Source organism: Nicotiana sylvestris, chromosome 8, assembly GCF_000393655.2.
Source record: "Nicotiana sylvestris chromosome 8, ASM39365v2, whole genome shotgun sequence".
Lineage (NCBI taxonomy): Eukaryota > Viridiplantae > Streptophyta > Magnoliopsida > Solanales > Solanaceae > Nicotiana > Nicotiana sylvestris.
This window is the reverse complement of record NC_091064.1, coordinates 126406749-126478837: the sequence shown is the minus strand read 5'-3', so window position 1 is coordinate 126478837 and position 72089 is coordinate 126406749. Positions and strand designations below refer to the sequence as shown.

The following is a 72089-nucleotide window of genomic DNA, read 5'->3' as shown; positions in this document are numbered from 1 at the left end:
TTACCCTAATCTGGTAATGCAAACTGGTTAAATGAGTTAATTGCTCTAGGTGCCCTAACGCACCTTAATTGTGAATTAGTCTTAAGTATGCTTTATTCCGTGCACCCTCCCCTTTATTTGGATTTAACTACATATTTTCAAGCATTTATGATTTCCTTTATTTCCTGAAACTGACTTGTCTCTTTGTTTCTTTTTCTGTAACTGTCTTTCAATTATTTAAATACTGCATCTATTATCTTTTTTTTAATGTGCAAATACTTGACAACGTGCTATTTATTGTTGCATAAATCATGCTCAATATCATATTTCACTTGTGCGTAATAAATCCTATAGCAACGTTTGATGAGTGTTTGTGCTCTTCCTATATGCCACCCTTTAAATTCGGAAAGGCGAATTTGCGGTAAAACTAGTCGATCAGCGGTGCGTTCAACGGTTCCATGCCTTTCCCCCTCAAGTTGTCTGCTTGAGGGTCCCAGTCTAGACCTCTATAGCAGCCTTACTCTAATTAATTGTACGTGCATCATAGTCAAACCTAGTCGGGTTAATATGTTGTCCGCATAATAACCCTTTAAGACAAGCCTCGTCCAAAAGTCCATCGGGTTTTCCACAATCCCAACGGACGTAACCACAATTGTGTATTTAGGAGAAATAAGTGCTAATATACTAATCATTATTGTATAATAGATGAACTTGGAGGGGGAAAGGGCCTAACCATCTTTTGTTTTGCAGAAAAAATGAGGCATGGAGTCCCCAGATTCGGTATGGTCGGTAACATACCTCCACTTTTGCTACAATGGTGGAGGGATCTTCCCTCAAGTGACCAAAATCATGTGAAATGAGTCTTAGGAAATTTGCCTTCCCTATTGGATCTTCAGCCAAACAAAATGTTGATCGAGGCTGCCACTATGTTTTGGGACATAGAAAGGGCTATGTTCCGCTTTGGGGACATAGAAATGACTCCCCTTCTAGAAGAAATAGGAGGATTTGCTGGGATGCCTTGGGATAGCCCTGGTCTTTTAGCACCTGAAAATCACACCACTAGAGGATTCCTTAAAATGATGGAGCTGAAGAAAATTGATGATTTGGAGTGCGTGAAGAACTCCTACATACCTTTTGACTTCATCTATGAAAGATACGGTCATAGTAGCTCTTACCGTATTTTTTATGATGAGTTCTCAATCACCTCCTTGGGTTGGGTTCATCGTAGGATCGTCGTGTTCACTGTGTGTTTCATGGGCATACTGGTTTTCCCAATCCAAGGGGATAGAATCCATACTAGGCTGGCCATGGTGGCCAAAACTTTGATGGACGGGATCGAGGGGAAGACATATACCATTGTCCCTATGATCATTGCAGATATGTACCGGCCTTGGAACGCTGTCAAAAGGGGTCCAAATTCATCGAGGTTTGTAATTTTCTTCTATAAGTTTGGTTGTTAGAGCATCTCCAAAGGGTTCAATATCGACAAGAGTTTCCACGAAGGTCATGGAATGACCACATAGCTTTCCATCACCCTAAGAGAATGACTTACATTCCTGACATGTTTGCTAAACCTAAGGATGCTATAGGATGGGTGTAGTTTTTCAACAAGTTAACTGAGGACCAGGTTTAGTGGATGTTTGAGTGGTTCCCCACCGGTGAGTTCATTATCAGATCCAGAGACGTCCCATACTTGGTGTTGATTGGGTTAAAAGGGATATACCCTTATGCTCCCCTCAGGGTTATGAGACAGGCAGGCAGGAGACAAGTCATACCACGGATTGCTAAAATGAGTCACTTCATAACTGATTCCTAGGGGGACGCCATCCCATATAAGAATTAAGCACAACATATGTGGACTTTGAAAATTATTGTGGAGAAGGATACCATCGAGCTGGACCAATATCATGCGGGCCATTCATACTTTTACCCCTCATGGTTGGATGATAATCTATCAGGAATCTTCGAGCCAAGGGTTGGTCCAGGAAATAAATAGGGTCATAGATGAGTTCGCTGAAGCAGAGGTGAAGTATAACAAGCTGCGCAAAAGAGTTTGAGAGTTTGAAGCTGAGCATGTGGCGCAACATAAGGCCGATAAATGATTAATGAGTGGAAAGAGAGAGTTGTTAAATCCAGCGAAAGGCTAGAATATCTGGAGTACAGTTTAATGGAATTAGAAGGGAAGATAAGAAAGATGGTCACCGACTGCCAGAACGCTGACGGAAATGAATGAGGGCATTTGGAAAGGGCATTCTTACTGTTAAACCTGCACGAGCTGATTGACAATAGCATCCGGTCTGGAGAAGGTCCTTCTGGGACCAAATAGATTAAGTTTACTTGTTTTTCTTTTAAATGTAATAAGACCAAGTGCCATTAGTAACATTATTTAGTGTCGTTTTGGGTCGTTTATTTTTACATTAATGAAATGAGGCAATTATTGGAACTGAATTTTTCCAAATCTATTTGTCGCTAGGCCTACCTCGGGCACAATGAGGCTCCCAAATTAGGACACGAATTTACATTACCACAATACGTGTTTAAATACTACAAATATTTCAGAACCCTTACTAACTTGTTTACCTTTTGTTTTTTTCTTTATTCTTTATTCCCATCACTTAAGGTTGGTTCGCACATACTGGCATCATTAGTGTATCACACCAAATCTAGAGGCCCTCCACCTCCTCCTCCTCCAAATAATACAAAGAGAAAAGGGAAAGATAAAATTGATGAATTAAGTGGTATTTGAAAGGAAAATGCGTAGAATGCAGAAACTTCAGATGGTCGGAGTACTTCGACACCAAATGATTTGGTTTTGCGGTTGTAACAAAAGATACTAGAGCCACAGGGAGAACTTGAGCAGGTCCACAACTTGGCAAACCTATCCCTCACCCTGAATGTCCCCGATGTCAACCAACAAAACACCAAAAACCTAGCACCTCCCTAAAATACACTGAACCAACATGAACAAAACACTTCTATGCCGTATCAATATGAAACTCCACCTCAAAATCTCAATCCCTTATCGATACCAACTCCACCACAACACCACCATCAACCAATCCAGTACCAACCAATCGGTACTTATCACACTCCCCAGAACACACCAGAACCCATTTCCGATCCTCAAAACTCAACCAATGACCGCCACTATACCAGGTTCCTGGCACTCACCAAAACAACCCTATATATGTGGAAACCGTACCTCACTCTACTCAACCAACCTCCTATACACCAGAATCCACTGAGAAGGATCTGTTCATCAAGAACATGGCTGAAGAACTCAAGAAATTGATAAGTCGAGTTCAGGGTGTCAAAGGAGTCAAAGGGATAAATGGATTGAATTATGAAGACCTATGCATACAGCCGGATGTAGAACTGCCAGAGGGTAACAAACCTCCCAAGTTCGAGATGTTTGATGGTATAAGTGATCCAAGGGTTCATCTAAGGACCAATTGTGACAAACTTGTTGGGGTCAGAAAGGATGAAAAGATCTGGATGAAGCTTTTCATGAGGAGTCTTACGGGAGATGCTTTGTCTTGGTACATCAGCTAGGATCCTAAGAAATGGTCCAACAGGGTGAGTATGGCGTCTAATTTCATGGACCGATTTAGGTTCAACACAGAAAATGCATCGGATGTTTTCTACATTCAGAACCTCAAGAAGAAGCCCACTGAGACTTTTTGCAAGTATGCTACTCGATGTAGGTCGGAAGAGGCCAAGGTCAGGCCAGCATTGGACGAATAATAGATGAACAAGTTCTTCGTCAGAGCACATGATCCGCAATACTATGAAAGGTTCATGGTTATTGAAAACCGTAAATTCTCTGATATCATCAAACTTGGTAAAAGGATCTAAGAAGGCATCAAGAGCGGGATGGTAACAAACTTTGAGGTAGTACAGGCCACAAACAAAGCACTACAATCAGGCAGCATATCAGAGAAGAAAGACGTCGAGGAAGTAATGGTGTCTCAAGGCCCAAAATCTCCACTCACATACCAAACACCTCCACCCACATACCAAGCATCTCCGCCCACTTACCAAACACATTCACCTACATATCAACCCTCACCTCCCAAATATTCCCAACCAGCCACTGTCTATCACACCTATAACTTCCAACCATCTCATATCCAGTCACCTCTAACTCGTCAAAATTACCTAAGACCATAACCCAATTTCGACCGCAAACTACCCAGACAATACACCGCTATTGCTGAACCCATCGACCAGCTATATGAAAGGTTGAAGGCCACTGGTTACAGCACTCTTATTCTCGCTGTGGCAGTGGAGAATCTATCTCAATGGGTCAACCCAAACAAAACCTGTGCATACCATTCTGATATAAAGGGGCACACCATTGACGAGTGTCGAACATTGAAAGATAAAATCGAGACACTGATTGACAACAAGGTCATACAGGCAAAGGAAGTTGCACCCAATGTCCGTAACAATCCTCTCCCGGATCATAGGGGTACTGGAATACATGTGATAGATATGGATGAAAATGGGATCCTGAGGGGTCAATCAGGCTTATTTGAGAAGGCGATGACTTTAAACCTGCAGTCACACTTACTCCTATTGTAGTACAGACACAGTCTCCAGTTGAGGTTGAGGTAGCCACATTGGTTCCATTTGAGGTTGAGGTAGCTCCACCCGTGACCACCCCTATTCCATTTAAAGTATAAGTAGCCACACCTTTCACAGTGATAGTATCAACCACACCTCCTATTGATTCAAAAGCAATACCCTAGGATTATGTTGCCAAAGCTAGGCAAAAAGGAAAGGCAAAGATGGAAGAGTCTGATGCTGCACAAGGAATGACCAGAACCGGAAGGGTCTATACACCTGAACACTTGGGAGGACCAAGTAAGGATGCCACTACCAAGCAGCCAGTCATTGAAACAGGGCTAGATGACCTTTGGAGGAAAGTACATGCGAGGGAATACTCCGTCGTTGATTATTTGAACAAAACCCCCACCCAAATCTCTATTCTGTCGCTATTGCAAAATTCAAAGGCGTAGAAGAATGCTTTGATGAAGGTGTTAAGTGAAGCTTAAGTACCCAACAATATCACCTTGAAGATATGGCCAACATGGTAGGGTAGGTGCTAGAAAGTCATAAGATAATCCTCCACGAGGATGAACTACTGCCTGAAAGGTTGAATCATAACCGAGCATTGCATATCACGGTACAATTTGAAGACAAATTCATTGCCAGAGTTCTGATCAATGGAGGTTCAAGGCTCAACATTTGTCCGTTGGATACTCTGAAAAGATTGGGCAAAGGTTTCCATGAAATACGGGCAGGAAGTATAAACGTGAAAGCCTTTGACGGGTCTCAAAGGGCCACGATTGGAGAAATTAATCTTTGTCTGTAGATGGGGCCAACTTGGTTCGACGTCGAATTCCAAGTGCTTGACATATTAGATTCATACTATCTTCTATTGCGCCGACCTTGGATACATGTCGCTGGGGCTGTGGCCTCCACACTACACCAGGCCGTGAAGTTTGAATGGAACCATCAGGAGGTGATTATTCATGGAGACGGGCGTAACCCTATTTACACCTGTCAAACCATCCCGGTTATCGGGAATAGAAGAAGTCTAGGAGGGGAAACTTATCATCACATTGAATGTGTCAATGCAGTTGAGAAAGACAAATAGTGGAGTAACAAGATAGAAACCATACTAGCATGGTCTGGGTATGAACCCGACAAAGGGTTTGGGAAGAATCTCCAAGGTATTACCAAACCAATATATCTAAAACGTCATGGTACTACCTTCAGGCTTGGATACCAGTAAACATGGCAAGAGTATGATGATTGGTCGCCTCCACGGCGTAGACCTTATTAGCCTCTCGAGCAACCAGTGCCACATCTGGGTCAGACTTTTCACCAAGCTGATACAATATGGGAACTGCAGAAGAAGAAACATTAGCTGGGCTAAGGAATATGTTCCTCGGGATGAGGATATGGATTGCAGTGCAATAATTGAGGAGGAGGAAGAGGAAGGCCTTACCATTCAAATTGTGGAGAAAGGAGTTGTTCTCAGGAACTGGACTGCCACACCATCCCGGGCTCGCTGAGTCTCTTAGTAGCTTGCCAATCAGCTTAATTTTATTTCTATAGCCATGCTAGGAATCTAAGATATTTTCAGTAATTTTGTTTTAAAGACCCACTTGTTTCAAAATAATTGCTCTATTCATCGAGTCGTACTTGTTTTGGATGTTTTCAGTTTTAATCAATGCATTGCTATTTACTATTCATTATTATCTTCCACAATTTCTTTCTACATCACTATTGTTACTTTTATTGATGAACCGGTGACTGTTACATGTAATGAGGCAACGCAATATAAGGATAGCGACTCAGACGAAGAAGATGAAATACCTGAGGAGATTGTCAGAGAGGTTGAGAACTTTGAGAATAAGCCTAAGTCCAACCTGGATGAAACTGAAGCAGTAAATTTGGGAGACGCTGAAACCGTCAAGGAAACTCGCATAAGCATTCACTTATCGCTGCTAAAGAAAGAGGAGTACATTCGTTTCTTGAAGAAGTATGAGGATATATTTGTATGGTCATATGATGACATAACTGGTTTGAGCACATCCATAATGGCTCACAAGTTGCTGCCCAATCCAATGTGCCCCGCCAGTAAAGCAGAAACTCAGGAAATTCAAACCAGATATGAGACTGAAAATCAAGGAGGAAGTTACTAAGCAGATCAAAGCCAAAGTCCTCAAAGTGGTTGAGTACCCAACTTGGTTAGCCAACATTGTACCTGTTCCGAAGAAAGATGGGAAAGTCAGATTATGCGTTGACTATCGAGACTTAAATAGAGAAAGTCCCAAGGACGACTTCCCACTGCCAAATATACACATCCTGATCAATAATTGCGCCAAGTATGAGCTCCAGTCCTTTGTAGATTGCTTCGCGGGTTATCACCATATGTGGATGGATGAAGAAGACGTATAGAAAATGATTTTTATTACAGCATGGGGGTGTACTTCTACAAGATGATGTCATTTGGTCTAAAGAACGTTGGGGCTATTTATATGAGAGCCATGACCACCATCTTCCATGATATGATACACAAAGAAATAGAGGTATATTTCCATGACATCATCATCAAATCCAAGAGGGCCACAGATCACATAGCAGACTTGAGAAAGTTCTTTGACAGGTTAAAGAGGTACAACATAAAATTGAAACCCGCAAAATATGCATTCGGGGTTCCTGTAGGAAAGCTATTGGGATTCATCGTCAGCCGCTGAGGAATTGAGTTGGACCCGTCCAAAGTTAAGGCTATTCAAGAGTTACCGCCACCAAGGAGCAAGAAGGATGAGCTTCCTAGTGTGTCTCAACTATATCAGTCGCTTCATAGCACACTCCACAGTTATATGTGAACCCATCTTCAAGATGTTGAGGAAAGATGCCGAAACAAGTTGGACCGAGATTGTCAGAAAGCTTTCGACAAAATCAAGGAGTACCTGTCCACACCACCAGTCTTGGTCCCGCCGGAACCAGGGCGGGTTTTGCTACTCTATCTTTCTATATTATATGGAGCCTTCGGATGTGTTTTGGGATAACATGACGAGACAGGGAGAAAGGATCAAGCCATATACTACTTGAGTTTGAAGTTCACACCTTATGAGGCATGATACTCTCTGTTAGAACGCACTTGTTGTGCTTTAACCTGGACGGCCCAGAAATTGAGGCATTACTTCTGTGACTATACCACGTATCTCATATATAGGATGGACCCCCTAAAGTACATCTTTCAGAAGCCCATGCCGACAGGAAAATTAGCCAAGTGGCAGATACTGTTAAGCAAGTTTGACATTGTCTATGTAACTCTGAAGGCAGTCAAAGGACAAGCATTGGCAGACCAACTTGCTGAAAATCCTGTAGGGGGAGAATACGAACCCTTGAAAACATATTTTCCTGATGAAGAAGTAACATTCGTAGGAGAGGATATTACTAAAGTGTATGACAATTGGATGATATTCTTTGATGGAGCTGCAAATTTCAAAGGAGTGGGCAATGGAGCCGTCTTGGTATTGGAGACTGGCCAACATTACCCGGTGTCTGCTAAACTCAGATTTCCCTGCACCAACAACATGGCAGAGTATGAAGCCTGCATACTAGGCTTCAACATGGAAATCGACATGAATATTCAGGAGCTGCTGGTAATCGGTGATTCAGATCTACTTGTGCACCAGGTACAAGGAGAATGGGCACCAAGAATTTCAAGATATTGCCATATCTGCACCATGTGCATGAATTGAGAAAGAGGTTCACAAATATAAAGTTTTGGCATGTTCCCAGAATTCAGAATGAGTTTGCTGATGCTCTGGCCACCTTGTCATCCATGATACAGCACCCAGATAAGAATTTCATTGATCCCATCCCGATGAGAATTTATAATCAACTGGCGTATTGTGCCCATATTGAAGAAGAAACAGATGGGAAGCCTTGGTTTCTCGATATCAAAGAATATTTGGCGAAAGGAGAATACCCGGAGCATGCAAACCATACTCAGAAACGCACACTTCGGAGATTTTCCAATCACTTCTTCCACAGCGGAGGAAACTTGTATAGAAGAACTCTTGATATGGGATTGCTAAGATGTGTCGACGCAAAAGATGCCTCTAAGCTACTTGAGGAGATACATGCTGGGACCTGCGGCCCACATATGAATGGTTTTGTCTTGGCCAAGAAAATACTTAGGGATGGTTATATTTGGATGACCATGAAGACAGACTGCGTCAAGTATGTCCGAAAATGCCACCAATATCAAGTTCATGCCGACATCATAAAAGTGCCGCCAAATGAGCTCAGTGCAACAACCTCACCTTGGTCATTCACCACCTGGGGAATGGTTGTCATCGGTCCGATTGAGCCCACTGCTTCAAACGGGCACATGTTATTATAGTGGCCATTCTCTACTTCACAAAATGGGTGGAGGCCGCATCCTACAAAGCTGTAACCAAGAAAGTTGTCGCAGACTTTGTCAAGGACCATATTGTTTGTCGATTCGGAGTTCCCGAGTCCATTGTCACTGATAATACCGCCAATCTCAATAGTGATCTGATGAAAGCCATGTGCGAAACATTCAAAATCAAGAACAAGAACTCTACAACATACAAACCGCAGATGAATGGAGTCGTAGAAGTCGCCAACAAGAATATCAAGAAGATATTAAGGAAGATGGTAGAAAATCACAAATAATGGCACGATAAGTTACCCTTTGCCCTGTTAGGGTACCGCACTATAGTCCGCATATAAACCGGAGGAACTCCCTACATGCTGGTTTATGGTACTGAAGTTGTCATCCTAGCCGAGGTAGAGGTTCCTTCTTTAAGGATCATACAGGAAGCCGAACTCAGCGATGTAGAATGGATAAAGAGCCACTATGAGCAATTGGCCCTTATAGATGTAAAAAGAATGAACGTAGTATGTCACGGTCAGCTTTATCATAATAGAATGTCCAAAGCTTTCAACAAAAGGGTCAAACCAAGACAGTTTGCACCCGGACAACTGGTGCTGAAAATGATCTTCCCATATCAAAATGAAGCCAAAAGGAAATTCTCTCCCAACTGGAAAGGTTCATACATGGTTCACAGGGTTCTAATAGGAGGAGTGCTTATACTTGCAGACATGGACGGAGAAATCTGGCCAAAACCAATCAATTCAAGCACAATCAAAAGATACTATGTTTAGACTATTTAAATTTCTTCATCTGATGTAATTAAACTACACTTGACCTGATTCCCGTTTAAGATGGGATATGTTGGCAGCCTTGTAGGTTCGGTCATATCATAATAAAATTTTCATTTCCCCAGAATCTTAAACTAGGGCAGAATTTTGATGAGGATCCTCAAAATTCTGGAGTAAGTCCAGCCGACGCCATCACATTCCAGAGAGCCAGAAATTTGTTATGAAACTGGGGCAGAATTTTAAGAAAGATTCTAAAAATTTTGAAAAAGGTTCAACGAGTTTTGTCACCTGCAAAGGGCCGAAGAATCACCTACCAAACGGGGGCAGAACTTTGAGGAGGACCCTCAAAATTCTAACACGAGAAAGCTGCAATGTCTCTGAAATGTGTTACAGTCACTAGATCATCTAAAACTACTTGATAATTCACTATGCATTCTAAAATAACACTATTTTTATCAACAATTGCATATTTTCAAAAACTCTATTTTCGTAACATCCAAGTGTTACCCAGGGAAACTCAAACAATGCCTACAGAACAGAGGAGCCAAGCCAGCAGACGAAGGCATAAACCAACCTCCCCATACAAAACTTACAATTTTTTTTTAGCACAGGCACATCTGACATAACCGTAGCACTCTCAAATATATACACGCAGCAAAATCACTATCAATCGGGCCACCAGACACTGAATATATCCCCAGCTAAGAAATATTCTACTCTTGTTTGCTACTCGTTCTTTGCATGAGATTAAGCTCTGTCCCGCATCTTGCATGAGGCTATGCCTTGCCTCCATTTTGCATAAAGCTAAACACTACCTTCTCTTTGCATGGGACTAAGCCATAATCCGTATCTTGCATAAGACTAAGCCTTGTCTCCACGTTGCATGAGGCTAAGCCCTGCCTCAATATTTGCATAAGGCTAAGCTCTGCCTTCCATTTGCATGGGACTAAGACCTATCCCAAACCTTGAATGAGGCTAAGCCCTGCCTCCATATCTGCATGAGGCTAAGCTCTGCCTTCCATTTGCATGGGACTAAGCCCTGTCCCGAACCTTGCATGAGGCTAAGCTCTGCCTCTATATCTGCATAAGGCTAAGCCCTGCCTTCTATTTGCACGGGACTAAGCCCTGTCGTGTATCATGCATGAGACCAAGATATGTCTCCAATTTTGCATAAGGCTAAGCCCTGCCTTCCATTTGCATGGGACTAAGCCCTGTCCGGAATCCTGCATGAGGCTAAGCCCTGCCTCTATATTTGCATAAGGCTAAGTCTGCCTTCTATTTGCATAGGACTAAGCCCTGTCTCGAACCTTGCATGAGGCTAAGCCCTTCCTCCATATTTGGATAAGGCTAAGCTCTGCCTTTCATTTGCATGGGACTAAACCCTGTCCTGCACCTCGCACGAGGCTAAGCTCTGCCTTCCATGGGACTAAGCATTGTCCCTCCTTACATAAATGTTGCTCTATTCCAGCACTATCTATTTGCTCCTCTTTCGGACTAAGCTCACCCCTCAACCTCACAAGATTAAGCCTTGTCTTGATAATTTTTGCATCATATTGTTACATCTCATGGGCTGAAATATCACCATCTTGTCCAAAGGCGTCATTGTCTCAAGGCATCATCCTCATAGCCATAAGACACCATGCCATGGCCTGAGGATCTCTCAAAGTCGCATATCATTATTCAAAGGCGTCATGGTTCGGAGGCACCATTTTTATGGCTCGAGAACATCATTTCATGGGCGGAAAATCTCCTATCTCACAATTCATGGCCCAGGACATCATAGTCTAAGGGCATCATCTGCACCGTTCAAAGGCAATCTTTCATAGTCCAAAGGGAATTTGCATCACGTTTAAAATGTCACAGTAATCTACGTACTTGCATGCATCATGTTTTGAGTTTGCAGGTTATCTCGGAGGTAACTGTTTTTCAAACAGGGGAAACCATTCGCTCCTGTTTCCGCTCATACCATTTTCACTTTTCCATTCATAATCGATTCTCATCAGCTACCCATCTTACCTCGTGATATCCAGCTATTTGCGCTATAATACATCTGATACACTCTAGACTCATAATCATAACTCCATATAACATTACCCTTCATAAAAGAGCCTTTGCCAAAATTGGCTACCATTCCTACAACAAATCCATCAGCTTCGTTCACCGGTGGATCCGGAACTACACATGGCCTGATTCTTGTAAAACCAGGGATATGTAGGCAGCTCAAAGACCAGAGTTCGGCCTCTATTTTTCAAAAAAAAATCTCATTCGGTGAAAATTGGCCATCATTTCTTTACTCGAAAATTCTTTCATCCTTCCTGGGTAAAGAGGGGCAGTTGTTGATACCCAATTTTTTCCTATATTAATTTTTAAAATACATATATACCTTCAAAACTATGCATTAACATCAATTGATATTTTTCCATAATTTCTATATTTATAAACTAATTTATTCTAGTATTTTATAATTACAAAATTTCATCACAAATGGCTCTATAACATCTCATTGATTTAATTTTTCTATTCATAGTTATATTAAGTTCAAATTATTTCACAAATGGCCAGATTTATACCTTTTGGCTACAATTGCAATAATTTTGTAATTATAGACCATGTGTACATTATAATATTATTTTAACAGAAAATAGCATATTGTATTTTTTAATTATGTAGTAATTGTTTTAAAACATTTCTATGCATGAAAGTTATTTTTATAATCTTTTAATTATTTTATAAAATATGTTTTTATAAATTTTTGGGGTATTTAACAAATAGCCTATTTGATCCTTAATATTTTTCGGACCTAACTCCTCAAACCAGCCCAAATAACCCTCCAAAATTGGCCCAATCCCCTTAAGCCCAGTACATATCCGGCCAACCCAATACCTCTATCTAATCCTGACCATTGATCATTTTGATCAACAGTCCACAATCCCCTTACCATAATTAAACCTAAAGAATCCCCCGCAAAGCCTCTCATTTCTCTCCATCACTCGCCGTTATTATCTCCCTTTCTCTCTCAACTCTCTCCACTAAACCCTAGCTCTCAAGTGCCGTCACCGGCGTACATCTCAGTCTGATGATGTTTTCTTGTCTTCTCCGGCTAGCCTTGAACTTCCACACACCATGGGACCTTGATTTTGTGGATATTGAGAAGATCTCGAAGAACCTGGTTGGTTCTGGTTTGAACCCTTGCTCGTTGGTCTATCTCAGACCATTTGTTCGACTGTGAGTGAGAACTTCTCTTTATTTTGTTATAGATCTTTGAGTTCTCGACCTATTCTCTCATCTCTGCTATTTTCTTCTGAAAACCCTAGTTCATTGTTGTCAACTCTTCTCAAATCTTAATAGATTTGAGATGATTTGGGTATTATCAAATGTTTTTCTCTAAAAACCCCTTACTTTACTTGATTATCTCACTTTTTAATCACTCTTCTCAAACTAGGGTTCATCTGAAACTGCTTTTTTAAAAGATTTTTCTAAGTTATTAATTTTTAGTAAGTCATTTCTCCTTCACCTTGACTGATTTTTCGCATGAGTGTTCAAACCCTAACTGATTCTATGTGATATATTGGTTTATCCAATTTTTTGCTTCAATTTTGAGTCTTTCATTGTTATCAGTCATATTAAAGCATCATGTATTTTTGACTTATACGATTTTCCTTTGTCAAATCCAGTGTTCTAGAATTTTACCCTAACTGAGCCCTATTAGGGTTCTAACCTAATTTTTTCTGACTAAGTTGTATGTATTTGTGAAATTTTACTCAATTTATTTTCCATTTATGGAAATTGATATATTCTTTATAGAAATCAATACTACTTTGAAATTCAGGCTGATTGATTACTCCCTTAAAGATTTGTATGCATAGCGTTTACCGTGAAAATGGTAATAACAATTAAATTTGATTATGAGGTTCTAAAAATACGTAATCTATTTTTATGCTAGTTGTACAGCAATGGATGTTGGGTAAAAGGTTAGAAATCAAGATTAAAGCTTAGGAACAGTATGACAATTGAACCGAATAGTTGGAGATCGGGGCCTTGAGCCGTCGATTATAATGCCTCGAGGTCGAGTTGGGTAACTAGCTTAGGGCGATCGAGGGAAGACTAACACTTTATGAGAGCTATGACGATGGCTCTTAGTGATCAATGATAGGAAATAAATGAAGAACAATAAATAGAACACAATAAATATAAGCAATAAATAAAGTAATGAGATTAAGAGAGTATGTTCTTGCGTATTTAGTATTAAGCAGCAGATGACTACAAAATGACAATGATCCCCTTTTTATATGAGGGGAAATCTCAACATAGTACAAATACATTAATTACAAAGATATGGGGATGGTACAACTAGTAAATGCCTTGATTCGTTTTTGGGCTAGTCCACTAGACTTTGTCGGCCCTATTTATGCGCCTTGGGAACTCCCCACTTTCTCTCTGTAACCGTTGGTCCTTACTTCAACGAGGTCAAGCGTCGATGGCCCTCGAGGGATGAAATTCTACCATAGTCTCGAGCCTTCGAGACATGCTTACGAGGCGTCGTAACGACGGAAAATTGGACCCTCCGATTTTAACGTACACAGATAGTCCCCCCGTTTCTTAGAGTAGAACAATAAGAAATGACTTTGATATAAATCTCCTCAAACTTCCCCCGATGATGTTATATTGATGATATCATACTTATGACATAAGCCCTTATGACAACTGAGGCGTTTCGTCGATCCATTTTTCCAGAATTATTCAATGCACTCCTGACTCTTATTCTTCAAAGCGATAATATCGCTACCAGTCTAATTCTCAAAAACATATTGATTGCGTCTGCCGATATGTCTTTCAAAGACATTGATGGCGCAGTCGGTTACGTTTTCAAAGAGTATTGATTGCGCCTGTTGGTTATGCTACCCTTTCCTTATAAATGGGAGCTTTCTAGAACCAATTCTTTATTCAAGTATTCTCTAATAGCCTTTCATCCCTTTCTTCTCTTCATCCTCATCCATTGTTATTTCCCACATTTGGGGCCCACGGCCTTAAGGTTACATGGCGGTGTTTTCATCAGTCGTGCCATAGCCTTTTTCCAGGGTTTTCCTTTACCGAGCGAGATTGCACTAACTTGTTGTTGTTGTTGTTGTTGTTGGCTCGAAGTGATGAGATAGGGGGACGATTTTTTCCGACCCAGGAAAATGTTTGGACTCTACACCGCTTCTCAGCAGGGTGTTCGGATTTTACACCCCTGTTCACCTCCCTACCCCGGCCTAATGTGGCACTTCATCCCTTTTGCTTTACGTGGGGTGAAGTGGCACTTCTGACCGGTAACTTGCATGGAACAATGTCCCAAGAAGTGGACTTAAAGTATCCGTGCAAGTAAGGTTGACGCTCACCATGTCTTCTATCGGGTTGTGATCTTCTTGGCCTAGTAAAAGCTTTTGCTCTTTGGCGAGCTATGGCTTTTTCTTCATCTTTTTCTGCTTCTTCACTTTCCTCTTCTCCATCTTCTCACTTTCCTCTTCTTCATCTTCTCCCTCGGAGAAACCATTTTGGAAGACCGAGATGAGACCCCCGAGGAGATGGCGCTTGAAGATACTACCACCGAGGGTGCACCCCCGAGAATAGATTAGGCTCTTAACTTTTACTTTATGTATACTTTTTTGCTTCTTTGTTTCTGGGTATGGATCCCTCGTGGACTTTTGTAATCATATGCAAGGACCCTTCGTGGGCTTTTGTAATCGTGTGCTTATGAATACAAAGATGTTTCTTCAAGTTACCTCTAATTTATGTTATATTTCCTTTTTATCTGTGTTTGTGGAGAACCTGAATGCACGACTCCACCAATTGGTGCAAGTAATGAGCCAGGGTACAAGTATTTCTTCTAGACCTTGATTGATCAAAATGATTCCTCGTAGAACTATTTGTCATTCCTTGGACCGAGCCCGGATTGGTTTGATAAACTCTAATCGTCGGGATCCCCGACTCTGAGTTGAATGAGAGTAGGACTTCGAACTTTCAGTATGAGACTTAGCCTTTTAGACCCCACGATAGTCCTTGATAGGGGGATTTGCTCGGATGCCTAAGAACAAAGATAGCCTTTGGGCTTTCGGGAGCAGTCCTAGAGTGGGGGTTCACTCAAGCTCGGGCTACCTTGAGACTTGCTTTGAACTTAGTGTAGATAGGATGAAGGCTTTGTAGATAGATCCCGGATGAGGGCTTACCCGGGTTTTAATAGTACATCGAGGCCAAGCCTGTATGAGTAGGTGCTTAGAGTTTATCCTCTTTTTGAGAGAGTAGCCCTCGAGATCGGGTACCTTCTTGAGTGTCGCAATGATATTAATGGCCCCTTAGAGCATATCTTCTTCTGGGTGGAGGACCTTGAGATCAGGTACCATCTCGAGGCCTGTAATGATGCTAATGGCTTCCTAGAGCTGATCTTCTTCTTGGTGCAGGTCCTCAACATCGGGTACCATCTTGAGGCCTGTAATGATGCCAATGGCTTTATGGAGCCTATCTTCTTTTTGGTGAAGGTCCTAGAGATTGGGTACCATCTCGAGGCTTGGTTGATGCAGGGTCTCGAACCCCGAAACGTCATATGGCGGCGTCAAGTGTATGACACGGTTACGAAATGACCGAGGCGGTTCCGCCGGCATATCTTTCCAAAGCAATAAAAGCTTTAGCTAGTATTTTTAATCGGCCTTTGAGGCAGGCGGGTGGTCGCCGCTTTTTCCATATATAGGGTTTGTTTGCCCTTTTAGAGATTCTGCTATTCTGAGTAGTTATCCTCTTTTATAGAGTTATTCTTTCATTCGTTAGGTCCTTCCTCATTTCAATTTTGAAGCCTTTGCTCAAGTTCCCGCTCCAATTCTCTAGTCATACCATAGTCATGGCTGCTACATTAATGTCCGCTCGGCAAGGAGAAGGGAGCTTCGCCTCTAGGCACTTTGTTTCGGAAGGGAATCTTCAGTCAGAAAAGTCTCCCAACGTTCGAGGTTATTGGGACTATGCCTCGAAGTTCATTTCTTTAATATGAAAGGAGCACCTTGAGTTTAGAGGAAGGACTATGGACAGGGAGAAAAGGTAGTATTGCGAGTACCTTCCCTGGAGGAGAGCATCATGGATCATGCCGAGGATTTTTAAATGTGTACACATACCCCTTTACGCTGGGCCCCCTTGATGGGGTTGTGCTCGACTTCTATCGAAAGTACCAGATTACCTTGGCGCAGATTCACCCGTCATTTTGGTGGATATTATTGATGAGGCGGTTCTTTGCAGAAGAAGCAGGTCTGGAATTCACTCTTAGTCATCTCATCAGGCTGTATCGGCCCTTTCACCATCGAGGCATGTTGACCCTACGATGCCGACCCACCACGCCTTTCGTTGTTGACGACGGAGAAGATAGAGATCAGGGATGGATGAGCCGATTCATCCGATTACAGACTGTCGATATCATTCCAGTGGAGTTTCTGCCATTTCCTGAGGAATAGAATTTGACATGTAAGTGGTACACTCGTGTCTTCATAGTTTTATTTATGGCGAAGGTGGGCTCCGTGAATGCACCTTCTTTTCCTTTTTTGTAGCGATTTCATGGATGCCGGGCGAGGTTCCCGATCTGTCAGATTGGGTTCAGAAGTTGGCGACCCACTCGACTTACAATGACCGTAAGTGGAGAGCTTTATCTAAGGATAGGTGGTAGGCAAAACACCACGGTACCTGCTATGTGATTTGCTCCCCCATTCTCTCAGAAGGCGCTTTGTCTTTCTGCGCACTAACTCTGTCACTGTAGGCATTAGGAAGTCCTTTAAAGCGAGGTTGTGCCCTTTAGGAGAGGGCGGAAGACCGTCCTCTTCAGGACTGAGGGATGATGATAATAATAATAATAATAATAATAAGCAGTAGAGGCCTTTTCAAGACGACAGTGATTGTAGCAAGACGAGTCCCGCCCGGAGGCTTAGAGAGGGTGTATCAGCCGAACCTGCAGCACCTGAGGTCTTTGGGAATAGAGAAACGGTCCCTCCTCCACTGCCATCTTTCTTTACCATCAGAAATGCTTCGAGGAGCGAAGGTTTTCTGCCGCTGGCTTCTTCTCCTATCGAAGGCACTTTGAGGGATGTTCGACGCTAAGGGGCGCATATATCGGGTGACCGTGTCCCAAACTGGGCGGTTTTATCGGGGTAGATGGAGCCAAACCAGTAGTTGTACGCTCAACTCTTGAGGAAGCTCAACGACTTTACTCGGAGGTAGGTTCAGGACGTTCATACTGGTTTTATAGTTTTGTAATTTTCACTTTCTTACCATGTTTCTCTACCACAGGCTTTTAATAAGCTCAAATCTGAGCTGCTTCGCCGTGAGGCCAGATTGCGAAAAGCCGTTGATGGGAGAAATCCCTTAGGCTTCGTTGCGGTGAAATGGAAGATGAGTTGGCGCGTTTACGGTATGAGGCGAGTCAAAGCTCGAATTATGAGAGCTTCCTGACGGGGCAGGTAGTTTTGTTCCAGGGGAGTGTATGTTCCTTCTTCTATCCCCTAAGGCTAATGTTTTGTTTATTTCAGTTGCAAAAAAAAAACAGAGGACCTGGAGAGCCTTCCAAATGAAGCTGGCCGAGCCAAGCACGAGTACGATGAGTTAAAGGCTCAAGCGGACGTTCAGGCTTCAGCAGGGAAGGGTGCTCTGGCTAAAGCCTCCGCCTTTGAGGTTCAAATTTGCATAGCTCGTGATAATATCTTGGTTCGAATAGATATGATTACAAAGCTCGAGTCTGAGTTTTTGATGATAAAGGCCGAGGTTGTGGATGCCCGGGCTAAAACCATAATTAGCCGAACTAAGGCTGACAAGAAATTGGCGGTCTATTTGAAGGTTGTTGCCGATGCTCAAGCTGAGCTGAGAAAGACTCTTGACCGCGAGGGCAGGAGCAAGGAATATGCTCGATGTAACTCTCTATGGAAAACCCTTGAGGAGATCCATACTAGGGGTTTTGACCTCTCGGAAGAGGTGAAGCAGGCGAAGGCAGACGAATATGGCGCTAAGTCACTTATGTCCGATGAAAAGGATAGTGAGGAGGAGGCCAATGGGCCATAGCCCCCAAGGGGGATGTACATTTCCTTTTCTGTATACATACAAAGTACTTTCAAAGTATGTTATAAATGGAGCTTGTATTTTCTCGCATATATGTATAAAAGGATAACCTCGCGATTTCATTTCTCCGGCATTTCTTTTTGCCTTGATTTTAGCCAGATGAACTGGTCTTTGAGTTAAAAGGAATCCTTAGATTCGTGGTATGGCCCTAGGGCTCATTAGGCTAGCCCGTAGACTCTTACGCGCTTGGTCGATACGACCTTTTAGTATAAGCCGGCATTTGAGCTCTTATGCTTGTCCTCTTAGGCATCTTTGGTCAACTATTTTAGGTTCAGTCTCTGCGTCGGGTATCGACTTGAACTCATTCGACCCTCAAGTTTTTGAATTTCAAGCTGGACCTTAGGCTCTTACGTATTGGGTCGGTACGACCTTTTGTGTGGGCTTGCGATAGTGGCTCTTACGCTTTGGATCGTGCGACCTTTTGTGTGGGCTTGCGATAGTGGCTCTTACACTTTGGATCGTGTGACCTTTTATGTGGGCTGGCGATAGTGGCTCTTATGCTTTGGGTCTATACGACCTTTTATTTGAGCTGGCGTCAGTGGCTCTTATGCTTTGGGTCTATGCGACCTCTAATATAGGCTTTATTTTTCACTCGATTAGGATTTTTTGAAATAATGTTTGCCTAACTCTTCGATGGTTTGATAAAAACCTTGATTCTGAGTCGTTATATGGAGATGATCGAGCACCTCAGGAAGTTTGGCTCAGTGGCTGAGTATCTCGAAGCCTGTATTTAAGAGCTGACATGGTCGAAGCTCTTTTTCCTATGTCGAGGGTAGCCAGTTTAATCGGTTCTTTTCGAAGTATATTCGAAGTAATTGAAGGCTTGTGATTTTATAGCAATGGTCGGGCTTCCCCGAGTCATGTTAATTTGGCTAGTACAACCTTGTGACCGTACTCATTTGTGTTTGGCCAAAGCCTTTCAGTCCGAGTGAAGTAGTTTCGGCGTCTATATCGAGGGTATGCCTTATTAGGGGTCTTACAAGTTTGATATATAGCCTTAACCTTGAGATCGGGTTTATGCCTTTATTAAGGTCTTACAAATTTTACATGCCTTTGAGGTCTTACCGTTTTTGATACTTTGTACAGGTATGGTTCATGCCTTGCTTGAGGTCTTACAGATATTGTTGTTTCCTTATATATGTCTTACGAGAACGAGGTTGCCCGCATGTGGTCTTATGGCCTCAGATTTGAATAAGTCGATGGGGGTGGCGATTGGCGGCAGTCCGCGAGTCATCGAGGGTTTCATGGCTTGGGAGGCATTACTTGTAAACTTGGTATTGCCTTATTGAGGGCTTGCGATTTTGGAGTTCCTGACCCGGAGGTCATGTGGCCTTGAGTTTTTGATGCCAGTCCCCGAGTGTTTGGGATGTTTTTGGCTCTGGAGCTGTTTTGTGATCTTGATGTTGCCTCATTGAGGGCTTATGAGTTAGGAGCTCCAACCCGGGGGTGCATTGTTTTGAGTTGTTGACACCAGTCCCCGAGTGTTCTGGACGTTTTTTGACAAAGGAGCCATTTTTGCAAAAATACCAAGTTTCTTTGATTACATGGTACAAGTATAAACGTTTTTGCTGTTATGGGCTCGGTTGTTCTATGCAGACATGGTTTGTTCGACCGTTTGGCCCAGTACATTATTTTCCTATCAAGACCCCACTTAGCACATCTTGGCTTCTCCGAGTAGGTGACCATCCGGGGGGATGCCCCCCAGTATTTGAGGTTGATTGCAAAAGAAGCCTTGAATACTTGTTAGGTCTTCCTTAGGTAGCATATAGATGTTTCCTCGTTAAAAACTTTTCCGGTAAAACCCTTTTCAGGATAAAAGCTCGGTCGAAGAAAAAGAGTGCAACATATGCTTTAAAACCTTAAGATCTTTGAGATAGGTTAGCGCTTTGATTGTTTCGGTCGGACACCTGCATAAAGGTTAGTACGAGGTGTAAATTGAAAGGGAGATGGTTATACCTTAGTGACGATGGCGCTTTGAGCCTCGGTAGGCCTTCGGTATTTGATCGAAGGACTCGGTAGTCTCGGTGGTCATTTGGATACAACTGATAATATGCCTTGTGGTCTCTATTTCACTATTTGTTTATCCTTAAGCCCCTTTGACGGTGGAGATATCGGTGTTTTGGGTTGTGCCAGCCACATTGACTGGTATGGTAGTTTCCCCTTTCATTGTTTTGTTCTCCGTGTTGAGTCCGTTGAGGATTTTGAAAGGCAGCCATAATTTTGTCAATAGTCTGAGATGCTCTGTCCCCTTCTATCTGATAATATTGGCCGAGCTACCTGAATCCACAAGTACATATTTAATCTGAAATGTGTTCACAAGAAAAGAAGTTACTAGTGTGCCATTATGGGGCTGAGATAGAACCTCGAGTTTGCTTTTCTCTATTGAGGGATGTTTTTGTTCTCCTGGCCGTGGATTGCTGTAGGGCGCCGACACCTCAAAAGATCATATGGATTACATGTTGCGGCTCATCTACTTCGCTCTTCTTGGTCCCTCTGTGTCCCGGAACTGGTTTTTGGCCCGGTCGCTGAGGAATTCTTGGAGGTGACCTTTACAGAGTAGTCGGGCTACTTCTTCTTGAAGCTGGTGGCAATCCTCGGTCCTGTGGATGTGCGTGTTGTGAAATTCACATACTAAGTTATGATTTCTTTGCGAAGGATCTGATTGCACAGGCCTGGGCCACCTGGCATCTCTGATTTTACTGATAGCGAACACGATGTCTGATACATCAACATTGAAGTTGTATTCCAACAAGCGAGGTGCCTCCGTTGGCCCTGTGTGCCTATCTAATCCAGCTCTGTTGGCGAGTCCCCAGGGATTCTGGCCTCGGTCCATCCTTCGATCATTGCGGGGTATGTTTCACCTAGGGGTGTTTCTCCTATCTTCGTTGTATGGCTGGTACCTTTCTTTGTTTGGCTTTAGCTCCTTCGCCAGAGGCCTGCTTGGGTATACCAAGCCCGAGGGGGCTCCTAGTTGGTCATCCTCGACCCTGATTTTCGGTTGATATTAGTTGTGAACGTTTGACTAAGTCACGACGGGATATTCAACCAGATTTTGTTTCAGTTGCTTCGAAGCCACCGAGCTTTATTCATTCATACCTTGAGCGAAGGCCTACTCTGCCCAGTCGTTGGAGACTAATGGTAGTTCCATTCGTTCCATTTGAAAGCGATATACAAACTCTCGTAGTATCTCATTCTCCCTCTGCTTGATCTTAAAGACGTCAGATTTCCTTGTTGCTACTTTGATGGCACCGCCATGTGACTTTATGAAAGAATCTGCCAGCATGGCAAATGAGTCTATAGGGTTAGGAGCTAGGTTGTGATACCGCATCATGGCCCCTTTCAAGAGTGTTTCCCCAAACTTCTTTAGCAAGAAGGACTCGATCTCATCGTCCTTTAGGTCGTTGCCCTTTACTGGACAAGTGTAGGTAGTTACATGCTCGTTGGGGTCTGAGGTTCCATTGTACTTCGGAAGCTTGGGCATTCTGAACTTCTTCGGAATGGGTTTTGGGGCCACTTCCTGCGGGAAAGGATTTTGCACGAACTTCTTCGAGTCTACCCCTTTTTGAATCGGGGGTGCACCCGAAATTTGATCGACCCTGGAATTGTAGGTCTCTACCTTCTTGTCATTGGCTTCTATCTTCTTCTCGCCCGACTCGATCCTCTTCATGAGGTCCTCGAGTATCTTTACGATGGCGGGGTCGGCTGCAGACCTATTGTTGCTTGATCTCTCTGGTACCTGCTCGGTTGGGGGTCCATCCCCGGTGCTACCGTGCTGGGAGTTTTCTGGTGACTTTGCAGCTGAGCAATCGCCAGCTGTTGTGCCTGTAACATTTCAAAAATAATGTGAAGGCTAACCTCCCATTCTTTCCTAGTTGGGGTTTTCTGAGCTTCTTGTTAGTCTCCTTGGTGCACTCTCTTGTTAGTGTGGTAGCTTGTATGTCGGTGTTGGATGTTGCATAAGACCGCGTCCATGGTAATTTGTTCTAGTGTGTTCTCAGGGTTTCGTGGTGGTACACCAGCACCTGGAGCATCCATACCATTCTCTCCATGGTTCTCAAGATTGTTATTCACTGAGTCAGACATTTTGACCTGAAATTTAAGATCTTGGGAAAGAAAAAGTGTGAAAGATAACTTGCGTTATGTAGTAAAACTAGCAAAAAACTAATCAATATCATTTATAGCCCCACGGTGGACGCCAAACTGTTTACCGTGAAAATCGTAATAACAATTAAATTTGATTATGATGTTCTAAAAATATGTGATCTATTTTTATGCTAGTTGTAAAGCAATGGATGCTGGGTAAAAGGTTTGAAATCAAGATTACAACTTAGGAACGGTATGACAATCGAATCGAATAGTTAGAGATCAGGGCCTCGAGCCGTCGATTATAATGCCTCGAGGTCGAGTTGGGTAACGGAATTTGAGCGATCGAGGGAGGACTAACACTTTATGAGAGCTACGTCGATGGCTCTTAGTGATCAATGATAGGCAATAAATGATGAACAATAAATAGAACACACTAAATATAAGCAATAAATGAAGTAGTGAGATCAAAAGAGTATGTTCTTGCGTATTTAGTATTTAGCAGCAGATGACTACAAAATGAAAAGGATTCCCTTTCTATATGAGGGGAAATCTCAACATAGTACCAATTACAAAAGATATGGGGATGGTACAACTAGTAAATGCCTTGATTCATTTTTGGGCTAGTCCACTAAACTTTGTCAGCCCTATTTATGCGCCATGGGAACTCCCCACTTTGTCTCCATAACCGTCAGTCTGTACTTCCTTGAGGTCGAGCATCGATGGTACTCGTGGGATGAAATTTGATCGTAGTCTTGAGCCTTTGAGACGTGCTTACAAGGCATCGTAACGACGGAAAATTGGACCCTTCGATTTTACCGTATACACATAGACTTTATTTGTTTCCTTGTTTAGAACTTTAATTGGTCATCTCTGCCTTGATTGCTTTCCCGTGAAACTTTGGGATTCTTACTGATTCTTTGTTTTGTATGGTTTGGCCTTTTTTCCTTAATTAAACCCCTATTGTTACCGTTTGGCTAATTGCCCCTAATTAATGGAGTCTATTCTGAACTCCTTATGTGATTGGATTCTGATTACCCTTAATTGCAGATTTTTATTTTTTTTTACCTTATTGGCTCTACTCTCAAACTTCTATATAAGCACTCTCATTCTGCTCCTTCAACACACAAACACATAATTCAGAATACACACACATACATTCAAACTCTCTTTTCTACTTGTGCTAACTATTGGTCTAGCCGACTGAAAGCTAAGGCTAGATAGTGGAATTGCACCTGTTTTTTACATTCTGCATTATCTTCTTTAACTGGTATGTCTCTAGTTAAATTTTGAAACTCAACCTTATGTATTCCATGTCTATATATCCATGCTTGTTCTTGTACTAGTTACTCAATTTGTTTCCATGTTTACTGCTTTAGTCAGCATGTTTAGATTTTGCCTTCTCTTGTTAAACGTGTAGTCAGCATGTTTAAATTCTGCCTTCTCTTGTTAAATGTGTAGTCAGCATGCCTAATTCTCACTTGACTGTTCGATATTCTACTAGCATGGTTATTCAACCCCTGTTTACTCTCTTTAATTGGTGTAATCATGTTGATAATTTAGTTGTCTAATGTACCTGGTTAATCCTAATGAGCACACACTTTGTCTTCAACATGACTTTGTCTTAATTGCTTCTTATCATGACTAGTTTGTTACGTCTCTGAACTATTAGACTCCTGTTTGTTCCGTATAGTTGTTGCTCCATATGCTCCCCTAGCCCCTGTTGTATGTTTGAACTCTATATGTCCTAAACCCCATTGACCCCAATTTGCAAAGCTGATTGCTGAATGATTGTGATTCTAAGCATTCTAAGTTCGTGTGATTGCTCTTCTCAGAATTGATCTCAAACTATTTTTCACTCTTAGTATTTTCTCTAAACTGTGTCTATTCCTGAAAACTTTTTTTCCCTCCTGAAGTTTATTTCAACACTGTTTTATGTCAAGCATCTCACTTCTACTCTTAGATTATTTATGTTCTTCCCCTCTGGTGTGTTTACTACTTAGGGATCCTTGAGATTCCTCTGAACTCTGGCATACCAGGGCTGGCTCTTCCACACTGCACATAATCAATCCTCTACTTGAGATAGATCTTGGTGTGAGTATTGCCCGGGATCCCTGAGGTCCTTAGGGAACTCTGACACACCAAGACACACTATTGGCTGTGAGATATTTGGCTTCTAAGACTGTATTGAAGGCCTGGCACCCCTAGGTTTACTTTGGGCCTAATTTAGGCTCCATATAGTATAATTTCATTTACTTATGTAATTCATTTGATCCTGGTTTATAATAATATTATTTGTAAACAGATATTGGGGCAATTAGTAAAAAGGCTGGGGTTCATACATGATTTTTGTGGGAATCGGGTAGAAATCATGCTTTTAGGTTCATATATGTGATCTGTATTAGAAATCATGCTCTTAGGTTTATACATACGAATTTCCTGCTTTGGGTTGATATTGTGATAGAAATCATGATTTAGGTCTATATGTTATGAAACATGTCATAGGTCTATATTCTTTGCATTAGAAATCTTGTCTTAGGATGTTCACGTTTACTGCCTTTTCATATTAGAAAACATGTTATAGTTCATCAATTCGTTTCTGATTCTGCATAAGTTGTTATCACCTAGAAATCATGTCATTAAACTATTGTTGTAATCATGCTTGATAAAATGACCATCTAGAAATCCTGCTTTAGGACTCTGTTTGCATTGGCTCTAAATCATGTCTACGCTGCCTAAACAAATAACTGCCTCTATAAAGGTTCTAAAAATAGCCCCAACACATATATCATGTTCTAGTACAAATATGCATGAAACCAGCCTTTTGTAATAATCGCCTAAATCAGCATGCCTATAAGATTGGATAACTTCAAGTTGTTCTCTGAATTATGATCGCACACAATCTATGCCTAGTCAAGCCTAAGTTAATTAATGGTATACAACTGTAAAGTTATATTCTGCTTATTTGTAAAATTGCTCAAGTTTAACATATTCAAAATCAGTAGGCAATTGATCAGGTTATATCACTTCGTTTTAAGCAATGTTGCATATTTTGTGATACTCATCTAGACACCATGTTCTAGGGCCTTCCAAGTTTCTTTAAAATCAGTTGTTTGAGATGTGTTATGTATCTGTTTATGTGTGAAGGAAAACATGAGCCCCTAATTGCTTCCATATTTGACAATCCTACATGTTCTTTGTTGTCTCTTAGATTTTACCTTTTAAATACCTTAGGAGTGTCTAGAACTGCCTAAGTGTAGACGTTACACCTCTGGGACCACAAAGAAAGGACAGGTAAAGCACGCCTATAGTTCGTTAACTAAACTCGCTTATATAACAACTAAGGGGAGGGTAATGGGTAGTAAAAGGATATGATGACCTGTGCGCTAATATCACGTGTAGCCCTTCTAGGTTGGGAGGATTACCGGGTATTGCACAAATTGATCCTATTGGCTAACCAACTTAGGACTTCCCTTCTTTTATTTACATATATGTGTTTAAACTGCCTAAACTTCTTTTATTTACATATATGTGTTTAAACTGCGTAAACTTCTTTTACTTACACATAAGTGGTTAAACTGCCTAAACTTCCTTTATTTGCAAATATGTGCTTAGACTGCTTATTTGTTAAATGACTAATTCACATAACTATGTTCGGCCGGGACCCACCATTGTAGACCGCGAGGGGTGCCTAACACCGTCCCCTCAAGGTTATTTCGAGCCCTTACCCTAATCTCTGGTAATGCAAACTGGTTACATGAGCTAATTGCTCTAGGTGCTCTAACACACCTTAATCCATTAGGTGGCGACTCATCCAATAACGAATTCCCAAAAGGAAACGAATTGTTCCAAATGAATGTCGAAACCTGGACTCCGCGAAGGAAAAAGGGTGAGCGACAGTGTTTCCTCCTTATTTACCGGACATGCCACCAGATCGTGTCAACGATTTAAATATTGATTTGGCACCAGGTACCCAGCTTATCTCTATTCCACCGTACTGCATGGCTCCGAAAGAGTTGAAGGAACAAGTTGAGGAGTTTCTAGCGAAGGTATTCATTAGGCCGAATATGTTGCCTTGGGGCGCACCAGTATTCTTGTGAAAAAAGAAAGATAGGGGTATGCAGATATGTGTTGATTATCGGTAGTTCAATAAAGTTACCATTAAGAACAAGTACATGTTGCTGCGTATTGATGATTTGTTTGACCACTTGTAGGGTTCCAGGGTGTTCTCTATGATCGACTTGAGATCTGGGTATCATCAGTTGAAGATTCGTGCTTCAGATGTTCCGAAGACGACTTTCCGGACTAGATATGGCCACTATGAGTTTCTAATGATATCTTTCAGCTTTACCAAATCTTCGACGACATTTATGGATTTGATGGGCCGAGTGGTCAGGACATATCTTGACTCAGACCTTGCGGAAACACGAGCAAGATTAGATAGTTGTACTTCAGACCTTGCGGAAATAGAATCTTTATTCTAAGTTCTCCAAGTGCGAGTTCTGGTTAGATTTAGTTGCATTCTTGGGACATGTTTTATCAAGTGAGAGTATTAAGGTGGATCCCAAGAAGATTGAGGTAGTCCAAAAGAGGCCTCGTCCTACCACAACAATCGAGATAAGGATTTGCTTTGGGTTAGCAGGTTATTATCGTCAGTTTGTGGAGGGCTTCTCATTTATTGCGACACCTTTGACTAGATTGACCCAGAAAGGTGCTCCTGTCACGACCCTGACCCCGAACCCGGTCATGATGGCGCCTCTCGTGAAGACAAGACCAGCCAGACCAAAAAAGAACACCTCATTTAAACAATTAAATACCATAAATAGTTCTAAAACATGATATAATAGCCATAATTTGCGGAAATAACGATAACAACAGTAGAAACCATCCCGACATAGCCCAAACCAGGGTGTCACAAGTCATGAGCAACTAATAAATCCGGATACCAGTCTACTAGATACAAAATCCGATATAAAAGTTCAAGAACATAAAATAGTAAGATAAGGGAGGCATGGGGGCTGCAGACGCCATTAGCTACCTCATAGTCTCCAAAAAACACTGCCTGGACTGGGAGGATCAGCACTCAGGAGAGGACTCTGTGATGCCTGAATCTGCACACACGGTACATGGAGTAATGTGAGTACTCCGACTTAGTGAGTAATAATCATAAATAATGACTGAAAGCAAGAAAACACGTAAAGGCACAAAGCAATTCTATATCAAGAAGTAAGATAACTTAAAGCAGTAAATCCATGAAGAAGTCAAATGAAATTCCTTTAATCTAAGCAAAACAAGTAATTTAGCAGGTAAATAACAAGCAGAAATCTGCCCCTCGGGCACAGTAACAATCACTCAGAACAGTATCAGCCCCTCGGGCTCACTCTCAGTACAATATCAGCCCCTCGGGCTCACTCTCAAATCATGATGGGTACCCGCGCTCACTATGGGAGTGCAGACTCCGGAGGGGCCCCATATGGCCCAAGCGCTATATCAAGCCACCTCGTGGCATCATCTCTCGGCACTCGGCCTCACATCACTCGGCAGTCGGCCTCACATCACTCAAGCCACCTTGAGGCATATAAAGTATCTCAGACCCTCAGCCTCATATCACTCAACATATCCTCACATATGTCCCTCAGCATCACTCAGTCCGAAAATCATCACAAGCCCCTCGGGCATTTGTAAAACAGTAGTTCTCAGCCCAAAACATCATTTAGAAATATCATTTAAGTTTCAAATCTGAGTAAAAGTGGCTGAGTTCGTAAAATAGTAGATACCAATAGGACTGAGTTCAAATAATAAGTCAAAACAGTGAGGAAATAGTGATAAAAATCCTCGAAGGATTCAAATAGTTGGCACGAAGCCCAAATATGGTAATCAGCCCAAATCATAATGATAACCAAATAAGTTTTAGTCAAATACGCGGTAAAATCATCGATCGGAACAGACCAAGTCGCAATCCCCAGGAGTAAAAGACCCCACTCTCATCATCCAGCGCGTGTCTCACCTCAATATAGCACTACAATGTGCAATCCAGGGTTTCAAACCCTCACGACATCATTTACAATTATTACTCACCTCGAACCGGCTACAACTCTAGCTCGTGACGCCTTTGCCCCTCGAATCGGCCTCCACGCGCGTCAAATCTATCCAAAATTGGAACGAATACATCACAATATGCTAAGGGAAAAAAACCCAAGGGAAAACAATCAAAAAATATCGAATCCCGAAATTAGCAAAACCCGAGCCCCGGACCCACTTCTTGAAACTCAGAAATTTTCAAATCATTAGATTCCTTATCACCCCACGAGTTCATACATACCAAAAGTTCTCAATTCCGACCTCAAATGGTCCTTCAAATCCCAATTCAAAAGTTCAAAATCTCAAGCCCTAGTTCTTCCAGTTTTAGCTTAAGTTCCAAGAATTTCAAGTTTAATTTCACAATAGATTCAAGTTTTAGGTTCGAAAATCTTACCTCCAATCAATTCTCCTTGAATCCCTCTTTAATCACCTTCAAAAAGCTCTCAAAATACTCACCTATGGAGGAAAAATGGCTCAAAATCGCGAATAAAATGACTTATAAACTTTATGCCTAGGGGTTTTCACATCTGCGATCCCACCACTGCTCCTGCGGTACCGCTTCTGCGATAATTCCTCCGCATCTGCGGAAATCACTTAGGGGGGCCAGGTTCCGCATCTGCTGTCCACGAGCCGCATCTGCAACTCCGCAGGTGCGGTTCATATGCCGCATCTGCAGTCCCTGGCTATTCTTCCCAAACCACTTCTGCGGCTTTTGTTCCGCATGTGCGGCACCGCACCTGCGGTCCCCAATCCGCATGTGCAGAAATACAAGAAACAGCAACTTCTGAGATCTCTTAAGTTCAAAATCTTCCCGTTAACCATCCGAATTCACCTCGAGGCCGCCGGGACCTCAACCAAAAGCACCAACATGACCCAATACCTTATTCAAACTTGTTCCAATCATCAAAGCACCTCAAACAACATCAAATTACCCGAAACACATCGGATTCAAGCCTAGTTTTTGAGAAATCTTCCAAAATATGTTTTCGATCAAAAACCCAACCAAACCACGTGCGAATGACCTGAAATTTTACACATACATCCCAAATGACACCACGAAGCTACTGCAACTCTCGGAATTCCATTCCGACCCTCGGATCAAAATCTCACTTACCAACCGGAAATCGATAAAATACTAACTTCGCCAATTCAAGTCCAATTCTACACCGGACCTCCAAAACCAATTCTGATCACACTCCTATGTCATAAATAACCTCCCAAAGCTAAACGAACCATCAGAACTCACATCCGAGCCCTTTAACTTAGAAGTCAACATCCGGTTGACTTTTCCAACTTAAACCTTCTTAAAAGAGACTAAGTGTCTCATTTCTTACCAAATCCACTCCGAACGCAAACTACTCAACTCGATCACATAAAATGCGGATAACGAAGCATAATGAAGCAGAAATGGGGGAAACCGGAGTGGTAACTCATAAGACAACTGGCCGGGTCGTCACATCCTCCCCAACTTAAACAAACGTTTGTCCTCGAACGAGTCAAGAAACATACCTGAAGCCTCGAATAGGTGAGGATAACTGCTCTGCATATCCCGCTCACTCTCCCAGGTAGCTTCCTCTACGGGCTGACCTTTCCACTGCACTTTCATTGAAACTATATCGTTTGACCTCACCTTTTGAACCTAACGACCTAAAATAGCTACTGGCTCCACATCATAGGTCAAATCATCATCCAACTGAACCGTGATGAAGTTCAAAACATGAGACGGGTCCCCAATGTACCTCCGGAGCATAGAAACATGAAATACCAGATGCACGCTAGACAAGTTGGGTGGCAAGGCAAACTCATAAGCCACCTATCCAATCCTCTGAAGCACCTCAAAAGGCCTAATGAACCACAAACTCAACTTTCCTTTCTTCCCAACTCTCATAACACCCTTCATGGGCGAAACCTTCTCACCAACCATGTAGGACACATCTCGAACCTTCCGGTCCGCATAACTCTTCTGTCACGACTGCGCTGTACAAAGGCTCTCCTGAAACACCTTCACCTTCTCTAAGAAATCCTAAACCAAATCTATCCCCAATAGCCTAGCCTTGCCTGGCTCGAACCAACCAACTGGAGTTCTACACCGCCTCTCGTACAAAGCCTCATACAAAGCCATCTAAATACTCGACTGATAGCTATTCTAGTAAGCAAACTCTTCAAGCGGTAGAAACTCATCCCATGATCCTCTGAAATCAATAACACAAGCACGCAACATGTCCTCCAATATCTGAATAGTACGCTCGGACTGCCCGTCTGTCTGAGGATGAAAAGTTGTGCTCAACTCCACCTAAGTACCTAACTCTCACAGAACAGACTTCCAAAACTAGGAAGTAAACTGAGTACCCTGATCTGAAATAATAGAAACTGGAACACCATGCAACCGAACAATCTCCCGAATGTATAACTTTGCTAACCGCTTTGAAGAATAGGTACTACACACAGGAATGAAATGCGCGGACTTGGTCAGCCGATCAACAATCACCCAAACATCATCGAACTTCTTCAAAGTCCGTGGAAGTCCAACAACAAAGTCCACAGTGATCCTCTTCCTCTTCCACTCAGGAATAATCATCTGCTGAAGCTAGCCACCCGGTCTCTGATGCTCATATTTCACTTGCTAACAATTGAGGCACCGAGCTACAAATCCTACAATATCTTCCTTCATTCTTCTCCACCAATAGTGCTGCCTCAAATCCTGATACATCTTCACGGCACCCGGATGAATGGAATACCACGAGATATGGGCCTCCTCTAGAATCAACTCCCGAAGCCCATCCACATTTGGCACACAAATACGGCCCTGCATCCTCAACACACCATCATCACCAATGGTCACGTCTCTAGCATCATCATGTTGCACTCTGTCCTTAAGGACAAGAAATGCGGATTACCATACTGGCGCTCTCTGATGCGATCATAAGGAAGACCTAGAAACCACACAGGTCAACACCCGACAGGGCTCCAAAATATCCAACCTCACGAACCGATTGGCCAAGGCCTGAACATCAACTACAAGAGGTCTCTCCCCAACTGGAATATATGCCAAACTCGCCACACTCACTGACTTTCGGCTTAAAGCATTGGCCACCGCATTGGCCTTTCCCGGATGGTATAACATAGTGATATCATAATCCTTAAGAAACTCCAACCACCTCCGCTGCCTCAAATTAAAGTCCTTTTGCTTGAACAAATACTGAAGACTCGATGATCGGTGAATACCTCACAAGATACACCATACAAATAATGCCTCCAAATCTTCAATGCATGAACTATGCCATCCAAATCCAAATCATGAATGGGGTAGTTCTTCTCAAGGGGCTTCAACTGTCGAGAAGCATAAGTAATAACTCTACCCTCCTGCATCAATACACAACCAATCCCAACTCTCGAAGCATCACAATATATGGTATATGAACCTGAAGCTGATGGCAAAACCAATGTTGGAGCTGTGGTCAAAGCTGTTTTGAGCTTCTAAAAGATCTCTTCACACTCGTCTGACCATACAAATAAAACGCCCTTCAGAGTCAACTTGGTCAAGGACGATGCGATAGATGAGAATCCCTAAACAAACCGGCGATAATAACCTGCCAGCCCAAGAAAGCTACGAATCTATGTGGCTGAGGACGGTCTGGGCCAACTCTAAACCGCCTCTATCTTCTTCGGATCAACCTGAATACCCTCGCTGGACACCACATGCCCCAAGAAAGTCACTGAACTGAGCCAAAACTCACACTTGGAGAACTTTGCATAAAGCTTCTCCTCCCTAAATTTCTGCAACACAACTCTCAAATGCTCCGCGTGCTCCTCCTGACTCCGCGAGTACACAAGGATATCATCAATGAATACTATAACGAAGCTGAATACTATAAGGTTGGAACACGCTGTTCATCAAATGCATGAATGCTACTGGGGCATTAGTTAGCCCGAAAGACATCACAAGGAACTCATAATGACCATATCTAGTCCTGAAAGCAGTCTTAAGAATATCTGAATCCCTGATCTTCAACTGGTGATAACTCGAACAGAGATCAAAATTGGAGAACACTCTCGCTCCCTAAAGCTGGTCAAATAAATCATCAATGCGAGGCAAAGGATACTTGTTCTTAATTGTTACTTTGTTCAATTGCCTATAATCAATGCACATTCTCATGGTGCCATCCTTCTTCTTCACAAATAGAACGGGCGCACCCCAAGGTGACACACTAGGCCGAATGAACCCCTTATCTAGGAGTTCGTGAAGCTGCTCCTTCAATTCTTTCAACTCTGTTGGTGCCATACGATACAGAGGAATAGAAATGGGCTGAGTGCCCAACACCAGGTCAATACCAAAATCAATATCCCTGTCCGGTGGTATGCCCGGCAGGTCTGCAGGAAATACATCGAGAAATTCCCTCACAACTGGGACAGAATCAATACTGGGAGTCCCAGCTCCAACATCTCTCACAAATGCTAGATATGATAGGCAACCCTTCTCAACCATACGCTGGGCCTTCAAGAAAGATATCACTCTCCTAGGAACATAATCAGTCACACCACGCCACTCGATCTGCGGTACACCCGGCATAGCCAAAGTGACTGTCTTAGCATGGAAGTCCAGAATAGCACGACATAGAGATAACCAATCTATGCCTAAAATGACATCAAAATCCACTATGCTCAATAGCAATAGATCCACTCGGGTCTTCAGAACCCTAATAGTCACCACATATGACCGGTACACACGGTCTACACAAAATATTATCGCCCACCGGGGTAAATACATGAACAAGTAAAGTAAGAAACTCACGGGGCATACCCAAATAACGAGCAAAGTATGATGACACATAAGAAAAGGTGGAACCGAGATCAAATAACATAGAGGCATCTTTATGGAAGATTGAAACAATACCTATAATGAGAACATCTGAAGTAATGGCGTCTAGCCTACCTGGAAGTGCATAGAAACGGGCCTGACCACCCCCTGATCGACCTCCACCTCTGGGGCGACCCCTAGCTGCCTGACCTCCACCTCTAATTGGTTGGGCGGGTGGTGAAGTAACTGAAGAAGAAGTCAAGGGATGACCCCTCTGCTGGGACGAATTGGCAACACGACGAGGACACTGCCTCCACACATGCCCAAACTCTCCACACTCTAAACAACTCCCAGGTGCTGGAGAAGGGGACTGAAGGGAACCCCTCGCACTGGAGTGACTAGCTGATGCACTCGGCATAGAAGAACCCTGATCCGACGGGACACGAGATGAAATCTAAGTTGGGAGGGCGCTGAGTTAAGGCTGGCCCTGCTGAAACCCATGATAACCACGACCTAAAGAAGCCCCGCAATACTCTGGACGAGCCGACTAAGCAGGCCTGAAAGAACGACCTCTACCATGCTAGAACTGGCCCCTCGAAGGAGCACCACTGTAACTGCCCGATCCTCGAGGCCTCTTGGCCTCCCTCTCCTCTCGATACTGACAGTGAATCGTCTCAATCTTGCGAGTGATATAAACCACCTTCTCAAATGTAGCACCCAACACTCTCTCTCTCTGGTCATAAGAATATAGAGATAATAGTTAAGGCCATCAACAAATCTCCTGATCCTCTCACGATCTGTCGGAACCATCCAAATGGTATGATGAGCCAACTCAGAAAACCTCGACTCATACTGTGACACAGTCATATCCCCCTATCACAACCACTCAAACTATAGCTCCTCTCTGCGAGACTACGTTACATACTTCTACAAAAAAAGAGTGGAAAACTCCTGCCAAGTGAGGGGCGCTGCTATGACAGGCCTACGCCTCTCATACGCCTCCCACCAAGTGAAGGCAGCCCCAGAAAACTAAAAGGTGGTAAATGCCATACCACTGGACTCAAGAATCCCCGATGTACGGTGCATCTGCTGGCACTTATCTAGAAACCCCTGGGCATCCTCTCCCTCTACTCCGCTGAATGTCGGAGGGTGGAGTCTAATAAACCTCTCAAGATGATGCTACTCATCATTTGGCATAACTGGCATAACAAACTCCTGAGCTGGTGCAACTGGCTGGGCTGGAGGTGCACCCGGTGTCTGAAGTCCCTGTACTACCTGCTCAGGGGTGCGAGTAGTAGGGGTCTGATTGCCTCCCCCGGCCTGTGAATTAGTTGCTTCTATAGTGGTTGAAACTGCCTGAGCCAGGCCAGTGCGAATTGATAAAATCTATGCCAAGGCCTCCTGAAGACCCAGAATCATGATGGGCACAATTGGTGCCTGATCTGGTGGTGTTGGAGCATCTATTGCTGGAGTCTGATCCGGAGCTAGGGCTGCTGGTGGATTTAAAGTGTTGCCCTCACTGCTCTGCCTCTGCCGCAACCACGACCGCGTCTACGGCCTCTAGTGGGCTCAGCTGGTGGCATTGGTGGTCGTCCACCTTGTCCGGTAGCTCGCGTCCTCACCATCTGTGAGAGAATGGAATATTAGAAGTTTAGTACTCGGACCAACAAGTTTGCACGACAAGAATTTCAAGAATATGAAGTTTTTCCTAAGGGTTCTGCAGCCTCTCGAGGATAAATACAGACATCTCCATACCTATCTGCGAGACTCTACTAAAACTGCTCATGACTTGTGAAACCTATGTAACCTAGGCTATGATACCAACTTGTCACGACCCTGACCCCGAACCCGGTCGTGATGGCGCCTTTCGTGAAGAAAAGGCCAATCAGACCAAAAGAGAACACCTCATTTAAATAATTAAATACCATAAATAAATCTAAAACATGATATAATAGCCATAATTTGCGGAAATAACGATAACAACAGTACAAACCATCCCGATATAGTCCAAACCATGGTGTCACAAGTCATGAGCAACTAATAAATCTGGATACCAATCTACTAGATACAAAATCCTATATAAAAGTTCAAGAACATAAAATAGTAAGATAAGGGAGGCACGGGGGTTGCAGACGCCATTAGCTACCTCATAGTCTCCAAAGAACACTGCCTGGACTGGGAGGATTAGCACTCAGGAGCGGACTCTGCGATGCCTGAATCTGCACACACGGTACAGGGAGTAATGTGAGTACTCCGACTTAGTGAGTAAAAATCATAAATAATGACTGAAAGCAAGAAAACACGTAAAAGCACAAAGCAATTCTATATCAAGCAGTAAGATCACTTAAAGCAGTAAATCCATGAAGAAGTCAAATGAAATTCCTTTAAACCAAGTAAAACAGGTAATTTAGCAGGTAAATAACAAGTAGAAATCAGCCTCTCGGGCACAGTAACAATCACTCAGAACAGTATCAGCCCCTCGGGCTCACTCTTAGTACAATATCAGCCCTTCGGGCTCATTCTCCGTACAATATCAGCCCCTTGGGTCCACTCTCAAATCATGATGGGTACCCGCGCTCACTATTGGGGTGCAGACTCCGGAGAGACCCCTTACGGCCCAAGCGCTATATCAAGCCACCTTGTTGCATCATCTCTGGGCACTCGGCCTCACATCACTCAAGCCACCTCGTGGCATATAAAGTATCTCAGGTCCTCGGCCTTATATCACTCAGCATATCCTCACATATGGCCCTCAGCCTCACTCAGTCCGAAAATCATCACAAGCCCCTCGGGCATTCGTAAAACAGTAGTTTTCAGCCCAAAACATCATTTAGAAATATCATTTAAGTTTCAAATCTGAGTAAAAGTGGCTGAGTTCGTAAAATAGTAAATATCAACAGGACTGAGTTCAAAAACTAAGTCAAAACAAAGATAGAAATCCCCGAAGGATTCAAATAGTTGGCACAAAGCCCAAATATGGCAATCAGTCCAAATCATGATGATAACAAATAAGTTTCAGTCAAATACACGGTAAAATCATCGATCGAGATGGACCAAGTCGCAATCCCTAATAGTAAAAGACCTCACGCTCATCATCCAGCGCGTGTCTCACCTTAATATAGCACTACGATGTGCAATCCGGGGTTTCAAACCCTCAAGATATCATTTATAATCATTACTCACCTCGAACCAGCTACAACTCTAGCTCGCGACGCCTTTTCCCCTTGACTCGGCCTCCACGCGCATCAAATCTATCAAAAATCAGAACGAATACATCACAATATGCTAAGGGAACAAAACCCAAGCAAAAACAATCGAAAAATATCGAAAATCCCAAAATTAGCAAAACCCGAGCCCCAGGACCAATTCTCGAAACTCAGAAATTTTCACATCATTAGATTCATTATCACTCCACGAGTTCATACATACCAAAAGTTCTCAATTCCAACCTCAAATGGTCCTTCAAATCCCAATTCAAAAGTTCAAAATCCCAAGCCCTATTTCTTCTATTTTTAGCTTAGTTCGAAGAATTTCAAGGTTAATTTCACAATAGATTCGAGTTTTAGGTTCAAAAATATTACCACCAATCAATTCTTCTTGAATCCTTCTTTAATCACCTTCAAAAAGATCTCAAAATACTCAGCTATGGAGGGAAAATGGCTCAAAATCGCGGATAAAATGACTTATAAACTTTCTGCCCAGGGGTTTTTGCATCTGCGATCACCCCACCACTCCTGCGGTACCTCTTCTGCGGTAATTCCTCCGCATATGCGGAAATCACTTAGGGGGGCCGGTTCCTCATCTGCGGTCCACGAGCCGCATCTGCGACTCCGCAGGTGCGGTCCATATGCCGCATCTGCGACTCCGCAAGTGCGGTCCATATGCCGCAATTGAGGTCCCTGGCTATTCTTCCCAAACCACTTCTGCGGCTCTTCTTTCACATGTGTGGCACCGCACCTGCGGTCCCCAATCTGCAGGTGTGGAAATACCAGAAGCAGCAACTTCTGAGATCTCTTAAGTCCAAAATCTTCCCGTTAACCATCCGAATTCACCCCGAAGCCCCCGGGACCTCAACCAAAAGCACCAACATGACCCAATACCTTATTCAAACTTGTTCCAATCATCAAAGCACCTCAAACAACATCAAATTACCATAAACACATCAGATTCAAGCCTAGTTTTTGAGAAATCTTCCGAAATACGTTTTCGATCAAAAACCCAACCAAACCACGTCCGAATGACCTGAAATTTTGAACACACATCCCAAATGACACCACGAAGATACTGAAACTCTCATAATTCCATTCCGACCCTCGGATCAAAATCTCACCTACCAACCGGAAATCGCCAAAATACTAACTTCGCCAATTCAAGCCTAATTCTACACCGAACCTCCAAAACCAATTCCGATCACACTCCTAAGTCATAAATCACCTCCCGAAGCTAAACGAACCATTGGAACTCACATTCAAGCCCTCTAACTCAAAAGTCAACATCTGGTTGACTTTTCCAACTTAAACCTTCTTAAAAGAGACTAAGTGTCTCATTTCTTACCAAATCCACTCCGAACGCAAATTACTCAACTCGATCACATAAAACACGGATAATGAAGCATAATAAAGTAGAAATGGGGGAAAACAGAGCGGTAACTCATGAGATGACTAGCCGGGTTGTCACAGCTCCGTTCTGATGGTCCAATGATTGTGAGGCGAGCTTTTAGAAGCTCACCACCACATTGAATACAACACCCGTATTACTGTTACTTTTCGGTTTAGGGATATATACTGTGTATTGTGATGCTTCACATGTTGGCCTGGGTTGTGTATTGATGCAGGAGGGATGAGTTACTACATATGCTTCACGTCAGCTGAAGCCCCACGAGAAGAATTACCCCATACATGATTTGGAGTTGGCCATGATAGTTCATGCTCTCAAGATCTGGAGGCATTATATTTATGCGGTGTCCTATGAGATTTACACTGATTATCGTAGCTTGCAGCATTTGTTCAAATAGAGGGATCTTAATTTGAGCAGCATAGGTGGCTTGAGTTACTGAAGGACTATGATGTTACCATCCTTTACCATCCGGGCAAGGCAAATGTGGTTGCGGATACCTTGAGCAGAAAGGCCAGGAGTATGGGTAGTTTGGCATTTATTTCAGCAGAGGAAAGGCTATTGGCTTTGGACATGCCGTCCTTAGCTAACACACTTGTGAGGTTGGATATTTCAAAGCCCAGTCAAGTTCTTGCATGTTTTGTGGCTCCGTCTTCATTATTTGAGCGGATCAAGGCTCGTCAGTACGATGATCTGCACTTGTTGGCTCTTAGAGAGATGGTACTAGGGGCGGTGCCAAGGAGGTTACTATCAGCGAGGATAGTGTTATGCGACTCTAGTGTCGCCTATATGTTCCTAATATTGATGGCCTAAGGGAGAAGATTCTAGAGAAGGCACACAGTTCTTGATATTCTATTCATCCAGGTGCTACGAAGATGTATCGAACTGAGGCAGCATTTTGGTGGCGGCAGAAAAAGAAGGACATAGTTGAGTATGTAGTGAGGTGTCTAAATTGCCAGCAGGTCAAGTATGAGCACCAGAGGCCCTGTGGCCTACTCCAGCATATGGTTATACCGGAGTAGAAATGGGAGTTGATCACTACAGACTTCGTAGTTGGGTTGTCGTGAATGTTAAGGAAGTTTGATGCCATTTGGATCATTGCCAACAGGCTGACCAAGTCGACAAACTTTATTTCGGTTATGACTATGTATTCTTGAGAGAGAGATTGGTCCAGATTTACATTCAAGAGATTGTTCGGTTGCATGGTGTATCTGTATCTATCATTGCAGATAGAGGCCCTCAATTCACTTTGCATTTCTAGAGAGCGGTTTAGAGAGAGTAGGATACCGGGTAGAGCTCTGCACAGCCTTTCATCCATAGACTGACGGGTAGTCGGAGTAGACAATTCAGATTCTAGAGGATATGCTCAGAGTGTGTGTGATTGACTTTAGAGGGCAGTGGAATCGATTCTTGCCATTGGCCAAGTTTGATTATAACAATAGTTATCAGTCCAGCATCGAGATGGCTCCATTTAAGGTTTTATATGGTCGACGATGTTGTTCACCCATCAGATGGTTTGATCCCGGTGAGGCTAGGTTATATGGCACCGATTTAGTGAAGGATGCCTTGGAGAAGGTAAAGTTGATTCAGGAGCAGCCTCGCACAACACAGTTCTAACAGAAGAGTTCCGAATCAAAAGGCGCGTGATTTATAATTTATGGTGGGCGAGAAGATTCACTTGAAAGTCTCACTGATGAAGGGTATCATGAGGTTCGGGAAGAAGGGCAAGCTGAGCCCAAGGTTTATTGGCCCATTTGAGGTGTTAAGGCGAGTTGGGGAGGTTCTTTTGAGCTTGCTTTGCCTCCCAGTCTATCTTGGAGTTCATCCAGTCTTCCATGTATATGCTTTGGAAGTACCATGCCGATAGGCTGCATGTGTTAGATTACAATATGGTTCAGCTAGATGAGAGCTTGTATTATGAGGAGGAGCCAGTTGCTATTGTTGAAAGGTAGGTTTTCCAGTTGAGGTCCAAGAAGATTTCTGCTGGTAAAGGTCTAGTGGAGGGGTCAACTAGTTGAGGAAGCGACTTGGGAGACCGAGGAGGACATGAGGAGCAGATATCCGTACTTATTCAACACTCTAGGTATGATTCTAGACTCGTTCAAGGACGAACGTTTGCTTAAAAGGTGAAGAATGAAATGACCCGACCGGTCATTTTACTTTCTAGGTCTCTGTATGTGCTTTTACTATTTTATGACATGAGGGATGGTTGATTTGGGTTTGGAAAGGTTCGAGTTAAAATCGGAACATTTACTTCTTTAGTAGTGGTCTAAGATGGACAAGTTTGACTTGAGTCAACATTTTGAGTAAATGACCTCAAAACTAGGATTTGATGGTTCCAATAGGTTCTTATGATGATTTTGGACTTAAGCGTGTGTTCGGATCGAGTTTTGGGTGATCCGGGGTGCTTAATGTCGAAAGTTGGTTCATTGAAGGTTTTCTAGTTCTTTAAATTTGGTTTGGAGTATACTTTGGTGTTATCGAGTTTCGTTTGGGATTTCGAGCTAGGGAATAGTTTCATATGGTGATTTATGTCTTGTACGCAAAATCTGGTATCATTCCGAGTAGTCTATGTATGATTCGGCGCGTTTGGAGCTCGTTGAGAAGTTTTAGGGTCCGATTCTTAGTTTCGTTGTTGTTTCATGTGTTCTGAGGGTTCGAGCAGGTCTGTATTATGGTTATGGACTTGTTGGGCCATTTGGACGAGGTCCCGAGGGGCTCAGGTGCGTTTCGGATGCCCAGAGCTAAGTCCAGAACTGCTGGTGTGCTGGTTCTAGTTTCCTTCTTTGCGAACATGGAAGGACCTTTGCATTCAGGATCAAGGATTTGGGGACAGGGTGGTTTTACTCCTTCGCGTTCGCAAAGGAAGAATCGTGTTCGTGAAGTATTGGAACTAATGGCCTTCGCGCTTGTGGTAGCCTACTCGCGTTCATGTAGAAGACCTGGGCCTCAGCCTGGCAACTCAATTGCCTTTTGTGTTTTCGAGTAGAGGCCTGCATTTGCGAGGAGAGGGCGGCTTAGTGCATCTCGTTCGTGAGAGTCTTCTCGCGATCGAGAAGAATACTTTTCCTGGGCCTGGGAGTTTTGCCTTCGCGATCGCGAAGAAAGCTCATCTGGGCAATTACTTCAATAAAATGGGGACTTAGGCCATTTTCTCTCATTTTCATTTTCCTTGGCCTAATTTGAAGCCTCTTAGAGAGAGGTTTTGACCTAGCTATTGAAGGCAAGTGATTTCTATACAATGTAAGTTAAATACATAGATTATGGGTAGACTTTAACATGTAAAAATGTGGAAATTTTAGGAGTTGTTGAAAAACCTAGATTTTGATAAAAATGAGATTAGACCACGAAAATGATTATGGAATTGGGTAAAAATTGTATATTTGTGTTAGTGAGGTTGTGGGTAACAATTATTTAAAAAATTTCCGTAATCCAGGGCACGTGGGCCCGGGGGTGAATTTTAGGAACCTTCCAAATTGGGTTGGGTAATTACTCTAATAGTTAAATTATGAACTTTTGAGCAATTATTGATTTGTTTGTACAACCTTTGGCTAGTTTCGGATTGTTCGGCATCGACTTGAGGCTTTGAGTATGATTTGTGGACCGGAAAGTGAACTTGGCAAAGAGGTAAGTCTCATGCCTAACCTTGTAAGAGGGAATTAACCCCATAGGTGTTTAAATTGTTATTTGCTACTAATTATGGGTTCTACGTACGCACAAAGTGACGAGAGTCCATGCGTAGCTAAAATGCATGTTATATCCGGGTAGATATAGGCCTTTATTATGCAATCACTTTCAATATATGAACTCCACTTTCTAGTTTAGTTGCTTGTGTTGATGAGTAAAATTTGGTTAAAGATTATGTTAAGTTGAGCTTCATTACTTAGAGATTTGATTAAATATTTATTTATTGGTGGAAATCTATATTCTTTCATGGGCCTACCTTGGAGTTGTAAATAAGTAATTCATAGTCTGTAGAGTTTCCCTATTCCTATGGATTGGGCAAAACGCCTCAAAAATATTTATATATATTATGGGCTGCATCCTTGATCAGGTCATACGACATCGATAGTGTATGTACACGATATTTATGGATCGGGTCGTACGACCTCAGCATAACTCGTGTGTGTTGTCGCTAGGAGTCCGATTATACTCGATAAATCTTTCATGACTTAGGAATTTGTAAGTACATGGTAGCCTTCACTTGTTGAGATTAGTATGTGATATTTGGGGATTTTTAATTTGCTATTCTTCTTATAGAATCATTTAATTATTGCCTTTTATTCCATTATTGTTGTTGTATTTCATGCCTATTTATAATTCTTGTGCATTATGTATATTGACCACCAGTAAGTGTCAATGTCAACCCATCGTCACCACTTCTTCAAGGTTAGACTAGATACTTACTAGGTACACATTGTTTGTGTACTCATGCTACACTTCTGCACATAATGTGCAGGTTCCGAGGTAGGTACATCTGGAGTTCGTCCAGACTCGCATCTGCGTTACCCGGAGGCGTAGTGGTGAGTTGCTTCTCATGCTCTATTCTGCAGCACCCTGATCCTTCTGTTGTTATGTTTATCATTTTTGTCTATTCTATTTCAGACAGTAGTTTTAGGGAGTTTTGTATATTCTACTAGATGTTCGTGCCCTTATGACACCGGATTTTTGGGAATTCTAGTAGACACTCATGTTTTTTGATTATTTAATTCACTATCTTACTTTCACGTTTAATTTGTGCTTTACATTACTATGATCACTTACTATTTGTTTCCTTATTAAATAAAAATCAAAGACTTTAAAAATATTAAAATAATCAATTAAATGGATAGTTCACCGTTGACTTGCCTAGCGACAACGTTGGGTACCATCACGGCCTACAGTTGAAATTGGGTCGTGGTAGTATTGGTAGTATTTTGGGTCATGACAAGTTGGTATCAGAGCTCTAGTTTCTCAGGTTCTGTGAGTCATGAACAAGTGTATAGTTGAGTCATGTGGATCAGTATAATGACGTCCATACCTATCTTCGAGAGGCTACAAGGCATCTAGGAAACATTCCTATCTTTCTTTCCTTATCATGCGACACTATTTCCGCTTGAAGCCTATATCTTTGATTTTTTCTCGCACATCCGTATGTGATGTTGAGTACTCGATATCAGTGTGCACTGACAACTAATGATGTTGCAGATAGGCTGAGAAGGGCTATGGATACTTGATCATCGTCTCGATGTGTTGTACAATTTTGAGATATAGATGTGTTGGATCTTTCATTTGTTTTTTTTTGTGGGATGAAATGAATTGTTATATCTTGTTAACGAGTGTAGATTCGAAAGGATTAACTGATTCCATAGTGTTATGACCATGGTAGGGTCATAGAGATATGTCGGTTAGAGGCTAAGCATGTGGGTTATCTCCTACGAGAAGGTTTGAGGCTGTGTGGTTCTTATAAGGGATTATATGAAGAGCTTTTTCTTCTATCCAGTGGTATGTATGTGCTAAGACTGAAGTTTAGATCGCTTAAGTATGTCGTCTTGACTATCACGAGGATAATGGTGCACTCGATAGATGATTTGATGTGTTTTATGACTAGTGTTACATGAGTTTAAGAAGTATTCAGCTGATTAACAGTACGAGATTAGGGAAGCTACGAATGGAGGGTATTGTGGGCTACAAGGGGTGTTCTCTATGGCTTTAAGATAAGTGGGGGAGTCTGCTATCGACAATCAGATTGCATGGTCATGTGTTATATCAGCCTTTGGACTAAGGACGATTGTGAATTAGTTATGACTGATGACTTTGAGGATTGTTAGAGAAAGGGATTTGCAGGGTACAAGTTGTACTATACTTCATGGGTATATGGAGATCTTGGGATTATTCAGGTTTGTTGTTTGTTGTGGATGTAGTTTGAAAGGTAGATGAATCACTTGGTTGCTTCTTTTTGGTTATTATGTAATGGGGGAGCACAAGACGTTCGGTGCGTATTGGCTGTGCATTGGAGGTTAGAGAAGGTGAATGACTTTTGAGAAGGTTCCAATGGGATCAAGATTCATATGTGGTATTTAAGGATTTTTCGGATTTGTTATGGCTAGAACTTGAGATCTGCATTAGATGGTGCCGAGATTTGTAGTATTTCTATACATAGGCGGAACAAGGATGTGAAGGTGACTGGTGCAATAATTTCTTTTAACGCATGCTTTGTAATGACTAATACAGATTTTGTTAACAACGTTTATTCGATTTTTTTTGTTGACTCGGGTCAACTTAATAGGTGCTTTTATTTGTAAATATGAAAATTACATATCATATATCAATAAACAAAATTGATTAGCATTTAAAAATAAGGAATTACACCTTTATTGTAACAACACAACTAAAATTAACATTTTCACCAGGGAATTACATCTTTTTCTATATATGAAAAATAAATTTATACAAGTAAGATAACATCTTTAATAAGGAATTACATAAATCAGAATAAGACAATTTTAAAAAAAAAAGTTCTTCAATAGATAAATTATACCCTATAAGTATAGAATTAAATAAACTAAAAGTTCCCAAAAATCAAAATCATAAATGTCATTTTTAAGCAACGCTTACAAAATTTTCATCATAATTTAATAGTAAAGAGATTTAAATTATATTCAATAACCATAGAATAACACAAATTTTTCCGATATAATTAAAAAAAATAAGAAAACTCATATATTTGAGATTAAGAGGAGAGCTTATTTTATGTAATTTTAATGTTTTGGAGTCTCTTTTTAAATGTTCTTGCTAGTGACAACATATAAAATAATAGAATATAGGAAACAGAAATATAAAAAACAAAAAAATATAAAATATAAAATTGGGAGGTAGCTGGAAAGGGAGATGACTGGGACAAAAAAATTAAAAAGCACAAAGAAAAAGGGAAGACGGAGAAAGTTCAAGATAAATTCCAACTTGAATTTTACATACAAGAAAAACTTTCAAGAAGGTCTATCAGCCATGACACTTTTGTCTAGTTCACGACTGTTAGTGGCAAGATCAAATATTTAACCTAGTTTAAGAAATTTAATATAGATATATGATAATTTATCATCCAAGCGAGTGCCATGCCACCCCATCCTAACGGGGTAGATCCGCCCATGTTTCTATATCATTATTGATTCTACATGGCAATATTAGAGAGGTGAAAGAAATAGGTTATTCGCAGGCAGTTGAGGTGCTTTTGGCTTTAGAAATCCACATGACTTGTTTGATTTAGAGGGATTCGGATTTGATGGTTTGGCTATATGCTAATGGGTTTCGAAGGGTTCATGATGTGTTTGACCACGACTTGAGGTTGATGTTATGTTATCCTAGATTGAATTAAATGGAAGGTTCTTGGTTAATGGAGCATCTATCCTACTTGAGATTCAAAGTTGAATATGAGATTTTTATTTTTTCACATGTTAGCATGATAGATGCGGTGTGTCATGCGGGATTGAGATTTCATGGTCAAAGTTGCGATTTAGTTCCGAAAGGAAGGTCATGAAGGCACAATGGGAGATTTCAAATATTCAAGAGAATGTTGGCGCAATCTGGTATCGCCTGAGGAGGATCTGTATTTTAGAAGACGCATTGTGTTTTGACTTGTTGATGCTTGACTAGTACTACAAAGATTGCCTTGTTGTTGACTGCTAATGTTTAGGTTATACTACATGATGTTGAAGGCTTATGGAAGTATTTCTCATGAGGTCATTATGTATGAGTGATGTGTTAGTCCTTTGAGTGGGAGAGTCGAGATCAAATATTTGAGATTCCTTTATTCTTGAGGTTTAGAGACTGGATGTTCTCAGAGGCAGACTATTCCTTGGTTGCGGACTGTGAAGGTATGTTAAGGGTTAGACAGCTGATTCTATATGTTATGGATATATTACTGTGGACTTTGAAAGGTTATTTACCAATTCTAGGATGATCAGAATTGATTTGGAGGTCCGTTGGTAAGCCTAGTGGAGATGTGCATTCTACATCGGATCGGGTTTTCTTACTCTTGCACAACAATTACTATGGATGTGTCATTTAGTAGAATGGATGTTATGCACGCCACGTTACTCTCCTATGCTACGATGGGTTGTGAGAGTGCTTGACTATTACATACATGATGTGGTTTTGTTTAGGCTTTGTGGTGAGATTCGAGCGAGATGACTCTTGGGGTGTTGAATTATTTATTGCCTTGATTGTGTTTTTATTCCTATTTGTGGTATATTGTGCTATCCGTTTCTCCACAGTTATGGTCAGGTATTTTGCATGCTGGATGTTGATACATATGTATTTTTGGATTGTGAGCATTATGACTCGATAGGTATTCCATATGGACCTATATGTTTGGATCGGGCTACCCACCGCAATGAAGTTATATTGGGATACGATTATCTGTGCTTATTCCGTGTGTTCTCTCTTGTGGGATGGAGTCATAGCATGGTGCCGTTAGGGTTGTACCTGTTGGAATTGTTGGATAGTTCTCTAATTTGGTTCTCCCTACGTCTTTGGTCATATCTGAGTTGTTACTTGTTGGGCACATGGATTGCGTCATATGTGGCTCTAGGTGGCATTTAGTGTGGCCCATCAGTCGAGCAGCTTGTACTGGGTGAGATGAGGTTTTTGATCCTAGAATTTGTGCAATTGAATTTGGATAAGGTATTAATTTTTGGATAAGAATGTCATTATTCAGCTTAAAATTTGGCAAAAGTTCTTGTCGGGCGAGAGAGCTCTATGACTTGTTGGTTTGGTGGGTGGTTAAGAGTTCCTACATATTCCTTTCATCTCTAGGAGTGTTGTGTAGGTTTGGAACGAGGTTCTATTTGATATAAGGTATATTGCCAGTACTAGGTTTCGTAATAAGCAACTAATGTGGTCGGAAGGTATTACTATGAGTATATGAATAATCCGGTAGATCGTCTGGTTATAGATTAGGAGTATATTTATGGCTTGGTGCAGTTTGCGGGAGTTAATATAGTGTCTATGTACAAGAATTAGAACTCAGAGGGAGTTTCAGATGTTAATATTTGATTCTAAGAATTGTAAGCTAGGTTTGAAGGAAGAATCTTTAGTCTGATCGTGTTAATGGACCCATATGGATTAAGGTGGCATGTGATTTCATGGATTTGGAACGATCTTGGTACATTCGAGGATGAACATATGTCTTAGTGAGGAAGAATATAACGACCCGACCGATCATTTTGAGCTTCAGCATTCCTTTCGGCGGTGAGAACTTGAGTAGCTTCACATGATGTATTATGGCTTGCATGTATGGTTGGTTTTGATTTTCGGGAAGTTTGGGAATCATTTGGAAGAGTAATAGTCAATTTGGAAGCTTTGAGTTGGAAGAGTTGACCAATGTTTGACTTGTGAGTAAATGACCCCCTGATTCATATTTTGATGGTTCCAATAGGTTCATATGGTGATTTTGGACATAGGCATATGTCTAGATTTATAATTAGAGGTTCCTACGATGATTTATCTCTTTTTTTCAAAAATTGGCAATTTGAAGGTTTAGAAATTCAGTGACAGGCCGCCCTAGAGGTGGAGGCCAGGTTGGTAGGGCTCAGCCTCAATGTTATGCATTTCTAGGTAGGCCTAAGTCAGCGTCATCTGATGCAGTCATTATAGGTATTATCTCAGTCTATCACAGGGATGCTTCGGTGTTGTTAGATCCAGGCTCTACATAATCCTATATGTCCTCATATATAACACCGCACTTTAGTATGCCTCGTAATTCTCTTGATATTCCTGTTTTTGCGTCTACACTGGTTGTGGATTCCATAGTAGTTGATCGGGTGTACCAGTCTTGTGTTGTTATTATTAATGGTTTTGATATTGTAGTTGATCTCTTATTGTTGGATATGGTGGATTTCGAGGTTTTTCTCAGTATGGATTGGTCCCAATACCACACTATTTTGGATTTTCATGCCAAGACTATGACTTTAGCTATGTAGGGGTTGCGTAGAATAAAGTGGAGAGGGACCCTCGATCATTCTGCTAGTAGGGTGGTTTCATTTTTTAAGGCTCTGCATATGGCTGAGAAGTGTGTTTAGCATATTTGTCTTACATTTGGGATTCTAGTGCGGAGGTTCCTTCTACGGATTTAGTGCCGGTTGTGAGAAAGTTTTCGGAGAGATTTTCGAATGATTTACCTGAGATGCCGCCTGATAGGGATATTAAATTTTGCATTGATTTGGTTCCAGGCACCCATCCCATTTATATCCCACCGTACCATATGCTCCAGCCGAGTTGAAAGAATTGAAGGATTAGTTGCAAGATTTTCTTGATAAAGTACTCATTAGACCAAGTGTTTCACCTTCAAGCGTGCCGATGTAGTTTGTAAGGAAGAAGGATAGATCAATGAGATTGTGCATTGAGTATCCACTGCCTGGGATTGATGACTTATTTGATCAGCTTCAGGGTACCAAAGTATTTTTCAAGATTGACTTGAGATCGGACTATTATCAGGAGAAGATTAGGGCATCAGATGTCCCTACGACATCTTTTAGGAACCCCATGGTTATTACGAGCTCTTGCTGATGTCATTTGATTTGACTAGTGCTCTAGTGGACTTCATGGATTTGATGAACTGAGTGTTCAAGACTTACTTGGATTCCTCTGTGATTGTTTTCATTGATAATATTATAGTTTACTCTCGTAGTAAAGAGGAGCATGAGCAGAACCTGTGGATTGTACATCAGACTTTGAAGGATCACCAACTTTATGCCAAGTTTTCGAAGTGTGAGTCTTGGTTGGACTCAGTTACCTTCTTGGGTTGTGTTGTGTCTTGTGATGGCATCAAGGTAGATCCTAAGAAGATTGAAGAAGTTTAGAATTTGCCTATACCTACTTCAGTTGTAGAGATTCAGAGCTTCTTGGGTTTGGCGGACTACTATCACCGCTTTGTGGAGGGGTTTTCATCAATTGCAGCCCCATTGACCAAGTTGACTCAGAAGGGCTCTCTTTCAGATGGTCAAATGAGTGTGAGGAGAGCTTTTAGAAGCTCAGGACTACTTTAACAATAGTTCCAGTGTTGGTATTGCCCACATGTATGGGGCCTTATACAATGTGTTGTGATGCTTCGCGTATTGGACTTGCGCAGTATTGATGTAGGAGGTAGGGTGATTGCCAATGGATCTCGCCAGTTGAAGATCCATGAGAAGAACTATTCCGTGCACAATATGGAGTTAGCAGCTATTGTACATGCGTTCAAGATCCGGAGGCTACTTATTCGACGTGTCATGTGAGGTTTACACTGATCATCAGAGTCTCTAGCATTTGTTCAAACAGAAGGATTTGAATTTAAGGCAGCAGAGATGGTTGGAGTTGTTGAAAGACTCTGATATCACTATTTTGTATCATCCGGGCAAGGCAATTGTGATAGCTGATGCCTTGAGTAGAAAGGCAGAGAGCATGGGTAGTTTGGAATTTATACCAGTAGTGGAGAGGCCATTGGCTATGGATGTTCAAGCCTTGGCTAACTGATTCGTGAAGTTGGATATTTCAGAGCCAGTTGGGGTTCTTGCTTGCATTTTTGCGCAGTTGTCCTTGTTGGAGCACATCAAGGCTTGCTATTTTGATGATCCTCACTTGTTGGTGTTGAAAGAGATTGTGCAGCAGGGCAGTACTAAGAAGATTGTGATTGGAGATGATGGTGTTATGCGACTTCAGCACCGGATTTGTGATCCGAATGTTGATGGTTTGAGATAGTTGATTCTTGAGGATGTTCACAGCTCACGATATTCTATTTATCCAGGTGTCACAAAGATGTATCGTGACTTGAAGCAGCATTACTGGTGGAGGAAGATGAAGAAAGACATTGTTGGGCATGTCTCACGGTGTTTAATTGTCAGTAGGTGAAGTATGAATATCAGAAACCCGGTGGTTTGACTCAAAGGTTAGTGGTACTGGTGTTACACCTCGTAAGTTTAACAAACCTTGATACCGTTATATATATATATATATTTGATATGGTATTTTGATTGCAACATTTTTGTAAAAAAAAATCGTTTGAAAAATATTAATATATATAGTTATTAATATTACTACTTTCGAATATGTTTTAAATTATAAACATAATATGAGAAAGTTTACGAGATTTTCTTTATTGTAAAGTTAGAAAGTATTTTCTCACAAGGAAAAAAGATTATCTTTTTACCATTTTAAGAATTTAGTGTGCGAAAATTTTTACTCTTTATATGAAATTAGGAAATTAGAAATTGAGAAAATATATGTATTTTTACATGGATGTTTTAATGAAATAATAGTGTATGTATTGATTTTATACGGTACCACATGACCATGATAGTAAAGTATATTATTGTAAGGTGTATAAAATGTATTAAAAGCGAGTAGTATTTTAAGTAATTTGAGACAATTCTTAATTATGCGGGTAATTGATTAATTATCGAGTAACGGGACATTACCTAATTAATTGGGGATATATTAGATAGTATTAAAGAGCATGAGGTGGCAGCCCCTCCATTCAAATCAAATGACTCATAACTTGGAATGATTAGGTGGAAACCTAATACATTAAGGGCAAAACACTTCAGTATACAGAAGAGTTATAATTATATAGTTAAATTCTTCACTTAGGTTTATTTTCTGTTTTTATGATTAATGGAACACAAGCTGCCTTTTTGGGCAGGGGAGTACGATTATCTCTCCATGTTACTGTCCCATTTCGTCATGGGAGTCTTTGAGTAAACTAGTGAGAAGAAAAGAGTAGCTGCATCAGTGGATTTAGGTCGGCTAGTAGGTTGGGAAACCTTTTGTAGGTTCGCAAACCATGCATCGATAGCATATTCATTAGTTGCAAATGTACGCTCATTTTCTTGTACTATGTTCCAGACAGTTTCATTTCCTCCTCAGAGTCTTGAGTGTTTTGAAGCAGTATAAGTATAGCATATTGACATGAAAAAGTTAGAGTTCATCCTAGTTGGGCTGGTTCATGATGTTTGTAGTTTGGCTCAGAAGCTCAAGTGCAATCTTTCTCAAGAACATCATACAGATTTTGCCCTACTCCAGGTATGTTAAGGATAATCCTTCTTTCTTTTAGCATGATCCAAGTAATGATACGTAAACGTAATGATACTCCATAAGTGGTTCTACTCTTAGCACTTAAGGATGTCTATGATATTAGTTCCTGTAAAGTGGTATTCAAGCATGTCTAAGTATGTATCTAGTTCCCTATTGAGGTATTAGATAAAGATGCTAATGTTCATAATATAGTAATACATGCATCTTCATGCATATGCATTTACCGCCGAGCTACAGCAGGTCGGGCAGTCATGCATTTACCACCGAGCTACGGCCAGTTAGGCAGTTACATATTTACCACCGCGCTACGACCAATTGGGAAGTCATGCATATTTATTTACCACCGTGCTACGGCCGGTCGGGCAGTCTTGCATTTACCAACGGTCTACGGCCAGTTGGGCAGTTACCACTGGTTTGGCAGTTATGTAACATTATTTACCACCGGTTGGGTAGCCATCCATTTACCATCGTGCGACGGCCGGTTGGGCATTTACCACTGACCAGTTAGGCAGTCATGCATCATAAGATATGGATAATAGTCTCAAAGAGAAGCATTGTATACATATGAGTATAATAAGTACTCATATACAGTGATACTTCAAAGATTCAGATTGATTCTTATATGTCTTTAATTAACGTCTACTTACTGTTATGTTTCAGTTCTGCCTTACATACTTAGTACATTATTCGTACTGATTTCCTTTTGTTGGGGACGCTGCATTCATGCCTGCATGTATAGATAACTAGTCTGACGAGCCCTCATAGTAGACGAGATTGGCATTCAGCGAAGGATCAGTAAGACTCCACCTCATTCAAAGTACAACCGAGTCTAAGAGTCAACGTTTCAGAGTTTTGCTACAGACTTATGGGTAGGTCGGTACCCTGTCCCATTTGATATCAAATAATCTTAGAGGCTTTGTAGATAGAGGTTCATTTTGTACAGTATGTCAGAGGCCTTGATGGCCCATATGTATTCATGTTTTAAGAAAATGGTTCAGTGATATAGTATTTTTCCACTTATAGTTGTACATTATGAGTTGTGGCCATGTTGGCCCATGATAGTTACAAAAGGAATGAGTTCAGCCAACTCGACCTATGTATGTTCTAGTTTTGGTCGAAAAATCATGAGTTACAGAGTGGTTCGCTCGGGCCAGTACGGCACCGGGTGTTAGCCATGCCTCCCAAGGTTTGGGGCGCGACAAAGTGGTGTTAGAGTGGGCCGTGTCCTAGGAAGTCTACAAAGCTATTCTTAGTAGAGTCTCACTTATGGGTGTTGCACGCCACATTTGTAATTGAGAAGCTATAGGGCATTTAAGAAATGTTACCCTTCTTTTGTATCCAGATTATTCCATAGAGTTGAGTCGTAAGAAGTCAGTATGAAGCTTTTGTCAGATTTTATATGCACCATAGGTGCAGGTATCACAGTAGAGTTTTACGGCGTAATATGGAAGGGAGGTTATGAAAGAAACGAAAGATACGATGCGAGATTGAAAAGTAAGTGTAACGACCCGGCCGGTCGTTTTAAGAATTTATGCCCCGATCCTCAATTATCTGCTTTCCCCAAGTTTATTCTGCTATTTTGATTTGCCAGGATGTTCGATTTTGAGTTTCGGAGAGTTTTGGGACACTTAGTCCCTAAATGAGAGATTAAATGTTGGAAAGTTGACCGTAGTCGGAATAGTATGAAGACGACCTTGGAATGGAAATCTGATGGTTCCGTTAGCTCCGTTGGGTGATTTCAGGCTTAGGGGCGTGTTCAGATTGTGTTTAGGAGGTCCGTAGCTAATTTAGGCTTGAAATGCCGAAAGTTGAATTTTTGAAGTTTCTGGTTAGATAGTGAGATTTTGATCCGAGGGTCGGAATGGAATTTCGGAAGTTGGAGAAGCTCCGTAGTGTTGAATGTGACGTGTGTGGAAAATTTCAGGTCATTCGGACGAGGTTTGATAGACTTTTTGATCAAAGTGTAATTTAGAAGATTTTGAAATTCTTAGGCTTGAATCCGATGTGAAATAGGTTTTTTGATGTTGTTTTGTGAGTTCCGAAGGTTGGAGCAATTTTGAATGAGGTTATAGGATATGTTGGTATGTTTAGTTGAGGTCCCGGGAGCCTCGGGTGAGTTTCGGGTGGTCAATCAGACCATTTCATGATGTTTGAAGTTGCAGAAAACTGCTCTGTGTTCTGCAGACCAGTTGTTCTTTGCATTCGCGAGTGGACCCTCGCGTTCGCGAAGGGTTAGGATGTGGATATGAAGGTTTGGCCTTCGCGTTTGCAAGGAAGGTCCCGCATTCGCGAAGGACTGGGTCTTTGAGCTACACATTCGTGGAAGGGAGCCGCATTCGCGATGGGTTGAGAAGCTGATCCTTCGCGTTCGCGAAGAAGGGGACGCGTTCGAGAAGAAGGAAAAATGGTCAACGTAAATTTGTGCTTCGCGAATGCGAGGCTTTGACCGCGTTCACGAAGAAGGATTTAAATGCCTGGGCAGAATGATTTAAAAGTATTCCGCGATTTTGAGCCTAAGTTCCTCCATTTTGGGCGACTTTGAAGCTTTTTGAAGAGGATTGAAGAGGGATTCAAGGGGAATCACTTGGAGGTAATATTTTTGACTTTATAACTCGTTTATATGCGATTAAAGACCTAATTGGTGGTGAGAAATTTGGGAAAAATGGGTAATTAGGGCTTGAGATTAAGAGACCTTAACATGGGTATTTGAGGGGTCAATTGAACTCCGATTTTAGTGTTCTTATTATGTATAGACTTGTGAGAGTACGAGGTTTCTGAAAATATAAATTTTACCCGATTCCGAGATGTAGACCCGAGGGGCATTTTGGTCATTTTACCTAATTTCGCATATTAGCTTAGAATTTCTTTGTAGAATCAGTTACTTGAAGTGTTATTTACGTTATGAAATTGAATTGAATAGATTTGGGCCATTTGGAGTCGAGTACTCATGGCAAGAGCGTGGCATCGGGTTGATTTTGAGCCGGTTTGAGGTAAGTGGCATTCTAACCTTGTGTGGGGGACCTTCCCCTGAGGATTCGGTATATTTGATAATTGAAATTTCTTGTACATGAGGTGACGAGTGCGTACTTGAGCTAATTGTTGAAAATCCGGTTCTGCTTAAGTAATTTCAATTGTGTTCCTTTTCCTGTTTCATTTTACTTGCAATTTAAACCTGTTGTTATCTTAGAAAAAGCATGTCTAATTGACTTAACTGTTTATTTTCTTAAACTGCCTTAATTAAACTATGTGAAGCATGTTAGATTAGAATTACCTGTTTACTTGATACGAAATTGAGCTTAATTGAGTATTCTTGTGTTGCTGCTATGTGTTTTACTTTGGGACTACGGGACGACATCCCGAGAGATCCCCTGTACGTATTTATGATTTGAACTGAGGCGCGGGATACCGAGAGATCCCTAGCACATATTGAGGATACCAAGAGATCCCTAGCATATATATTGAGGATACCGAGAGATCCTCGGGATACCAAGAGATCCCTAGCATATATTGAGGATACCGAGAGATCCTCGGGATACCAAGAGATCCCTGGCATATATTTAGGGTACTAAGATATCCTCGGGATGCTGAGAGATCCCCGGTTATTTTCTTGTGATTGTTTTTGCCTCTATTTCAGTTATTGAATTCCTTGTTTTCCTGTATTAAATTCTTATCGTTAGTTTTCAACTGTACTGCTTATCTTATACTGTCATGTCTTATATTCTTAATTTTATCTTAGTAGGGCCCTGACCTTCCTCGTCACTACCCGATCGAGGTTAGGCTTGGCACTTACTGAGTACTGTTGTGGAGTACTCATGCCACTTCTGCACATGTTTTTCAAGTGCAGATCAGGGTACTGCGACTCAGTCCTATCACCCTTGAGGCGAGGCAACTGCTCTAGCGACTTCGAGGTATATTTGCCGCGTCCGCAGACTGAAGAGTCCCTTTCTATTCTAGCTTTTAAACATTGCCCTTCTGTATTTCTTTTCCTTGTTAGATATTCTGGAGTTAGAGTACTGTGTAGTGATCCTTAGCTTGTGATTAATGGGTTTCCGGGTCTTGGATATATGTATTGGTTTCTGAGAGTTAAATATTGTGTATGTCGAACGACACTTTTAAACACTATTTTATCACTCTTCTGTTTTAATTAGTTTTTATTCCGCACTTTGGTTATCTTCTGCAATTTAGGCTTACCTAGTCGTAGAGTACTAGTCACCGTCACGATGGTTCACGGAGGGCGAACTGGAGTCGTGAAAGTAAGTAAGGTAAAGGTGAAAAATATACGAGATACTCAAGTACAAAAGGTTGTGAATAGTCGCTACTTCAGATATAGTTTGGGGTTTCGCTTAAGTTACAGAGGAGACCCTAGTGAAAATTTTGTAAATCTCTAAGAGTTAACATTCGAGGACGAATGTTCTAAAGGGGGAAGGATGATACACCCCGTAAGTTTAACAACCTTGATATCGTTATATATATATTTGATATGGTATTTTGAGTGCAATATTTTTGTAAAAAAATAATTTGAAAAATATGAATTTATATAGTTATTAATATTACTACTTTAGAATATGTTTTAAATTATACACATAATATGAGAAAGTTTACGAGATTTTCTTTATTGTAAAGATAGAAATTATTTTCTCATAAGGAAAGAAGGTTATCTTTTTGCCATTTTAAGAATTTAGTGTACGAAAATTTTTACTCTTTATATGAGATTAGGAAAATTAGAAGTTAAAAAAATATATGTATTTTTACATGGATGTTTTAATGAAATAATAGTGTATGTATTGATTTTATACGGTACCACATGATCATGATAGTAAAGTATTTTATAGTAAGGTGTACAAAGTGTATTAAAAGTGAGTAGTATTTTAAGTAATTTGAGATAATTCTTAATTATACAGGTAATTGGTTAATTACCGGGTAACGGGATATTACCTAATTAATTGAGGATATATTAGATAGTAAAAGAGCATGAGGTGGCAGACCCTCCATTCAAATAATATGGCTCATAAACTTGGAATGATTAGGTGGAAACCTAATACATTAAGGTCAAGACACTTCAGTATACACAAGAGTTATAATTATATAGCTAAATTCTTCACTTAAGTTTATTTTCGGTGTTCATGATTAATGTAACTCAAGCTGCCTTTTTGGGCAGGGGAGTAGGATCATCTCTCCGTGTTACTGTCTCATTTCATCATAGGAGTCTTTTAGTAAACTAGTGAAAACAAAAGAGTAGCTGCATAAGTGGATTAAGGTTGCCTAATAGGTTGGGAAACCTTTTGTAGGTTCGCAAACCATGCATCGATAGTGTATTCATTAGTTGCAAATGTACGCTCATTTTCTTGTACTATGTCCCAGATAGTTTCATTTCCTCCTTAAGAGTCTTGATTGTTTTAAAGCAGTATATGGACTGCATATCGACATGCAAAAGTTAGAGTTCATCCTAGTTGGGTGTCACGCCCCAAACCTTGGGAGGCATAGCTGGCACCCGGTGCCAAACTAGCCCGAGCGAACCACTCTGTAACTCATTCACTCCTTTTGTAACTATCATGGGTCAACATGATCATAACTCATAACGTACAATTGTAAGTGAAAAAATGTTATATCAATGAACCATCGTCGTTCACAAAACATGAATACATATGGGCCGTCAAGGCCTCTGACATTGACATACTGTATATAATAAACCTGTGTCTACAAAGCCTCTATGATTTTTTTGACATAAAATAGGACAGGGTACCGGCCTACCCATAAGTTCGTAGCAACACTCTTACTCGATGACTTATAGACTCGGCTGCACTCCGAATGAGGTGGAGTCTTACCGATCTTTCGCTGAATGTTAACCTCGTCTACTATGAGGGCTCGTCAAACTATTGTCTATACCTGCAGGCATAAATGCAGCGTCCCCAACAAAAGGACATTAGGACGAATAATGTACCAAGTATGTAAGGCATGTAAATAAATATATGAAGAGCATGGAAGAAAATTTGAATCAATGCAGATTTGACTATTTGTATTCTAGTTAGGAATTTATATATATATATATATATCGGTAAAAGGGTAAGTGTGAGTTTAGTGATAATCTAGTTTTTTAGAATCCACAATTTAATTTTTTAATAGTGGAATGGAGTGTCAACTATAAGCTCCAAATTAATCAAAAGTTAAAAACATCAATTAATAATAAGTTTAACCAACTATTTGGAGTTACACCCGACACCTTCTGTGTTATCACGAGTATGGCACTGTAGTGTACGTAGGAAGCAAATAATGCAGTAATCTGTCGCAAAAACACAGAATTTCCTTTTTTTTTAAAAATATGAAATCAATAGGGAACTCTATTATATACAATATTGGGACAAGTAAATTATGAGGTTTCACCAAAGTCTGAGCTTTAATTCAACAATTACTTCTCTTTTCTTCAGAAAATTTACCAATACTATAATGCACATGTAAATTTCTTCTCTTTATCAGCCATGCATTTTCTGTTATCTTGCGACAAGGAAATTCATATATCTGAAATCACATCAACTGAAAAACCATAGAAATAAAAGAACCTGCCTGAGAAAAACTTCATTTTCAGAATTGGAATAACAATGTAAATAATGAAATACTCATAGTGTCATGCATATACGTATGTATGTCATGTCGTGCATAGGTACATGTGTTCATAACATTATCAAGCCTCTGAGGGCATCCCATCATATCATCTCAGCCACTGTGGGCAAATCATCCACGTTTACCAGTTGATCAGGTGGTGATGCGTATATAACGCCGTAACATTTTCCCATATCCCATGTACATATATTTATATATATACGCGTATATAACGTCATCTGGTGCCACTGTGGGCAAAATCATCAACGTATACCAGCTGATCAGGTGGTGGCGCGTATATAACGCCATAACCTTTTTCCCATATCCCATATAAATACATAATATATATACGCATATATAACGTCATCTGGTCATGTGTCAATGTAAATGAATGCAATGCATGATAAGTACGTCAATAAAATCTTTCGGACTGTCATAAGACCATTATGCCTCTGATTAGTATCATGAAACAAACTTTATCAACTTATGTATTTTCTGAGACTCATGAATAGACGATAGAATAATAACACATATGGAAATTCAAGAACATAGACATCTCTAATACTTCTATGAATAGAATTATTTATGAAATTGTACATTTTCTCATTTCATTTGCATAGTATGAATTATGCCAAAAAGAAAGTAGGGATAGCTTTAACATACCTGAGCCGATAACAATGAAAAAAATGTTATATCATTAGGTTTCACTCCCGAGCTCTTCATTCTCTCGAAAATATTAATTGCCTCCACACAGTGGCCATGAGTGGCATAACCAGATATTGGCGAGTTCCAAGCATCATCATTTTTAACTGACATTCCTGAATCGCCGCTTAGTCGGAACTGGGAATGTAGGGAAACTTGTGGACTTTTTGGACACTATTCCAAAATTCGGAGAGCAACTTAACTTTCCATTTCCGTTTGCGCATTATAGGTTGCACTTGCTTCGCTACCTTTTCAAGAATTTCTCTTGCCTCATCATCCAGCAAAGCCAACTGTGCACAAGTCGATAAAACACTAACTACAGTAACCTCATCTGCTTCAAACTCCTCATCTTGCATTTTAGAAAATGCTTCTAAGGCTTCTTTGAATTTTCCTTGATATACGCAATTCTTTATGTTATAAGCCCAATTTGTTAATGGGTTTGTGATATTATTCAGTGATTACAATCGAGAACTTTTAATTTGGCAATTCTTATGGTTGTTTTTCATTTTACAGTAAGTATCATTTCTGAGTTCCTTTTCGCGTTTTAAAAGACTTGCCAAATTCTAAGTCTTGCCACATATATCAATTAAGCCATGAGTCACAAATTTTGCTAAGGCAAAAATCAGCCACGTGGTGGTCTTATTCAACATTTTAGATAATTACCAATTACCCGCATAATTAAGAATTATCTCAAATTACTTAAAATTCTACTTATTTTTTTAATACACTTTATACACCTTACTATAATATATTTTACTATCATGGTCATGTGGTAACATATAAAATAAATACATACACTATTATTTTATTAAAACATCCATGTAAAAATACATATATTTTCTCAACTTATAATTTTTCCAATCTCATATAAATAGTACAAATTTTCTTGCGCTTAATGTCACGCCCCGAACCTGGGGGCGAGACCGGCACCCGGTGCCTCACCTATCCTTGCGTACCAACTTGCGACTAAGGAACTCTGAACATGTGATATCATACTTTGGCCATGGGCCACATTGCAAGACAACTGTGAATGCTGACTAAATATCAATATAAAGACAGGCCGACAAGGCGTCATAATTATTACAGCTGACAAACCAACCAAGCATACATACAAAGCCTGGAAGCCCAACATACTACACTAACTGACAAGATATGTCTACAAGCCTCTACCGATGGATATATTATGATCGGAATAGCTTCCCGACCTACTTGTAACATGTATACATATATATACAAGATGTATTTAAGGTTCTAGTCCCGGAAACTCCGAAAGGCATGGAACTTACCGATCAAGCTGAACTCGGGCAACACTTATTGAAGAGGCCTACCCGTCTGTCTGTCTGACCTGCACGCATGAATGCAGCGCCCCCAGAAAAGGGACGTCAGTACGAAATAATGTACTGAGTATATAAGGCAATATACTGAAAGCTGAAACTGAACTGATAATATAATAACTGCAAGTAGCTGGAAGTCAAAGATAATCTGAAGATATGCTTACCTGCTGATACTGAGTCAATTCTCTCAATATATTAAGTAAACTAGATGTCCGACCCTATAAAGCTCAGTATATATATATATATATCTGCTCTGTCATAGTAGGCTCGCTCATAAGCACTCGGCCATACTAGGCTCTGTATCTCGACCATGCCAGGCTCGCTCATACGCGCTCGGCCACAGTAGACTCGTTATATATATAACTGCTCTGTCGTAGTAGGCTCGCTCATACGTGCTTGGCCATATTAGGCTCTGTATCTCGACCAACTGGGCTCGCTCATACGTGCTTGACCACAGTAGGCTCAGTATATATATATATATATATATATAACTGCTACGCCATAGTAGGCTCGCTCATACGCGCTCGGCCATACTAGGCTCTGTATCTCGACAAACTGGGCTCGCTCATAAGCGCTCGGCCACAGTAGGATCGATATATAACTTACCATGTGATCAGAGGTTGCCCAATAGGGGCCTACCCATCGATTATAGCTCAATGGTAATGAAAATACTTTTAATACTATATATATATATATATATATATATATATATATATATAAACTCTCTACTCTCTTGACTGGAAGAAGAAAATACTCAACAGAATATGAATTCCCCATAAGGAGAATATGGTAATTTACAAAACTAGAAAAATATACGTAACTTGCGAGAATAGCAAAATATACGTAAATTTCGGGAATGAATTTTTCTTTATGCTTCATTATCAAACTTGTGTAATGACAAGATCATGCAAAATGAAGGAATAACTTAACCTTAACATACCTGCTATAGCATATGTGGACAAAGTTATAATTTCCCAATGAAGTTCTTATTTCTCTCATACATTTTATCAGCGAGCCTTGTTGCCTAAATATCTCAATCAGTTTGTATGAGTTTCCAGCAACAAAAGATGTTCTCTTTTCCTTCATCTTCAAAGTGTACTGGCTCTATTAAATCACATTCCATATTGCCATTCATTAGGCTTAAATCACTGAACAATTAATAATATTTGGCATGATCCAAATAATTTGGCATCACTACTTTTGGTTGCAAATGTCGAACCAATATTTATCCTTATTGTTCAAACCTTACGGTTGATTATACATTAGAAGAAACTCATTAAAAATATGTGAGGATTTAATTCCAACTTGACCCAATTAAGACCATAATCAACCCTTAAGGTCTTTTTAGTCTTGTACGTTAGTGTCATGCAAATGACACTTGGATGCCACCTTTTAATTTGTGGTATGAGTTGCATGACACTTAGATGCCACATTTTAATTTGTGGTATGAGTCATCCCAATTAAATGGGGGGCTGCCACCTCATATCCCCAATTAATTAGGTAATGTCCCATTATCCGGTAATTAACCAATTATCCGCATAATTAAAAATTATCTCAACTTACTTAAAATACTACTCTCTTTTAACATACCTTATACACCATAATAACTTGGTCATGTAGTACTTTTTATGTCACTAGTCCATAAATATCGAGTATTAACGCTCGGCCCGTATTTTATCTCAAAATGCCAAACTTTGACAAAATCCGTTTTCTTCGATTTTACGTACCCTCTTACCTTCACGAATTTACTCATCACTTATGATCCTTATAATCCCCAAATAATCTTTTCCTTGGACTGATGTCAATTATCTTATGACAAATTTAACGTACAATACTACAGGGTGCAACACTGTCGTAATTTATTACCGCGAAGCGTAACATCTCCGTAAAGTAATATCGCAGGACGTAACATCATCTTAATATATTACTTCAGAGCATAACATTGATGCAATATAACACTAGGGGAGGTAATATTGATGTAATATTGCAGGGTGTAACATCATTCCCCCCTTTGGAACATTCGTCCTCGAATGTTGACTGATGCTCTTATCATTTTCGTGACTTATAGATCTTGTAAATACATTAATACTCTTCTTTCCATTCAAGCAGTTGCTCTGTGAATAAATACAAAGTCTAGGGTATTCCCCCCTTTAGTCTTTTTGCTCATATTATGACATGTGGTTGAAATATTCATAATCTTACGACTTATGTTACCTCTTGTCAGGCGACCTGTGTGACCCTAGCTTTGTAGGTGCACTTATGCGATTTATCTTTCCTTTTTTCCTTTTTTCCTTTTACCTTTTAGTCAATCTGTAGGCCTTAATTTATATATACAAAGCTTAATAGGACACCTCTCTGGACCTCTATAGGTATATTGAAGTCCTTTACTCGATACTTTCTTGGATTTACGAATATTGTTGTATCTCATCGCATAGGTCCGTTTAGCCATCCATATGAATTTACTGCCATAACTCTTACTTTAATTTATTGCTGCTGAGGTCTGCTACGAAATTCCAGCTTACTCTTGTTGCTTATTACATATGTATAAATTTAAGTCCTAATTTTTCCTCATTACAGCTCATCTTTAGAATGACAGCATAATCTCATCTCATACTTTGTGACTTTTGTCCATCCATTGTTGATTCACCTCAATATTGATTTACAATCTACCACTGATAACTTGAAACTTCTTACGTAATACTTTGCCCCTAGGGCTTACGTTACCTCAAGGAATATTCAAAGTGATTCCCATAATCGTATTTCATAGTGTCTCAATGTGATTCACCTTATGGGGGTATCTTAATTTTATGCCGCCAGCGAAATCTTTTTCTCCTTATCTTCTTCTATTTTCTCTTCTTCTTCTTTTTTTCTTTTTTTTTCTTTTTTTTTTAAATAATCATTCAAACTAAGGCCCAAATGTCATTCTTTATCTACCACAATTACACCCTCATCACTTTCAAATGATATAAGTCTTAGACTTCTTTGAGTTCATTCAGGCTATACTGGGCTTACTATAACATAGAGAAGCCATTAGGTCCCTTGTTTTCATGGCCTAATCCTGAGGACTAATCCATTCTCGTCACCTTCTCATTGCCCTTTCATATCCGCATTCCTGTCTTCCTAAAACCTTGTCGCTTTACCATACTTTAGCTTGCGACCTATACATATCTATTTATACTACTCGTAATCTTCCTTCAACTTTCTTGAATTTTCTTGTGTTATTTTAGAACATCAAGCGAGACATGACATCGTCTCTAACTCTTCTTTACTCTCTTAACTAGATATCTCAGTACTTAGAAATCATTGACTAGAAGATATGCCACTGACGATGCCGCTATCATTCTTGGATATTGAATCCTCGCGCTTCTAGCGTTCTATCCCAAGTATGGAATATCCTCAACCTTCTGTTTTTTAGTATCTCGTATATTGTTCACCTTTACCTTACTTTCCTTAAAGCCTCACATCACATCTTCTATTTCTTTCGTACCTCTGATTTTAAGTGAGATTTTGCAATGTTCTCCATCACGATGTTTTTATTTTTCTGGGTACAATAATCAAACTCCTGATTTACTTGGGTGATGTAACTCTTTAGTTTCCCCCTTCTACTGATCGGCCTTTACGTCGGCTTAAGATATCTTCCGATCTGTGGTTCATAGTATTACTTATTCTGTTTAGCCTTTCATGGGCGCTGAGGAATATGCATGATATAATCCTTTAACAATTTAATCCTTCGTTTATAACCTGGGCTAAAAAAAATTTCCGTTTAACGTATACTAGAACTTTCTACGGCTGTATATGCTGCATATATAAAACTTCAAACCCTTAAGTGAGTTCTTAACACAACCAACTCTAGATCATTGATCGAGTAATTCCTTTTTTTGCCATCTTAGCTTTATTTAAACGTAAGCTATTACTTTTTCTGATCTTTTTGCCCCTTGTTGCGTCCATACTTAGCTTATCTTAGTGCCCATATATATTGAAATTCCATACAACTCATATGATCCCGAATATTTTTAATTCTTACTTCCCATTCATTAGCCACGGTAGGTATCACTTTCCTTTGGAATGCTTACAATGTTGTTGCGAGATTGTTGTTACACAACCATTTCTTCTCAGCTAGTCTTTTGTTGAAGTACCTAGGGAGAACCCTTGACTGTCGCAAAGTTGTGAGCTTATTACGTACCCTTTTTTTATGTCCTTACTTGCCTATAATCATCCGTAATTGCTTACCTTCATGCCCTTGTGCTTGTATGGTTGCTTTTGAACTGTTATTTTGACTGCCTTCCCAATGGCACTTTCCTGTAACACTCATATGGTGTCTTTAACTACCCCAACTCTTTCTTGAATATATCTCAAGTATTATAATGATATTTTTCGAGGTTGAACTCTCAATGTTGGGTTCTACTATGTTTATCTCACAGGACCTGATGACTCGTCTGTAACCTCTTGTTTAGCCATAACTGGGATCTTCCTAACCACTCACTAACTACTCCTTTGCCTATACTCATATCAATATTCCTCGTAATCTTTCTTGGGTTATTTTCTTTATCTTAACTTATGTCTCGCACTAGCTCCTTATTTATTAATAACAACTCGGGCAGGAACCTTTACTTCCTCTCCTTGACGTCGTACTTGCACAATATTCTTGAACCGTAGCGTATCTGTAAGATTTGGATAAGTGTTATCTCACTCCTCTTTCATTTATCGCATTCTTCCTTTACCATTCCATAGTCACTAGAACTATTTAATTTTGACTTAATGTCATATCACTCCATATTCCCTCCTTTAGGGGTGTACTAAAAGCTGAAGCCACGAGGATATACCTATAGATATTTTACCTCTTCATCTTTGGCGTCGTTTCTCAACATCAATGATCCTTACTCGCATTGCGGCAATCCTTCTGTACCAAAGATGACAAATCCCCTTACTCGTGAGGGTGACACTTAATGTAACTGGTACATACAGTCCCTTAAGCTTAACTTTGCTAACATTGCTTGCTTTAAGGAAGCGTCTTCCTGGATGACTATTTTCTGAATTTATCGTGAATCTCCTTCTGTGGTCCATTCTATTACCGACAGAATGAAATCTAAAATTACCATGATGACGATTACTTTCCAATCATTCAGTCCCTAATTCATATTTAGTTTATCTTGTTTACCGGCCCATACTGATTTCTATTACTCTGGAGATTAACTCTCCCCTCTGGTAGTCATGTTGGAGTCACGAACTTATCTCTCGAAATGAGGATATAACCTTATGGCCTATACTCTTTTGTTGTCTTAAGGCCCATCACCTTTCGTCTCTTCCTTCATTTGACTATAGGTTCTGTAACACTCTACCGTTTTCATCCATGTGTCACACCTTATTCATAATGTTTCCTTATCTCTCTTCTCATTATTCTGCTAATATTTCTGCATATCCCTTCTCTTGTGAAAACATCAATACGACATTCTTTTGCTTTTAGATTCCCTTTACTCCATCCAATGGCTCTTTGGGTTGATCAACATCCTCACTCTACTAGGGATGAAAGCCATACTTAAGGTAATATTTATCCCTTCAAGGCTTATAGTGCATGTCTTTGTAGTACTCATATCTGGCTGCACTATTTTAAAGTGTACCATCTGGGTGTCTCACAAGGAGATCTATTAACACATTTGCGATATCCTTTGAAAATGTCAACTGTCACAAACAATTCATCCATTATATCTTCTTATACTGCTTCTATTAACCCCATAGGGCATATCTGGAATGGGTGCGACCAATTGTATATACCTCTGTTGCTATTGAATATAACTAAAAAAAAGCTTATGTTCCTCTGCCTCAATTATAAATGTCGTTAGCCTTCATTAATTGGGTGTCTCGTACTCTTCTTCAACTTGCTTCTTTCGCTTGTTGAAACTTATATTTATCTTCTTAATCTGTCATTGTCTTTTACCATAAAGATGGATAGGCATTCTTGCCTTATGGCTTCTTATCAGGAAGCTCACACCTTTCAATATACCCATGATCTGCTAAAGACCTCACATTTACCTATCGTAGGCATTATACAAATATCCAATTCCTCTGACTCAGCTCTTCCACAACTATCTCTCTATCCAGCCTTCTTTCTGGATGTAGGTATCGTCTTATTACGAATAAAATAGAATTTTGAAATTTGAATTCTTATAAGTGAGCTCTACCACACGATCTAGAGTAAGAAGAAAGAGTAACAATCATAAATGACCTGTAGCCTCCTGCTTATAAGTGTGGTGCACGACATACCCATAAACAAGACTCTACTAGACACGGCTTGTAGACTCCCTAGGACAAACCTGCTCTGATACCACTTTGTCATGCCCCGAACCTAGGGGGCGAGACTGGCACCCGGTGCCTCACCTATCCTTGTGTACCAACTTGCAACTAAGGAACTCTGAACATGTGATTTCATACTTTGGCCATGGGCCACATTGCAAGATAATTGCGAATGCTGACTAAATATCAATATAAAACTGGGCCGACAAGGCCGTCATAATTATTACAGCTGACAAACCAACCAAGCATACATACAAGTCCTGGAAGCCCAACATACTAAACTAACTGACAGGATATGTCTACAAGCCTCTACTGATGGATATACTGTAATCGGAATAGCATCCCAACCTACTTGTAACATGTATGCATATATAAACAAGATGTACATAAGGTTCTAGTCCCGGAAACTCCGAAAGGCATGGAGCTTACCGATCAAGCTGAACTCGGGCGACACTTATTGAAGAGGCCCACCCGTTTGTCTGTCTGATCTGCACGCATGAAATGCAGCGCCCCCAGAAAAGGGACGTCAGTACGAAATAATGTACTGAGTATGTAAGGTAATATACTGAAAGCTGAAACTGAACTGATAATATAATAACTGCAAGTAGCTGGAAGTCAAAGATAATCTGAAGATATGCTCACCTGCTGATACTGAATCAATTATCTCAATATATTAAGTAAAATAGTTATCTGGCCCTATAAGGCTAAGTATACATATATATCTGCTCTACCGTAGTAGGCTCTCTAAAAAACGCTCGGCCATACTAGGCTCTGTATCTCGACCATGCTGGGCTCTCTCATACACGCTCGATCGCTGTACGCTCGGTATATATATAACTGCTCTGCCATAGTAGGCTCGCTCATACGCGCTCGACCATACTAGGCTTTGTGTCTCGACAAACTGGGCTCGCTCATACGCGCTCGGCCACAGTAGGCTTGGTAGATATATAACTGTTATGCCATAGTAGGCTCGCTCATACATGCTCGGTCATACTATACTCTATATCTCGACCAACTAGGCTCGCTCATAAGCGCTCGACCACAGTAGAATTGGTATATAACTTACCATCTGATCAGAGGTTGCCCAATAGGGGTCTACCTATCGATTATTGCTCGATGGTAATGAAAATACTTTTAATACTATCTATATATATATATGTATATATATATATATACATATATACTCTCTACTCTCTTGACTGGAAGAAGGAAATACTCAACAGAATATGAATTCCCCATAAGGAGAATATGGTAATTTATAAAACTAGAAAAATATACGTAAATTGCGAGACTAGCAAAATATACGTAAATTTCGGGATGTGAATTTTTCTTTATGATTCATTATCAAACTTGTGCAATGACAAGATCATGCAAAATGAAGAAAGAGCTTAGCCTTAACATACCTGCTATAGCATATGTGGACAAAGTTATAATTCCCAATGAAATTCTTGTTTCTCTCATACATTTGTATCAACGAGCCTTGTTGAAATACCTCTTGCCTAAATATCTCAATCAGTTTGTATGAGTTTCCAGCAACAAAATATGTTCTCTTTTCCTTCATCTTTAAAGTGTACTGGCTCTATTAAATCACATTCCATATTTCCATTCATTAGGCTTATATCACTGAACAATTAATAATATTTGGCATGATCCAAATAATTTGGCATCACTACTTTTGGTTCCAAATGTCGAACCAATATTTATTATTATTGTTCAAACCTTATGGTTGATTATACATGAGAAGAAACCCATTAAAAATATGTAAGGATTTAATTCCAACTTGACTCAATTAAGACCATAATCCACCCTTAAGGTCTTTGTCGTCTTGTACGTTAGTGTCATGCAAATGACACTTGGATGCCACCTTTTAATTTGCGGTATGAGTTGCATGACACTTAGATGTCACATTTTAATTTGTGGTATGAGTCATCCCAATTAAATGGGGGGCTTCCATCTCATCCTTTTTTTTACTACTTATCCAATATATCCCTAATTAATTAGGTAATGTCCCATTATCCGGTAATTAACCAATTACCCGCATAATTAAATATTATCTCAACTTACTTAAAATACTACTCTCTTTTAACATACCTTGTACACCATAATAGCATGGTCATGTAGTACCTTTTATGTCACTAGTCCATAAATATCGAGTATTAACGCTCGGCCCGTATTTTATCCCAAAATGCCAAACTTTGACAAAATCCGTTTTCTTCGATTTTACGTACCCTCTTACCTTCACGAATTTACTCATCACTTATGATCCTTATAATCCACAAATAATCTTTTCCTTGGACTGATGTCAATTACCTTATGACAAATTCAATGTACAATACTACAGGGTGCAACACTGTCGTAACTTATTACTGCGAAGCGTAACATCTCCGTAATGTAATACCGTAGGACGTAACATCATCGTTATATATTACTGCAGAGCATAACATTGTTGTAATATAACACTGGGGGACGTAATATTGATGTAATATTGCGCGGTGTAACACTTAATTTTTGAAATAGTAAAAAGGTAACCTTCTTTTCATGTGAAAAAAGAATTCATATCTTTACAATAAAGAAAATCTCATATACTTTTCTCATATTATGCATATAATTTAAAGCATATTTGAAAGCATTAATATTAATAACTATATAAAAATCATATATATTTTTCAAACTGTTTTACAAAAATATTTCACTCAAAATACCATATCAAATATATATATATATATATATATATATATATATATATATATATATATATATATATATATATAACGGTATCAAGGTTATTAAACTTACGGGGTGTAAGCCCCCCCTTTAGAACATTCGTCCTCGAATGTTAATCTCTTAGAGGTTTTCAAAATTTTTACTAGTGTCTCCTCTGTAACTAAACTAAAACTAAAACTATATCTGAAGTATCGACTATTAACAACCTTTTGTACTGGAGTATTTCGTATCTTCTTCACTTTTACTTTACCTTGATTACTTTTCAATATCGCATCGTATCTTCTATCACTTTCATAACCTCCTTTCCACATTACGCCTTAAAGCTCTACTGTGGTACTTGCACCTCTGGTGCATACAAAAACTAGTGAAAGCTTCATACTGACTTCTTACGATTCAACTCTATGGCACGATCTGGAAAAAAAGAAGGGTAACATTTCCTAAATGCCCTATAGCCTCTCAATTATAAATGTGGCCCGCAACACACCCATAAGTGAGACTCTATTAGGCACATCTTTGTAGACTCCCTAGGATACGACCCGCTCTGATACCACTTTGTCACGCCCCAAACCTTGGGAGGCGTGGCTGGCACCCGGTGCCAAACTGGCCTGAGCGATCCACTCTGTAACTCATTCATTCATTTTGTAACTATCATGGGCCAACATGGCCATAACACATAATGTACAATTGTAAGTGGGAAAATGTTATATCAATGAACCATCATCGTTCACAAAACATGAATATATATGGGCCGTCAAGGCCTCTGACATTGACATACTATACATAATAAACCTGTGTTGTGATGACCCGGCCGGTCGTCTTAAGAACTTACGCCTCGATCCCCCATTAACTGCTTTCTCCAAGTTTATTTCTGCTATTTTGATTTTCCAGGATGTCCGGTTTTGAGTTTCGGAGAGTTTTGGGACACTTAGTCCCTAAATGAGAGCTTAAGTATTGGAAAGTTGACCGTAGTCATAACAGTGTGAAGACGGCCTCGGAATGGAAATTCGATGGTTCCGTTAGCTTCAATGGGTGATTTTGGGCTTAGGGGCGTGCTTGAATTATATTTTGGAGATCTGTAGCTAATTTAGTCTTGAAATGCCGAAAGTGGAATTTTTGAAGTTTCCGGTTCGATAGTGAGATTTTGATCTGAGGGTCGCAATGGAATTCCTGAAGTTGGAGTAACTCTGTAGCGTTGAATGTGTTGTGGGTGCAAAATTTCAGGTCATTCGGACGAGGTTTGATAGACTTTTAGATCGAAAGAGTATTTTTAGAGTTTTTGAAATTCTTAGGCTTGAATCCGATGAAAAATAGGTATTTTGATGTTGTTTTGACCGTTCCGAGGGTTGGAACAAGTTTGAATGATGTTTTAGGATTGGTTGGCATGTTTGGTTGAGGTCCCGCAGGCCTGAGGAGTGTTTCGGATGCTCAACGGACAGATTTTGGACTTGGAAAGATTGCAGATTTTTTGCTGTTGTGTTGCAGAGAAAACATTCATTGCGTTCGCGAGGATGTGTCGCGTTCGTGCAGAGCATCTGGGAGAAACAACTGAAATGTTCTTCGCGTTCGCGATGATGTCCCGTGTTAGCGAAGGTAAGGACCCGTTGGTCTTCGCGTTCGCAACATGGTCATCCCGTTCGCGTAGGGTCTGCCAGTGTAAGCTACGCATTCGCAAGTGGACCTCGCGTTCGCGAAAGAGAAAATTGGCCAACAGGACTTTTGTGCATCGCGTTCGCGATAGTAGCCTTCGCGAAAGCGCCTAGGAAGATATAAAATTTCAAAATCGAGGATTTAGCTATTTTTATCAAAACTTAAGCTTGGGAACTCGGATTTGTGGTAGATTTTGAGGGATTTTAAGAGATATCGATTGGGTAACGATTCTTAACTACTTTTTTCTTGTAACCTATTAATCTAAACATGAATTCATCCTTTAATTTCGAAATTTGTATGAAAATTGGGGAAAAGTTCTTAGACCAAACATTTGAGTTTTGATTGGGGATTTGACATTGGATTGGGACAATTTTGATATGGTTAGACTTTTGAGAGTGTGAGGATTCTGGAAATGTAAATTTTACCCGATTTCGAGATGTGGGCCCGAGGGCCGTTTTGGTCATTTTACCTAATTTCGCGTGTTTGCTTAGAATTTAATTGTAGAATTAGTTACTTGAAGTGTTATTCACATTATGAAATTGAATTGAATAGATTTGGGCCATTTGAAGTCGAGTACTCGTGGCAAGAGCATGGTTTCGGGTGGCTTGTCTAACCTTGTGTGGTGGACCTTTCCCTTAGGATTGGTATATTTGGTAATTGAAATGCCTTGTACGTAAGATGATGAGTGCGTACATGTGCTAATTGTTGGAAATCCGTTTTTTTAGTAATTACTAGTATGTTCTTCTTTCCTGTTTCTATTACTTGCACTATTAAGCCTGTTGTTAGCTTAGGAAAGCATGTCTAAGTGACTTAATTGCTTTATTTGCTCACCTTGCCCTACCTGAATTTTGTGCATCATGCTAGGCTAGAATCACTTGTTGCCTTAATATGAGATTTTGCCATTTCTGTATATTTTCCTGTTGTTGCCGGTTCGGTAGCTCCCAATTGTTTGTTTATTTTGGGACTACAGATGTGGAATTCCGGTGGACCCCCTTGCACAGTTATATGGAACTACGGGAATTCACCCGATAGATTCCTCCAGTACTGGGCATTTACATTTGGGACTACGGAACGGGATTCTGGTAAATCCCTGCGCACTATGAGTTGGACTAAAGGATGGGATCCCGGGAGATCCATTGGATATGTACATAGGGGACTACAGGACGGTATCCTGTGAGATCCCCGATTGTTATTATTGGTGCTGAGTTGTATTTGCTTTCCGTGTTTACCTTGCTTATGTAAGTTGTTGTTGTCATGTACATCCTGTGTTATTTTACTACTATACTTATTTATATAGTTCTGTTCTATACTATCGATCTTTATATTTTATTTAACCTCGGTAGAGCCTTGACCTT

At 40.6% G+C, this 72089-nt stretch overlaps 1 protein-coding gene and 1 long non-coding RNA gene across 2 annotated transcripts; one reads left to right on the top strand and one right to left on the bottom strand.

The window, feature by feature from the left end:
* The first annotated feature begins 38405 nt into the window (after nucleotides 1-38405).
* LOC138875640 (uncharacterized) lies at nucleotides 38406-39653 on the top strand. The gene is made up of 3 exons (XM_070154492.1): nucleotides 38406-38423; nucleotides 38813-39112; nucleotides 39501-39653. Exons 1-3 carry the CDS (start codon nucleotides 38406-38408, stop codon nucleotides 39651-39653), a joined length of 471 nt encoding a protein of 156 aa, XP_070010593.1.
* Nucleotides 39654-57024: 17371 nt separating this feature from the next.
* Nucleotides 57025-59252, bottom strand: LOC138874399 (uncharacterized). The gene is made up of 2 exons (XR_011401378.1): nucleotides 58700-59252; nucleotides 57025-57325 (listed from the first exon to the last, which is right to left on the bottom strand). It is a non-coding gene; the product is annotated as an uncharacterized lncRNA (long non-coding RNA).
* Between the last annotated feature and the right edge of the window lie 12837 nt (nucleotides 59253-72089).

Coding starts and splice junctions, on each gene's coding strand:
- LOC138875640 (XM_070154492.1), top strand. Junction 39,113..39,500: donor TGTTGGCTCTTAGAGAGATG/GTACTAGGGGCG, acceptor CATTGCCAACAG/GCTGACCAAGTCGACAAACT.